Source organism: Triticum aestivum, chromosome 5D (assembly GCF_018294505.1).
Source record: "Triticum aestivum cultivar Chinese Spring chromosome 5D, IWGSC CS RefSeq v2.1, whole genome shotgun sequence".
NCBI classification, from domain to species: domain Eukaryota; kingdom Viridiplantae; phylum Streptophyta; class Magnoliopsida; order Poales; family Poaceae; genus Triticum; species Triticum aestivum.
In genome coordinates, this window is record NC_057808.1 from 446,221,750 (window position 1) to 446,292,389 (window position 70,640).

Consider the following 70,640-nt stretch of genomic DNA (forward strand, 5'->3'; position numbering starts at 1 on the left):
TATATTGTGATTGATGGAATGTAATAAACTTGATTGGTACATCGGTGATTTGGTTGTTATTTGAATATATTTTAAATGTGTTCTCTAATTGGTATATCATTGAGTTACAAGTTGTGAAGAATTAAAACCTGATGTTTGGGACCTAGTGCCTAGAAGAATCTGACAATGTGCACCGAGTTGACTACCATAATCTGAAAATTGAATGTAACAAAAAAACAAAGAAAACCCAAAAATCAAAATTATATAGAATGTGAAAAGGCTGCATCTCGAAAAGCAAAAAAGGTCGAATCAATGACCCAAGCCCATGTAGCTAGCGAAAATTAACAGGAAAAATAAATATTAAAAAGGCTGAATTAATGGGCTCGGCCCATGTAAAACACCGAATTGGACTGGGCTGATTCTTATCCACGTCATCTTGCCACGTTGGATCCTACGTGGCCTGGGGAGGCTGCCAGTGACCAAAAATTTGGTCGTAGAACCAATGACCTTTTACATATCACAAAGAAGGTCGTTAATTTCCACTAAAGACGGTCAGCTTTTGAACATCTGTTTTTGGTCACAAAATGGCCGCAAATGAAAAACAATGACCATTCAGCGACCAATAGTGATGGTTGCAAGTTGACATATTTCTTGTAGTGATGTTAATGCAGGGTTACGAACGATACCCCACCGAGACTGAAGCACACCGAAAGCACGCTCCACATCCTTCCTAGCACTCTCCTGCATTTGGACAAACCTCTGTCTCTTCTCTCCTTGCAGATGGGGTATGGTCTTCACAAGAGTGGACCATTGAAGATAGATGCCATCAGCTAGGTAATATCCCTTGTTGTAATGGTGGCCATTGACCTCAAATTTGACCTCCGGGGAGTGCACTTTCGCAAGCCTTGCAAACACCGGGGACCGCTGAAGAACACTAATATCATTCTGAGAACCAGCCATGCCGAAGAAAGAATGCCATCCAGAGATCTTGTGAAGCCACATCTTCAAGTATAACAGTGGAACCTTTCACATGCCCCTTGTACCGCCCCTGCCAAGCAAATGAACAGTTCTTCCACTTCCAGTGCATACAATCTATACTACCAAGCATGCCCGAAAAGCCCCTCTTGGCATTGATTGCCAACAACCTCTCTGTATTAGCGACAGTTGGCTCTCTGAGGTACTCAGGGCCGAACACTTCCACCATGGCCGTGCAAAAACTATACATCGAGAGGAGACATGTGGACTCACTCATACGAACATACTCATCCACAGGATCACCATGAATTCCATATGCAAGCATGCGGATAGCCGGAGTGTATTTCTGGTATGAAGAGAAACCAAGCTTGCCTAGGGCATCCTCTTTGCACTCAAAGTATGGGTCATGCACGACCACTCCCTCGCGAATACGATTGAACACATGCCTTCTCATTCAAAATCGGCGACGAAATTGATGTGGCCTGAAGAGTGCACCATCCTTAAAGTAATCAGAATAGAGAAGGGTGTGGCCTTTCTCCCTATTGCGGTTCAAGGCCGGAGCATGGCCGGGGATTGATCCCCGTACCGAGGCAGCTTCCTACTAATGTGTTCATGTAAGACCAATGCAACCACCAACTCTTCATCATCCGATGAGCAAATGAAGTTATGAAAGAAAAATTCATCACCACTATTCATTGTACCTTGTGAGCAATCCCTCGAACGCCTTGCGATCTGTTGGGTTCTACGGTAGGGTGCGTCGACTGCAAATTAAAATTTTCCTACGCGCAGAACAACCAAGAACATGCTACGGGAGATGGATCACAGTTCGTTACCACTAGACGCGCAGTGCCGTGCAGCGGAAGTAGAGTTGAGGTAGTGCGTTCCCGGAGTGGCCTTGCGTTCCCGAAGTTGTCTCCTCCTTTCCGGTCTCCCACGTAGCCGATCGGATCCCGCGAACAGGTTCGCCGGAGCGGCGCAAGTGCACTGACGGTATCCGCGCGTGTAGGAGGAACGTCGTGCGGTGGACTGCTAGGTCCGATCACACAACCGGCGGCGAGTGGAGGTGGCTATTCGCAACACATGCAAAACCTAGTGACAGCGCCGAAGCGATCCATCGCATGAGTGTGCGGCACCTCCACTTTATATAGGCGTCCGTCGTGGGCTCAACACTTGGGCCTCGCACGGACCCTAAAGCCCATAAGTCTACTTGGCCACAATTCGAATACAACTCGGATCACATCCAACCAGTGTCCTCGGATCCGACCTCGTAGGTTCCTTCCCTTAAGCACGCGACCCCTTAGGTTCAAGCCGGCTAGGTCGTAGTTCGTATCACCTCCAAACTGCATGGCTGGTAGCGGCCTCTAGCAAGGCGCGTCGACCACCAAGCAGACTATGAAGCTGGTTAGGCGAACCTGTACATCACATTTCCATTCCTTTTGCCACATGATATATGTTGTCGGGCTCAAGGCGAGTCTGTCATCCTTGTGCTAGCCCGACCTCTTTCTCGTTCCAGTGATGCCGACCACAAACCGGATTATCTCATAATCCTTGTCGCATGGCCATGCTTATCCTGGTCGGATCACACGAGGGGCCCAGAGTATATCTCTCCTAATCAGAGGGGCAAATCCCATCTTGCTCGACCATGTCTTGCAACATGGGTCCGGACAAGCCTGAAACCTACCTTTGTAACTACCCAGTCACGGAGTAGCATTTGGTCGGCCCAAAGCAAGTCTATCACCATCCCGAGTACATGCGCCAGCTCAGGTCTTAGGACATAGAATGTATGTTGTACTAGAGACTCAGAGATGGCATGTCGCTGCGTCTCATAGTTGGGTCTGTCCGATTCGGACCTTATCTCGTCTCGGATCCGACTATGTCGAATCTGATCAGACCTTTCCAAGTCCATATTATCCGGTTAGCATCCAATGCTCCATGGCTAGTGAGACCGAGCCATCTACCGTGTCATATGCTAGTCTAGACTGACATGCGCCCACACATCACTTATGACTAGGGACCATTTAGGATGCATCATACAAACAAGATCTCATAGACAAGTCACGTACTTGCCAACAAGTATCATTGATTACATCCAAGGACTATCTTTATTCATAAACACATGGACATATCATCATACATGATTGCCTCTAGGGCATATCTCCAACAGTCTCCCACTAGCACTAGAGTCAATAAAATAGACATTGAATGCCCATAGCTCTAACGTGCCCCTCATGCTTGGGTTGTGGAAGCGGCTTAGTCAATGGATCTGCAACATTTGCATCCGTGTGAATTTTGCATAACTCTACATCACCATTCTTTACGATCTTTCGTATCAGGTGATATTTCCGATCTATGTGTCTGACCTTGTGGTGATTCCTCGGCTCCTTGGCTTGTGCGATGGCACCAGAATTATCACAATAAAGGTCCAACGGTTTCACCGAGGCTGGGAAAATACCAAGATCATCCAGAAAATGCCGGATCCAAACACCTTCCTTTGCAGCTTCACAAGCCGCAATGTATTCGGCTTCTGTGGTAGAATCGGCCATCGTATCTTGCTTGGAACTCATCCAGCTCACTGCTCCTCCGTTCATGACGTACGCTAATCCGGACCGTGATCGACAATCATCTCTGTCGGTTTGGAAACTAGCATCGGCGTAACCCCTTACGACGAGCTCTTCCTCACCTCCATAAACTAGGAATATCTCTTTAATCCTTTTCAGGTACTTCAAAATAGTCTTTACCGCTGCCTACTGACTCTCACCTGGGTTGGCCTGGTATCTGCTTGTTAGGCTTATTGCAAAAGCAACATCAGGCCTTGTACATATCATGGCATACATGATTGATCCGATTGCCGAGGCATACAGAATCCTACTCATCCTGCTTCGCTCATCAGATGTCGAAGGACTCTGAGTCTCGCTTAGCCTTATACCATGTGAGAGTGGAAAGAACCCTTTCTTCGCCTCACTCATGTTGAACCGCTTCAACACTTTATCTATGTACGTGCTCTGGCTTAAGCCGAGCAGCCTCCTCGATCTATCTCTATAGATCTTAATGCCTAAAATATACACTGCCTCACCAAGGTCCTTCATAAAAAACTTGCCATTCAATGACTCCTTAACCGAGTTCAGCATCGAAACATCGTTTCCGATCAACAATATGTCATCCACATACAAGATCAAAAACACTATTGAGCTCCCGCTTAACTTGTTGTATAAACAAGCGTCCTCTTCGCTTTTGATGAAACCGAGACCAGTGACGACCTCATCAAAACGAATGTTCCAACTCCGAGATGCTTGCCTCAACCCATAAATGGATCTCTTGAGCTTGCATACCTTACTAGCGCTAGTCGGATCAACAAAACCCTCGGGTTGTATCATATACACATCCTCGGTTAAATTTCCATGAAGGAAAGCCGTTTTGACATCCATCTGCCATATCTCGTAATCGAAATATGCAGCTATAGCTAGTACGATCCTCGCCGACTTCAGCATCGCTACCGGCGAGTAAGTCTCATCGTAGTCGATTCCTTGAACTTGTCCATAACCTTTAGCGACAAGCCGAGCTTTGTGGATCTGAACATTTCCATCCACATCGGTTTTCTTCTTAAAGACCCATTTGCAACCAATGGCTATTATGCCAGGCGGCGGATCAACCAAGTCCCAGACTTGATTCTCATCCATGGACTTTAACTCGGATCTCATGGCCTCTAGCCATGCCTCGGAATCTGGGCTCACCATCGCTTCCGCATACGTGGCCGGCTCGTCGCTTTCTAGCAACAATACATCACGCACTCTGCGCAATCTTTCTGACCTCCGTGGTTCCGGTGCCGCTTCCACTACGGATTCCCTGACTGACTTCGGTATGATCTCATCACTAGCCGAGTCGTCCCCGAGTGGTCCTCGAATTTCTTCGAGTCGGACCGTCCTCCCACTGGCCTCCCGACTCAGAAACTCTTTCTCAAGGAAAACCCCGTTCCGAGCAACAAACACTTTGTTCTCTTCCCGGTTGTAGAAGCTATATCCCAAGGTTTCCCCTTCGGATATCCCACGAATATGCACTTATCTGACTTGGGTGTAAGCTTGTCTGACATAAGTCGTTTGAATGCTTCACAACCCCAAATCTTTAGAAAAGACAAACTGGACTCTTCCTGGTCCACATCTCATGTGGTGTCTTGTCTACGGATTTTGATGGTACCCTGTTAAGTGTGAAAGCTGCAGTTTCTAGAGCGTATCCCCAGAATGACAAGGGTAAATCCGATTTGCTCATCATTGACCGGACTATGTCCAACAAGGTCCTATTCCTCCGTTCCGACACGTCGTTTCTCTGTGGCGTACCCGGAGGTGTGAGCTAAGGTACTATACCTCGGCTTTTCAGATGATCATCAAACTCCTGGCTCATGTACTCACCTCCACGATCAGATCGTAGAAGCTTTATAGTATTGCCGAGCTAATTCTCAACCTTGTTCTGAAACTCTTTGAACTTTTCAAAAATTTCCGACTTGTGCCTCATAAAATAGATATATCCATATCTACTCAAGTCGTCGGTAAAAGTCACGAAGTACTGATAGCCACCTCTGGCAGTTGTGCTCATTGGACCACACACATCACTATGTATAAGTTCCAACAGCTTGGACGCCCTCTCGCAACTGTTTGCGAAAGGACACTTAGTCATCTTGCCTAGCAAGCATGATTCACATGTCTCGAACGACTCAAAGTCGGACGAAGTTAGGAGCCCATCATCATGGAGCTTCTTCACGTGTTTCAGACTAATGTGTCCAAGCCGGCAATGCCAGAAGTATGTCGGATTTATCTCATTAGGCTTATGCCTCTTGACATTCACGTTATAGACCGGTTCCTATTCCAGATTCAATATAAATAACCCATCAACAATGGGTGCATAGCCGTGGAACATACCATTCAAATAAAACGAACAACCATTGTCCTTTAAATTGAATTCATAACCCTGACTCATCAAGCATGAGGCAGAAATAATGTTCCGACTAAGTGCAGGAATGTAATAACAATTATTCAATTCCAAAATAAATCCAGAAGGAAGCTGGAGCTGCATCGTGCCGACCTCCAACGCAGCAACTCTTGCTTTGTTGCCGACCCTGATGTCAATCTCCCCTTGAGCCACACGCCTAGTTCTTACCAGCCCCTGCATCGAGTTGCAAATATGAACAACCGATCCGGTATCAAACACCCAAGAGCTACTAGGTATGTCAGCAAGGTAAATGTCTATAACATATGCAACAAGTGTACCTTTGCCTGAAGCAGCATTCCCGGTCTTCTTTCCATGCTCTGCAAGCCACTTGCTACAGTTCCTCTTCCAGTGACCAGTTTCCTTGCAGTGATAGCAAATGGTCTTCGAGTCCGGTCCAGACTTTGGCGCAACGGCGGAGGTTACCGTCTCCGTGCCCTTTGCCTTTTTCTTGGACCAACTCTTCTTGAACTTAGCCGATTTCTGCACCATCAACACTTGATGCGTGCCTTTCTTAATATCTTTCTCTGCCACCTTGAGCATCCCATGCAATTCAGTGAGCTTCTTATCCATGCCGTGCATATGATAGTTTGAGATGAACGTCCCATAGCTAGGCGGAAGAGAACCCAGAACTGCATCAGTAGCCAGCTCATCCAAGAGCGGGAAGCCCAACCAATCCAAAGCTTGCACATATCCAATCATCATGATCACATGCGGGCTCAGTGGATCACCTTCCTTCAGCTTACAATCCATCAAGGATCGCCAGAGTTGAACCTTTCGGTCCTAGCCTACACCTGAAACATGCTCTTGAGACTCTCGATCATATCGAAAGCCCTAACGTCTTCGAAATGCTGCTGCAAATCAGGCTCCATACAAGCCAGCATGAGGCAGCTGATCTCGTTTGATTCATCAACGAGTTTCTGGTAGGCATTCTTGGTTGTGGTACTAGCATTATCGGTAGGTTCCTCTGGAAGCGGATCCTCTAGAACATGTTCCTTTTTATCATGCTTGAGAACAATTTTCAGATTTCTATACCAGGTGGTAAAGTTTGTTCCATTCAGTTTATCCTTTTCCAGAATTGATTTCAATGCAAAGTTGGGTTGAGCAGGTGGTGCCATTGATCTACAACAGAAAAATATGCAATCACTAAGCAATGTGTTTATGTAGAGTAATTCAAGCCTAAACAGAAATACTCCCACTGAAGTTAGCATCCCTCCACAAACTCCCAATGATTCAGCATCCGACTAGCGCATGCAACCAGTGAGCTTTAGCATCACTGCTAACCAACATACCTATCCGGTAAGCAACTCCTTGCTAATCGTATCTCTATACGACTCCTGTCGATCGGGTAGGTATCTCATACCCCGGCCCCCAACCTTCTTTGCCACAAGGCCCAAAACCGTTTTGATAGCCTTGTCAAGTAACCTGATGCAGTGCATGTCCGTGTCCGACACGAACCCTTCAGTTCAAGGACACCCAGCAGCACCTCAATTTTATGAGCCCACTACTAGACGTACTTGACGTGCGAAGGTGCAACATCGGGGATGGCAATTCGCTTGATATTCCCGAGGGATCTTTCTACCATTTTAACATGCATAGAAACAAAGAAGCTTAACAATCACAAATAAACACATATTGTGAAATAGTATGGCTCCTTCATGGACGTTCTTCCAGGTCGGCTCCGACTCCGATGACCATCTAGGAACTCCATCTTGTTTGTCACGCCCGGACGCCAAGCCACCAACCTGATCTCTATTATCCAACTACTACAACTAGTAATGAATATTACATAGAGTCACAAGTCAACACGCAGGTCGTTATATATTATAATGACAACACTTTGGCTCCTGCCGGCTGACAAACATGACGCGCAGGCCATGTATAAATTACACACATGCATCACATACACATGAGCCATACTATTCACATCAAACCTGCAAAAAAAAGTTACTCGCATTCTACCAGTTTGAGTGATCGTGTACGAAATACAAGGCGCTACGCACACGGCGGTCCCGCTGTTAACCCCGATGGCGGATACCGACCGGTAGTGGTAGGTTGTGTCACGACCTCATCAACTCTGATCATCAGAATACATAGCCACATCGATCCCCATGTGCAGTTGATCTCATCAACCGTGCACACAACCGATCTCATCAACGACAACAGATCTTATCTGCCGCCTCCACATATCTAATATGCATATGATCTGAATCCAAATCCTATAGCAGAGGCTCTGATACCACTGTTGGATTCTACGGTAGGGTGCGTCGACTGCAAATTAAAATTTTCTTACGCGCAAAACAACCAAGAACATGCTACGGGAGATGGATCACAGTTCGTTACCACTAGACGCGCAGTGCAGTGCAGCGGAAGTAGAGTTGAGGCAGCGCGTTCTCGGAGTCGCCTCGCGTTCCCGAAGTCGTCTCCTCCTTGCCGGTCTCCCACGTAGCCGATTGGATCCCGCGAACAGGTTCGCCGGAGCAGGGCAAATGCACCGCCTCTAACGGTATCCGCGCATGCAGGAGGAACGTCGTGCGGCGGACTGCTAGGTCCGATCACACAACCGGCGGCGAGTGGAGGTGGCTATTCGCAACACATGCAAACTCTAGTGACAGCGCCGAAGCGATCCATCGCATGAGTGTGCGGCACCTCCACTTTATATAGGCGTCCGTCGTGGGCTCAACACTTGGGCCTCGCACGGACCCTAAAGCCCATAAGTCTACTCGGCCACAATCCGAATACAGCTCGGATCACATCCGACCAGTGTCCTTGGATCCGACCTCGTAGGTTCCTTCCCTTAAGCGTGTGACCCCTTAGGTTCAAGCCGGCTTGGTGGTAGTTCGGATCACCTCCGAACTACATGGCTGGTAGCGGCCTCTAGCAAGGCGTGCTGACCACCAAGCAGACTATGAAGCTGGTTAGGCGAACCTGTACATCACATTTCCATTCCTTTTGCCACACGATATATTGTTGTCGGGCTCAAGGCGAGTCTGTCATCCTTGTGCTAGCCCGACCTCTTTCTCGTTCCAGTGATGCTGACCACAAACCGGACTATCTCATAATCCTTGTCGCATGGCCATGCTTATCCTGGTCGGATCACACGAGGGCCCCAGAGTATATATCTCCTGATCGGAGGGGCAAATCCCATCTTGCTCGACCATGTCTCGCAACATGGGTCTGGACAAGTCTGAAACCTACCTTTGTAACTACCCAGTCGCGGAGTAGCGTTTGGTCGGCGCAAAGCAAGTCTATCACCATCCCGAGTACATGCGCCAGCTCAGGTCTTAGGACATAGAACGTATGTTGTACTAGAGACTCACAGATGACATGTTGCTGCGTCTCATAGTTGGGTCTATCCGACTCGGACCTTATCTCGACTCGGATCCGACTATGTCGAATCTGATCAGACCTTTCCAAGTCCATATTATCCGGTTAGTATCCAATGCTCCATGGCTAGTGAGACCGAGCCATCTACCGTGTCATATGCTAGTCTAGTCTGACATGCGCCCACACATCACTTATGACTAGGGACCATTTAGGATGCATCATACGAACAAGATCTCACAGACAAGTCACGTACTTGCCAACAAGTATCATTGATTACATCCAAGGACTATCTTTATTCATAAACACATAGGAAATATCATCATACATGATTGCCTCTAGGGCATATCTCCAACACGATCGTGCTGGGGGCGCGGCCGGATAGTGCACGTCCTGCTCCCCTTGCAGGCAGCAAAGCAAGGTTTTGGGGGTCGGTGGTGCTGGAGGGCGCCCTGTGGCAACGAACGGCAGCCCGGAAGAGGTTGGGGACGACGAGCGACGCCGGCGGCCGTAGATTCTCTCCCACCGACAACAAGGAGAACGTCGGCCAAATGCTTTCCGGAAAGCCGGTGCGGAGACAACTATGGCATGGCGCGGTGCTGGTTGGGACGGCCCTTGTGGAAGACGACGCGGTCGGGAAGGGTGGTGGTGGCGGCAATGTCGGGGCGCGGAGGGAGGTAGAAGAAGAGAAAGGGGGGAGGGGTCTGTCTCCCCGATGGGCGAGTCAGGGTAGGACAAGGGCACGCGTCACTCGCTTCTGCGTGTGTCTGTTTGGCTGCAAACTCGGCCTAAAATTGAATCGAGAATGGATCGAAAGCGGACAGAAAACAAATAACGGTTCATTTGTGGCCGCGCGTTGAAAGACCTGTTTTATTCGTTTGAACGCGGATGGATAGGACGGGGTCGTGCAATTGGAGTTGGCCTGACTCGCGGGCGATGGAGCCAACCAAAACCGTAGTGGAACACAGCCAATGCGCATGCCCCCACTCCGCTGCAGACCTGCAGCGCGACGCACGACTCGCACGTGGCCCTCCCTGCTGCGCCCTGTCCGCTCTGCTTCCCGCACCAGCACCACCACAGTCCACAGGGAGTCCACACTGCCACTGCACGCCCACCACCCCCACCCCTCCCACGACCACGCCCCTCTGCCGGCCCGGCCGTGCTCACCGCTCCCCTCCCCTCTCCTCTCCTCGACGCACCCTCGGTCGGTCCACTGCCGCGGCGCCCACCCATCCTCGGGGCCGGGGCCATGGACGGCGACGCGTGGCCCGCGCGGTGGCCGCCTCCGCGCCCGCCGGCCGCGCCGGCGCCGGCGCTGCCGAGCCAGGTAATTCGGGCGGGGCGGGGGTTTCTCGGGGCATGAGAACGCGCGCGACACTGCTTTACGCTCCTCATTTGGGGTTGCTCTTCCTTTGGGGACGATCTGCTCTGCTTCTCCCTCCCTGTGTTCCAAGGTAGAAGAAGGACAAGAGATCCTCACATCGCCTTGCCTCTCTTCTGCTGCAGCGCGTCCCGCAGGCGGGCAGCACGGACCCGCGCCACCGCCTCCGCCCCTTCGCCGCCCCGCAGCCGCCGGAAACCCTCACCGACGGCCGGCCCGCGGGAACGCCGGCCGGATTGGGGCCGAGCCCCGCGCCAGCGCCCGACCGGTTTGCGCTCAACACCGCCGCGGCAACGCCGGGCCAATCGCTGCCGGGCCCCGCGGCGGTTCCGGACCGGTCGCCGCCGAACCCGACCCCGTGGAGCCAGCCCGCGAGATCCGGGCCGAGCAGCAACCCCCTGCTCGCCCAACCTCCTCCCGGGAGTTACTACAGCTACCCCCATTTGAGCCGTGCGCCGGACCTCAACTCCCTGCTCCACACCCCCAGCGCCAGCAATGCCAGCAATTCTGCTGCTGGTGCCGTCGATCTTTCTCGCGCTTATACTCCGCTTGGCGGCGCGCCGGCGGTGCTGCCAAAGTACCCGCGGTATGGGTTGTCCGCCGGCAGCGGCGCCGAGCAGTCCTCCTTGGGGGCATTGTTCCTCAACAAGACCTCCTCTAATGTGCAGGTTAATTTGCCGGGGGAAACTTCGACTTCAACCATCGACGGTATGCTTCTCAACTCTCAGTTAGCAGTGACCTGATGTGCACAATTAATGGTTTGGGTGTATGTAATGAGCCTCACCGTTTGTCATGCAGGAATGTCCCACGGCGCCGCGCAGTTTCAGGATTCAAGTGCAGCGCAAATGATGCAGAAGCTAGCATCCAAACCGACCCCTCGCCATCAGCCCGCGCCTCTCACGGATCGTATCCACGTCTCCTGTCTGAATGTCGGTGGGTTCACCTTGCAACATGATCTGCAACCTAGTTTCACTACCGGTTTGTCGTGGGGGCGGTAGCCATTGAATGGCTAGACCATTGTTAAGTAAGCATTTTTTTAACCCCCGGCCACTGAACTACGTACGATGAGCAGTGCTTGATCATAGCATCTCTGCTTGTTGCTTGTGCACCAAATGATCATGACATTACTGCATTGTGTCAAAAAGTTTTAAAGGTATCTCTTGATGACTGAATAAAGGTTTCCAAATCATCTAGGATTAAATATGACTATCAATTAGCAAATCTTTATTTGCATACCATGTCCCCACATCGGCATTTGGTTAGTATTAATATAGTGCAAATGAGAAAACTGGGATCGATTATTAGTTGGATTGTAAACTTTTTTTCAATCTCTTGATCCTGCTGCCTAAAACTATTCTCATCACTAAATGTATATCCTTCTTTCAGTAAAGTTCTTCTATTGGCATTTGAACAGGTGGAGAGCTCTTCGTGGGTGATGCTGGGCTTTTTGGAGTTCTTTGCTCATGTCATCAGTTGAGGATGTCTGTAGCTAAGTTTTGTGAGGTACCATAGGACTGTTGCCTAACTTGTTGTGTTTTATTATGCACATACTCGACTTCACAGAAATATTCCTGTCGATAAAAGTTTTAACTTGCATACATTTGTTGATGTAGCATGCAGGAGGGCCTGCAGAAAAAGCTGGTGAAATTGTCCTCATGGAGAATGGCATGAGTATTGCACATTGGTTCAAATACTGCGTAGGGGTAAGTATTAGATGATTACATCTGATTGTGACTCAATCTATTATATTTTACTTGGTAACTAATTCCATTTTGGACACCATGAATTAGTTGTATAACTTCTGACTTACGATGTATCACATGTGGTGTGATTCTATGTCTGACTGCGAGAGGAGTTAAATCTAACATGCAATTGGCATGATGATACTTTGACGTGTTGCAAAATGATTAATCAGAGATGATGCATTCTAGCAGAAAGAAATAAGTGTTATTTTTATATATTCCTCACATGTGCAGTCCAACATGTCCTGATAGTGATGCGAAGCCTTTACTTCAAATGTGCGTTAACTGTTTTCCCCTTCTATTCATCTAGGTTGGATCATATGTTACTGACACTAAGTGTGATCGGCCAGAATGGGCGTGTATAGATCCTTCTCCAGAAGGATACAGGCTGAAAAATCTCCTTGCGAGAAACACTAGTATGGAAAAAGTTGGGTTATTCAATGCATATGGAAAAAGCACAGGACCTATAAACGGAACAGTTTATTCGAATGATCTGCGAAAAAGCACAGGACCTATAAGCGGAACAGTTTATTCCAGTGATCTGCACAATGAAGGTAGAGGGCACACTACCGTTGAAAAGCTAGGGAATAAGAGAGATGGAACATATTACAGGAGTGCTGATGTACACACATCTTTTGCTAGGAACTTTGCTTTACTGCAGAATTCTGAAACAAATCTAGGGCTTGCTAAAAACCATACTGTTAATGCAGTGAACCTAAACCAAATTAGCAGGCCAAGTGGAAGCCCATATATTACAGCAAGCACGAATGCACATCACAATGGGAATCATTCGTCACATAGTTATGCAGATCTTGTGGAGAATAACTTTGGTGCCTCGTTTCGTAATCCAGCTCCAAGATCTCCAGTAGTTTTTAGCAATGATACTAGGGCAGGCAGATATAATTTTCCCAACAAAATACTCCAAGATAGTTTGAGCAGTGCTTCGAATACCGAATTGAAGCTTGGGCAGTCCTCTTATCATCAATCTCTGACTGCCCTATTTCCGTCGGCGCAGTCAACATTAATTGATTTTCAGAGACCTCAGTCACATCTGCCATCAGTAACTCAAAGTGAGTTTGTTATTATGCTCTTCTTTCATTATTTTTTGCTGTCAATTGTCATTCAAGTTACAAAGTACCTGCAATAACTACTGATCAGGCATCTGCAATTTTGTGTATTCTTAGCCATGCCAAGACTTCGTTTTAGTTGATGAACAACAAAAGTAATTTGCTATGATTTAGAACACCACAGCAGAAACATCAAGTTTGATCCTTGTATGTGCACTGCCTGTGAGAGCATCCCCCTTCCCCCACCTGGATATCTAAATAATATCATTACTCTTTGGTGCAGATCATTGTCCAAGGCAAACAGTCAAGGTCAGTAAAAATATAGGGGAACATTATGAACCACCAATTGGTAGAGGAACTAGCGAACAATCTAATGGAGTTGCTAGTGCTATCAATCGTTCTGAAGGTGGCAAGGTTACAGATGCAGCAGCCAAGAATTCATTTATCTCAATATTTCTTTCGCATCTTGAGAGGAATAGTGAAGCCATCGATGATATTCTCAAGAGTAGCGAGCATAGCCTTCCTAAGGGTTTGGATGGTGCATATAGTTCCTATCATTCAAAGTTTGCAAGTAGACAAGTTGAGCCAAGGGCTAATGATAATCGTTCTAAGTTGGCCTCTACCAGCATTCATACTGAAAGGATATCAGATGACAGGGCTCTTTCAGTGGCACTCAGTGGATCTTCAAAAGTTGTACCACTTGCAAATAGTCAGAACTCTTTAATCCATAGTGACTGCCGGTCGCATTTGCTGCCTAGGCAACCTAATGCTGGAAGCTCCAAAGTTTGTGATGGTGCATATAGTTCCTATCATTCAAAAAGTGCAAATAGACAAGTTGAGCCAAGGGCCAATGATAATCATTCTAATTTGGTCTCTACCAGTATTCATACGAAAAGGATATCAGATGGCATTGCTCTTTCAGTGGCACCCAGCAGATGTGCTTCAAAAGTTGGACCTCTTGCAAATAGTCATGAGCCCTTAATCCATAGTGACTGCCAGTCGCATTTGCTGCATAGCCAACCTAATGCTGGAAGCTCCAAAATTTGTGCAGGAGTTCCATGTCCTGCAAATTGCAGGACCGGCAATCATGCGGGCGATATATCCCATCAGGCTCCCTGTATGTATGATAAAGTGGTGAGTTGATCTTGCACTTGCACACATTGACATATCATAAGTAAATGATAACTGCCAACACCACAATGAAGCACCAACATGATTGTTTTATGTTTCAATTTTTTTGATGCTCCAACCATTTTATGCAGGCCAATGGACATAATACTTTTGAGTGTGTAGACGACTCATGCACACACAGAAGTTCGAGAGTTGCCAAAATCATCTGCCATTGTCGAAATTCCTGCTCTTCATCTAGGGAGTTTCTACCTAGTTTTGGCCAACATGATCAATCAACGTTAGAAAAATCAATACATCGATGCTGTTACAGAGTTCAGGAAGATGTTTCTAGACTTGGTTTTGGAGCTGGTCACTTGTGCCGAACTCAATTCTCGAATGACGGTGCTCCAATCCATAAACTAGGTGGGTTCTGTGTTAGACAACTATTCTATTGATTTTTTCTTCTCTTGAATGTCTTGTCTTACTCCAGTGGCATATTTTTTATTTTTTCAGGGTTGCATGAGCTTTGCACCTGCTCCACTTTCATACCAAGGCCATCGCTATGTTCTGGAGATTATATCTTGCAGCCTTCTTGCCATGTGTGCTCTCCTGATGGGTTTCATTACAGAAGGCAAGTTAATATTTCTATGCTTTTGACGAGTTCTGGTTGTCGGCATTGCATTATGAACAATTTCTTTCTTCACTACATGTTATTGGAAATATTTCAGCTCCATCGTTGTTGTAACACTCTATTTCCTGTTCATGGTACCGAATATTTTTCTCTGAGCAAACTTGAAATTTGGATTAGGTATTAGCCTGATTAATCGCTTCATTGGTGGCATGCCCTTTCTCTGTCATGTGCCATATACTTATTTCGTAACTATAAAAAATGTGCTCTTGCAGCTACTTCCATGCTTACTTTGACATTCTTTTATTTATTGCAGTTCCATGGGACATGCAACCAACAGCTTGACCAAATGCCCTCTGCTTGATCCACCTAATAAGAAAGAATCAGGTTCATGTCGGGATGGCAGATGCTGCTGCTCTGTAGTCTCAAAATGTTTGACAGGTTGTGGCTTTGCAAAGCACTGCGATGACAGAATTGACCAAAGTGGTAGTAGTTTACATAAGTGCAAGCATGATGTACAACTGCCTACCAGATGCGTGGGGGAGAGTGAAAAGTTAAGATGCCCTTGCTCAAGCAGTGCTCAAACACCTTTGTTGAAAGCTGTCTCTAATAAAATGACAAACCAGCTTTTCGCTCCTATATCAGAGAGACTGAAGAATGTATCAGAAGAATCAGTGGCCAAGGCCAGTTCGCCTTATATAGCTGTAACGGAGAAAAATGGCTCCTGTAGAGGTTCTGGTGTATGTAAAGAACGACTGAAGCCTGGTTTTTCTTCTGGATCCTCCAGTGCTGTGGTGACAAAGTTTCCAGCATCACCTGAATTTAACAATACATCCTCGTGTGTGGATAAATATGGTGTTGAACACAAAAAACTCATGTTTGACGAAGGATCAAGAACTGAGAAAAGTTCGTCGTCGTCAAGCTATGTGCCTATCAGTACAGGATGTGAAAAGTCGCTAAATGGTTCCTCTACATTTCACTTAGACACATCTAAAGTGAAGAGAAAATATTGTCAGATTTCTGACGGAAGTACACTCAAAGATAATGGCAAGCGACAACGTTCTGAAACACAAAGGAAATCAAGAAGATTGAAGTGCTCTGAGGAACATTCAGAATCTGATGATTGTACTAGGAAAATTACTTTGCAGTCATCCGAAAATGGAGACCCTCAACCACAGAATAAGGCTAGTTCGTATTCTTGCAGTGTGTCAAAAATTAAACAGAAACATACTACCATGCAACGAAATAAGCCAGTGAAACGGCCTCGCATCCATCAAGAGATTTTGAAAGGTGGTGAGCAGTCAGATGGTGAGGGCATTATGGTTGGAGAATTAAATTCCTCTGATGAGAAGAAGCAAGTAGAGGATATGAGCACCCTGGTTAGAAAAAAACATCAACAGGAAGGGAGCCGAATGTCTGCTCGAAAACCACCTAAATATGTTTCTCTCAACTGCATTTTAAATGAACCTAAGAGTGAAAATGTTTGTAGTGAGGTTCCCCTTCTCGATTCTAGCTTAATTGCTACAGGGATAACAGATGATAATCGAAAATTTCCTAAAATTGCTCCACTTAGTCTGGTTCTTAAAAAGGCGAAGAGATGCAATGCTGTCAAAACCCCCTGCAACACAGAAAACATCCACTCTTGTGAGGAAAAGAGTGCAGTTCGTCCTGTAGGTAAATATTCTTTTGGTAATCAAAATTACAGTTCAAAAGCTGAAGATGGAATTCAGAGTTCCAAAAAGAGTAGATATCCACCTAATGCCTTGAGGTTGAGACCGAACATTGAGCGTGACTGCAAAAGGCCCTGCATCGGTATTTTTCTGGAAATATCTCAATTAGTAGTAAGGTAGTGATTTCTTCATAAAATCGGAAATATGAAAACACCCTTCATTTCAGATCTTTGGGAAGGTAAGCCTATTGGCCCAACAGATGCGGAGACAAGCCAACTTTCAGTGCAAACATCAAGAAAAGGTAAAACTTCGTTATAATATTGATGGTATTTGCTTTTTTTAGTACATACTGGGAAACGTGATGATATAATGCAGGATATTAATTACTATAAACATGAGCAACTTCTCAGTTTCTTAAGTTCCACATGGGATGCTAAATGAATCTTTTTTTACTAACATATTGGACCAACTATATGCAGGATTTAGGAATCGAAGATCAAGTGTATCTGTTGATAGGATTAAGAAGTGTGAAGAATCTGCAAATAGATCAGCACGTGGTCCTTGTGGCGATAAACAAAATGTGGTTCAAGCCTGTGAAGTGAATGCTGGAAGGTTGTAGTTCCACTAGATGTGGTTTCTAGATTTTCACAAAAAATGGCTGATACCATTTGTTATTAATGTGTCATGGTACGCTTGTTTACTGGCTGATCTAACAAAGTTCTGCTTAATACCTTGTACAATGCACAGGTACAAAGAAAGGCTTAGCTCAGCTGATTCATGTTGTGTTTGTCGAATTCCATACCTGGAGCCTTGCAATCAGTTGATGGAGTGCAGCAAGTGCTTTGTCAAAGTCAGTCATTCTATTTCTTACCTGTACCTAGTACTACTGCATATTTACATAGGTGCTATGCATCTCATGTAGGCGCACCAAGCTTGCTATGGTGTTCTAAAAGTTCCAAGAGGCCAATGGTTCTGTAGACCCTGCAAGACCAATGCCAATGCCCAGGACACTGTAAGCAAATTCGTTCTTAAATTTTTTTAGCTGTCTATTTAGTATATCCATGCTTTATGTTATCTGTACAAGCATCGTTGTGGTAGTTTACATTCCTAAGTGTTGTGAATTCTCGTATATGCAAATTACAGGTGGGGCTTTGCTAGTTCATCTTCTCATCACTAATTAAGCACTTTAGGTTATTTATTGATTACTACCTAATGATGTTAAATCATCGCTTGTTAGAAGTGGTCTTATCTAATCTGATCGTCCTTATGCAATGTGTTATGGCCGGTTTAGCTAGGCCCACCGGGCAATCTTAGCCCACAAGTTATCTTAGGTTAATTCTTATGCAAGTTATCTTAGGTTAATTCTTATGCAAGTTATCTAGGTTATAAATATAGGCTGTAAGACTCTTTTTGGAATTAAGCAATAAGAATATTATTATCCCTATTGCCCGGCTCCCAGAGGAGCCGGAACCCTAGCCGCCTCTAACCCTAGCCGCCGCCGCCATCTGCCTGCGCCGTCGTCGCGCCCGATCATCGCCCCGTCCCGTTCCATCCTTCCCCTACAACCTCCGGAGCAGGTCCGGTAGGACCCCTGGTTCTACCACAATGTAACCATGAACGGCTGATTTAGATTGTCAAGGATGATGCACATATTTTGGGAGGGTAGGGTGACCTTTCTTGCACTAAAAGGATCATACAATATGGAGCATCTAGACAGTAGGAATCTGAGGTCTATTAGTACGCCCCATTTTGTTTGCACATGCCTTCTGAATTCGGTTGCATCAGAAAGAGGAACTCTATTATGCATGGATGCCATACCTAAGGATATTTGTCATTCCGCCACTAAAGGCATCTACATTACATCAGTTATCCACTTGTGGTTCTGCTAAGGGGTAAGCAAGCCTTACTGGTCTAATATCTGGAACTGACTACATTAACATAAACCATCAGATGATAATCCTTGCAATTATGTGCTAGTAGTATGTTACTGGAAACGACATCTAGCTGCTTTTTTTTTGCGAGAAAACGACATCTAGCTGCTGTACCTCCTATAGAACTATCTGTTCATGGTGGTGTTTAATGACCTTAATTTCCTCCATGTTAAATCTGTTGAGTATTGTTGTGATTATTTCTGTGGCATAAGAAGTGCTGCTTACTGGTCTCCATTGCGTTTTTTTCTTTCAGGTTTGCGTTTTATGTGGCTATGGAGGTGGAGCCATGACAAGGGCATTGAACGCTCAAAAAATCCTGACAAGTTTGCGAAAAGGTCTGAGAGTTACATCACGAGCAGATAAACATGTCAAACACGATCCATCTTATGCGTCAAGATCAACGAGTTTGGAAAACGTATCTAGAGTAGATAAACAGAGGCCAGTAGACAATGCACATGAGGAGAACACCGTCAGCAGCTCATGGACTGCGAACCACAATTCAAGTCTACTCGTTCCACACACGTCGTGGTGGGTCCATGTTGTCTGTGGTCTGTGGACACCCGGTACAAAATGCCCAAATCCCACCACAATGAGCGCCTTCGATCTATCGGGTGCTTTGCCTGCCAAAAGTGATTATGTGAGTTCTCTGTTTTAAGTTATCAGACACACGGTAGTACCTCTCATGACAGATTTTGTAGCCTCCGATGTACTTTTTTCTTGCCCTGATCGTTTGCATTTTCCTTTGTCATCAGGCATGCTCGATGTGTGACAGAGCTGGGGGTTCATTCATGATGTGCCGAGATGTGAATTGCTCGGTGACCTTCCATGCTTGGTGTGCCCACCAGAGGGTAGGCTTTTTTTTTGTTAAGGGCAGCCACACCACATGTTCTCGACAGATCGACTTGCTGCATCCATGCTCATCTAATCTTCATGCATATTCTTATGATGTTTCTTTTTCTTTATCGAAAGATCGAATCTTTTATTGAGGGAAAAAACTAACTTTTTAAATATGGATTAAAAAGAAAACTAATTTCTTGGGCGTCAAAATCCAGAGAAACAGTCGTATAATATAGACTGAGGAGTACCGCTTCATTTTTGCATGGTTGCGTATGTTATTGTTGCTACCTGGAATAGGTATCCAGATCATGACTGTCATACTTGATTATAGCTTGAGGGTTGAATGTTTGGCAGGTCATCTAGAAAAGATTTTGAGATATCCTTTCAGCTGTATTTTAATCGAAGCCACAAAGTTTCAGTTTTTATTTATTTTATTTGCTATGTTTTCGACCGTGGGTGCAATGTCCCTGGGAGTAGAAATACCACTCTCTGGAAAAGTAGTGGCTACACCCAAGTTCATTGCACCCATGATGAACAGTAAAATCAAAACAAATAGCAAAAAAAAAAATCTGAAACTTCGTGGCATTGATTATGAACAAATGTTTTAGGTGCTTGCAAACTTTGGTGGCCAAATAACATCAAATGATCTCCATACAAACGAAATATAAATCCTGCTCAAACAGTGCACATACGTTTGAGCACATTTTTTTACAGAGCTCCTCGGATGTCATTTGACCACCAAATTTTGCAAGCACCTAAAACATTTGGTCATAATTGAAGCCACAAAGTTTCGGAATTTTTTTATTTGCTATGTTTTTGATCGTGGATGCAATGTCCCTGGGAGTCCACTCTCTCAAAGGAAAAGGCTAACTATAATCCCATAGTTTTTTGTGGCTTAAGGAACGCTTGAGAAGCAATGAATGTTGATTGCACTCTGGCTTCATAGTTTTTTGTGGCACTAGACTGAGGAAATGTTAATGTTAAATGATGCTTCGGTGGATGTGTTATTTTCTTTGTTATTCCTAGCAATGGCCTGATGGATTGGTTATGTCAAATTATGCACCAGTGAAGATGTTCTGGGTATAGGCTTCTCTGAATTCTTCTTCGCTTAGTAAATTGGAATGCACAATACCCACTTCTCATCATGTTATGCATACGCTGAATGCCTATAATATGTTTTTTTAGGGAACTATAATATGTGAACTTGTCAAGCTTATTTGTAAACTTACTGTACTAGTGATAGTTTTCCAGTCTAAGAAGGGATGTTTTGCACTAGATAATTGATTAATTTTCCATGCAGCGTTTCTTAAATAAAATGATATGAGTCAGGTTCTGTGTCATTTTCTTTTCTTTCTCATGTACCTCTGTTTCATTTTTATGTTCGCGAAAATTGCAGTTGGCTCCTTTTTTTGTGCGGGCACATGTGATGTTGATTGCACAAAAGATAAACCTAATGCATGGAGATGTTGTGATTTGATAGACAAGTCAATAGACAGATAACATTATGGTGATCACATTTTTACCATTGCCTTGGTGGATTGTACTTTTTAAAGTTGATTGTTGCTTGTGGTATCTCAACAGGGTCTGTTGCAAAGTGATCCAGAAGGCGAGCATAATGAATATATTGGTTTTTATGGGAGATGCCTGAATCATGCTACTAACCGTGTTAATCCTGAGAAATGCTTGAGAAGCAATGAATGGACATGTGCACGCACAGAGGTAATTTGGTTGAACTCTATTGCCTGAAAATCAGAATCCATATAACTAATTTTACTCCTGTGGAACAGGGTTTTAAAGGACGAAAGGGTGAAGGCTGTTCTGGTTCTAATTACAAGAAACCTCAAGTGAAGAGTAGTGAGTGCAGTGTTTCCCAAGAACAGATAAATGCTTGGCTACGGATAAACGGATCAAAGCCTTGCATAAGAAGACAGGTAGCTCCTTCTAGTAATCTTGTACTGCATTGCAGCTGGTTATCTTCAATACTGCATATTGTCGCGTATGCTATGGAGACGTCAAAGTTTGCTGCATATTACAGTGTCAGCTGGTGTGACAAATCCGTTTACTGATTTACGTATGTCTTTATTTCCATTTATAATTTATAATATGCAGTCCAAAGGATGGAAGCATTTGGTAGTGTATAAATCTGGCATACATGGACTTGGCCTCTACACATCAGAGTTTATACCGCGTGGCTCCATGGTAATTCTGTCACTATTATCTTTCATTTTCCCTTCTGATGTAAAATATTCGGATTTAATAGTCTAGCAAATAAAATCATTTCATAGATCTGCATCGAAATATCTCAGGTTATAGAGTATGTTGGTGAAATTGTTGGGCAGCGCGTTGCCGACAAAAGAGAGATCGAGTACCACTCTGGGAAACGGCAACAGTACAAGAGCGTCTGTTATTTCTTCAAGATTGACAAGGAGCATATTATCGACGCCACCCGCAAGGGTGGGATTGCAAGATTCATCAACCACTCATGCATGGTAGTAAGCTTTGCCTGTCCATGTACCCTGATCCAGTTACAGCGAGTATTCCTGACACATGCTTCTTTCCATGTTTTGTCGGACCAGCCAAACTGCGTCGCGAAAATAATCTCTGTCAAGAACGAGAAGAAGGTACACACCTTTGTCACATGTACTCCCTCTGTCCCAAAATGTTAGATCCTTTTATACTATCATAGTATAAAAAATGATCTTATATTTCGGGACGGGGGGTATTTAATTTCCTTGCAATTAGACCAAAGCTCCTGCTCATTATAGGATGGATTATCACACATTTCTTGTGAGCACCAACTATTATATTATGAGCTAAAATGAGCATTGACCATACATACAGGTAGTGTTCTTCTCGGAGCGCCACATAGATCCAGGGGAGGAAATCACGTACGATTATCACTTCAACCAAGAGGATGAAGGCGAAAGAATCCCTTGCTTCTGTAGATCATTTAGCTGCAGGCAGTATCTCAACTAGTTAGTTGGCTGATGTGCCGTCTATTTAGTTTAGTGTATGTATATAAAGGACTCGGGCTTGTAATTTGAACATGCGATTCATCATTTAGGGAGCTTTTATTCCACGAGAACATGTAATTCTGTGCCTGTCTATTTCAGTGTATGTAAAAGACTTGGGACTTGTATTCTGAACATGTGATTCATGATTTAGGGAACTTGTGTTCCACGAGAATTGTACTAGAACTATTGCCCCCTCTGTTTCTAAATATAAGAAGTTTTTGGCAGTTCAATTGAAACTGCCAAAACGTCTTTACAATTAGAAACGGAGGTAGTATTAGTTGAACTGTTTCCATGGTTTTGGGCACAATTGACGCGTTCTAATGATGTTATCAGCGCCAAATGATTGGCCATCAATAATGTTTCTAATCAAATACTACAATTTGTTACATACACCCTGCATTAGTTGTAGCTTTGGCTCTAGAATGGGTTGCTGTCATCTGTCAAAACTCTCTTGAACTTTTTACCCCTTGCGTCTGACTGAGGCTGGGAGAAGGCGCTAATATGTTCAGTCTGAAATACGCAAGTCTTGTTTGGTTAGCTTCTATACTTTGGGAAGGAATGTCTTGAGGTTAGACCTATCCGCTATAAGCTTTGCTGAGTATATATATATATATATATATTTTTGTCAGCAGAACACTCTTTTCTTAACACTTGATCCTGAAACAAAGGGGTAAAGTCACCTTCCAAGAACAGTTTTTTTTTTTTTTTGAAATTTCCAAGAACAGTTTTTGAGACTAATGAGAAGCCGAGCTCCTTCTCTGCCTTCTCTACCAAAACCTTCACACCCTGTGTCCCGCTTGGATGAATGGATTAGGAATGTTTGAGGAATTCACATTGGCTTGGTGGAATACACTGCCTACGTTTGGACGTCCAAGCAACATTTCGAAGGTTTACGCTCACGCCCTTGATTTTCACCAAAACCGCTGTTTCTTTTGAGAGAAATTCATTTAGCTAACATTGGACGACCCGCTGCTGCATCTAGCCGCCGCCACGGAAAAAGCGCTCGTACCCAGCCGCGCTAGTGTTCTTCTTGTCTCCTGCCGGCGCCGGTGCCGGTTTACCTCGTCTCTTGTGATCTTAGGGCCATGGAGGCGTGGCTGCCGACGGGAGAGCTTCGTTTTGTGATGCTTTTTTGAGCTTTCTTAGGGTTTGTGTCTTGCTCAGAGAGATGAGGCGGCGGCGGCTCTCTGAAGAATAAGGTTTTCCCCGCCCAGCCCCCGTCCCGGTGGTGCTTCTAGCGTCATCGGAGGTCGTGTGGAGGTTTGTCCCCGACGGACTCGCGGGATTCAGTCGGCGTTTGTCTTCGGTGGATCCACATGGATCCGGTCATTGTTCGTGTGTGTTTGTGTGTCTATAGGTTGGATCCTTCCGATCTAAGCTTCTCTTCAACGGCGACAGTTGCTGTTCCGGTGGCTGGTCCTGTAGGGCTTAGCACGACGACTTCCCGGCTGTCTACTACAACAAGTTTTGCCCAGCTCAAGCGAGGGAGGGGCGAAGTGCCTACGGCTCGCTTCGGTGCTTGTAGTTATCGATAGGTGGTCTACGGATCTGGATGTAATTTTTATTATTTTTGTTTTCATTGTACTATCATGATTGATGATGAATAGACTGGAAGTTTTCTTGCAAATAAAAAATAAAAAATGGACGAATAAAAAAAGCATTGGACGACTCATGGACAGGGAAAAAAACATACTGCATGGGCTAGGCAAAAGTGCTGGGGAGGGCTAGCTTGGGCCTGAAACCCAAACATACCATCGCCCCTTGGGCCTTGCCTCTCTTCCCCCGGCTAGTACATCTTTTTCTCCAAGTCAAGTCAGGAGGAGGTCCGTGCGGTGCGGGAGAGCGGCACGGCGGCGGAGAAACCTCGGCGACCAGACGACGGCGCAGGTGACCTTCGCCCCGCTCGCATCTTCCCCCACTAGCCTGCGCTCCTTCCCGCTTCCCCTCATTCTCTCCCCCCTCCCTCTCCTCCGTGGCGCCTCCCTCGCCTCTCAACCCCTGAACCCCCTAGAACAGCAAGGCCTACAATCCTAATCCTTTCCTCCCATTTTCGCAGGTTGGCTCCAGTTCGGCGTGGTGAATCTGCAGCGGCAGTCAGATCAAGGCAAGGTAACAGAAATAACACCCATCTGTTGCGATTTTCTTTTGACTACTACAGTAGATCCGCCCCTGCCCCGGGCGCCCACAACCTGTTCGACCCATTGCTCGTCTCAGCATAAAAGTCGTTTCACCAAACGGTAGCGCAGGGATAGATGAGCACGATGCCGTGCCCGCTGTCCTACTGCCGTGATGCCCGACAAATTCAGTGCATCTTTGAGTAGCATATATAATACCTACTCTGTTTCTTTGAAAGGGAGATTTCGTTGTTCGCGGTTATTGAAGGAACCCGGGTTTCTCCTAGATTAGCAGCGCCACACTGTTTCTTGGAAAGAAAATTAAGCAGTTCACGATTGTTGGAGGAACTCTGTTGCTCCTACGCTACACTGGCTAGTAAAACATCACCATATGCTCTGCTCTTTTCCCCAGATGTTCGGTTCAGATGATTCATTCATTTCTCTCGCATTGCTCCTGTAGGCATTTGTTGTATACTTATACTAGTACTGACTGTGAGTAGTCAGCCTTTGCTATTGCATAGAAGTTCACACTTGTAAGTGATATGGCAGGATGGGTCGGAAAGCTGGGCTGTACATAAACCCAAAGAAGTTTGGCGGCGTCGTTAAGCCTTGCATGCTGGAGATGACGGCCTTCCTCAACTGCCTTGCCTTGAACAAGCAGATCGATGAAAAGTGCACGAGGCAGAAGGAGCTCTTGATCACCTGTACCCAGGCTCAGGTCACGATTCACTCTTCTTAGTTCTCTGAATGTTTTGTTTTTATTTCAAAGCATTAAGCCATCCATTCTTCCGTTCTTCTAACGCTACTCGTGGCTCGATTGCAGAAGGGCAGGCCAAAGAACGCTGCCAAGACCATCAATTACCATCTTCAGAGGCTTGGGCGAGACAAGTTCCACTAGTTGGAGTGAAAACTCTTTCCCCATTTTCATTGCCCTGATGTCTGGGTAGCAATAATTTCTTCCAAGTAGCTTTTGCTAAACGAGCAGTGATCTTTAGACATTGGTGAAGTTTGAATCGATTTTGGATGTGAGACTTGTAAGGCATCAGCACAATATCAGTATGGTTTACTTCTCATGATATAATATGCACTGCACTACTACTTTTCTTGTTTTTGAGATGAGAGTGTATGTACTAAACTGATTGATTGATTACATACCTTGACTGGAGTATCAGGATCAGAGAGTGCGCTACACAGGTGCTCAAGTGTCATAGCTGAATATGATGCTTGATCCTCTCTCTACGAGCGAGGAAGACTTGTCGCTGAATTCAATTCAATTGCATACTGCCAGTTCACAAATCTATCGAGCTTGCTGATTTGCTCAGCTGCAATGATGCTCTGCAAGTTAGAAGAGCCGCTGATTTACAGTACCTAATCGCTCACCAAATTGGTATATTTCACTGAAAACTCCCTTTGGCCTGTATTAAAGCCCTGTTCGGAGGCGCTTCACTTAAAAATCATGGAGTGGGCAAACAGGTACTCCGCAGATTCTTGTATTCTACGGAGCTGGTGAAGTGCCGAACAGGGCCTAAAAGTGTGCGTCAATTAATATGGGTTGGAGGGAGTAGTTCGTGCTCAACACTGACAAGTGCATTCTAATGATCCAAGGTGCTCATCAATACAATCTTTAACCAAATACATCATCTTAAAACACAACACAGAACAGCCCAGGTCCAATATAACAATTGAACCATCATAAGTACAGCGCATATTAGCAAGAAGATACAAGACAGTGCTTTCTCACACAAAATAGAGGCCCCAGCTACATGCACTCTGCATCAGTTGTAGCTCTGGCTCCAGAATGGGTTGCTGTTCTTCTTGTCATCATAGAAAGGGTTGGTGAAATGCTCACTGTCAAGGCTCTCCTGGACTTTCTTCCCCTTAGCATCTGAGAAGGCCCTGGGGTTGAAGTTGTCCTCATCGAAAGCAGCCGCCCAGCCCTCGCCGCTGCCGGCGATGTCCTCCTCCCCCCTCTGCTTCTCCATCTCCTCGACGTGCCCCTTGAACTCCTTCTGCGCGGCGTCGATCACCCCGTCCCCGTTCTGCTCACACCATGCCCTGCAAAAACCAGTACCGCGGATAAGAACCGCAAAAAAATGTTTGATCTGGAAGGGGGAATGGTTGCTTGGTTGCTGAGGAATGAGGAATGCTTGTCTGAGTGTTTTTATGTACTTTGGGAAGAATGTGTTGAGGTCAGACTTGTCCAGTGGGAGCTTTGTTGAGATAGCCTCGATCTGCTGATCACTGCAAAGCCAAGAACACTATTCTTAGCACTTGAAACAAGAGCGACAGTTCCCTACCAAGAACATGAAGAGATTTTGAGATTTACGAGAAGTTGAGGTTCCGATTCGTCGACAATAGCTCGGCCTGAATCCTCGAGAGCTCCTTCTTTGTCTCCTCCACCAAAACCTTCAGTAGAAAGTTCAAATACAGAGGTTCAAACTTCAATTCAAATGTCTTGAGTTCTAATCCACTGCTGCTGATTTGCTCAATGGCAATGCTGTTCTCTGCATATTGCTAGACATTAATTCAGAATAGCCAATGATTTTCAGTACCTTATCATTCGCCAAATCAGAAGCAGAGACATCGCCGGCGGCAGCAGCTGCAGCAGCATGAAGCTTCTTCTTGGCCCTCTTGGCATCCGGGGCGGGGCTCGCCTCAAGCCGGCACTCACTGTATGAAGATCGCGGCGGGGCGGAGTCGCCGCCCGCAGGGGCATCCTCATTGCCACCGGCGCCTGACTTCTTCCACTTCTTGAGCCCATTGAACCCCCAAGAACTCTTCTTCCTGCCTTTCTCATCGGCGGATTCCTCCACCGCCGCCGCAGGCTCCTTGTTCTCGCCGCCGCCACTGCCGTGGAACATCGCCGTCAGGTGCCTCCTCTTCCCCTTGTCGGCCTTCCCGGCGGGCGTCGCCTCCGACGGCGAGATCTCGGCCATGAGGACTGAAGCGTGGTTGTTCTGGTCCACCTGGGCCAGCGGCGGCCGCGGCGGGACGTCCTGCTCCTTCTTGCCTCGGCTCTTCCACGGCGAGATGAACGCCTTGTGCTTGGGCTTGTCGCCGGTGGAGGGAGGCGGCGGCGGGTCCTGGAGGTCGATCTCCGACCACTCTTCCGCGGACGACCTGGTCGCCGGCACGCCGCCGGCATCGTCCGCGTCGGGGCAGTCGACGACGACGCCGAGCGCGGCGAGGCGCTGCACGAGGGGCCGCTTGGCGGCGTTGTACTCGGCCGGCGAGACGCACTTGGCGCGGAGCAGCTCCTGCGCTCCCAAGAACGAACGGAGCAAAGATCAGTACAAATTTCTTAGCCAAGAATCGTGGCTCCGTCGTGGAGCGGAGGAGGGGAAAGATGACGATGGGCACCTGGAGGAAGAGGAGCTTGTCGCGGAGGATGGGCGGGTGGTCGGCGGGGCCCTGCGGCGGCGCGGAGAGGGCGGCGAGGAGGGAGGCGCGGAAGGCGTGGACGTCGGCGGCCGGGACGATGCCCTCGCGGTGGAGCGCGGAGAGGTGGAGGATGCGGTGGAAGGAGTCCTGCTGCCACTTGAGCGCGTCGGCGTGGCGGCGCGCGGTGGCCTGGTCGGCGGTGAGGCGCTTGCCGGGGCGGCTGAAGATGGACTTGCAGACGGACGCGATGGTCTCCTGCAGGCCCGAGTAGTACGTCGGCGTGTACGTGTACCCCATCGCCGCAGAGCTTGCTTGCTTGCCGCGCCGGCGAGCTGTGGCGTCGGAGGCGTGAGCGTGAGCGTGCGCGAGAGAGAGATCGGAGGTGAAGGGAGGCGGAGGATGTGGTGAGAATTAGCAGGGAGGGAGGGGGGACGGGGGATTTTGTTTGGGCGTTGGCCGCATGTTCCCCCCAACGGTTGGGGGCACGGAGGAACTAGCCGTTGAGACGGATCGGCTGAATCTGGCTGCAAGCGGTGGTGCCCACACACACCAAGAAAAATGCTTTGAAGTGCCCATTCACACTGATGCCATACTCTACTTGTGAAGTTTCTGGTGTTTACTAATTGGGATATTAAGTGTTTTTTTGTCAATTTGATGATATATGCCACTACTAGTTTTGTGTATGTAAAAAGCGGATTTGCTATTTCTCAGGTGCCTGAAATTCTTTTTCGCGTCAGTCATTTTTCTCCTTCTTCCTTCCTGCTGGCCGGACCTTGCCGGAGAAGGAACAAGCTCGCCGGAGAAGAGACAGCCCCACCCCCACCATCTATCTTAGGGTGAAGTAATAGCACCATTATCTGTCTTAGGGGTGGGGGTGCAGCGGATCGCCAGAGTTGTCCATTGGTGCGGCGGGGTTTAGAGGGATGGCCGGGCGGCGGCAATCAATGACGGTGAGGGAAGGTCGAGGGGAGGGCGGGGCGGCGCGCGGTAGCGCCAGCCGGCCCGGGGGTGGGGGGTGGGGCGGGGTATTCTGGGGGATCTGGAGGAGGAAGAAGGAAGGAAGGTTGAAGATGAGCAGTTCCAGATCTATTTTAAACGGTTGGATGAAGATCGGACGGCTCACATAAGAAGTGGCCGATGAATCAATTTTTCAGTTACCTAATAAATAGACGGTCCCTCTAAAAGGAGGTCACTGCAAAAAAGCTTACGGAAAATGCCACTACAAACACTTGATACTTTGATTAATCCCAGTATGGTGGTGGCATATATCATTTCAGTAGTTTTTACAGTATAATGTTCCGAATACACGAAGTTGACAGTGACACATCAAAATTAAACCATTTTTCTTTGTGGGCAGTTGTTTGTTGGGAATCGTAGCATAATTTAAAATTTTCCTACGCTCACCAAGATGCATCTATGGAGTCTACTAGCAACGAGGGGAAGGGAGTGCATCTACATACCCTTGTAGATCGCGAGCGGAAGCGTTTCAATGAACGTGGATGACGGAGTCGTACTCGCCGTGATCCAAATCACCGATGATCGAGTGCCGAACGTACGGCACCTCCGCGTTCAACACACGTACGGTGCAGCGACGTCTCCTCCTTCTTGATCCAGCAAGGGGGAAGGAGAGGTTGATGGAGATCCAACAGCACGACGGCGTGGTGATGGATGTAGCGGGTCTCCGGCAGGGCTTCGCCGAGCTTCTGCGAGAGAGAGAGAGGTGTTGCAGGGGAGGAGGGAGGCGCCCAAGGCTTAGATCTTGCTGCCCTCCCTTCCCCCCCACTATATATAGGGCCAAGGGAGAGGGGGGGGGGGCGCAGCCTTGCCCCTTCCTCCAAGGAAGGGTGCGGCCAGGGGGGAGTCCTTCCCCCCCAAGGCACCTCGGAGGTGCCTTCCCCCTTTAGGACTCTTCCTTTTTTTTTCTTATCTCTTGCGCATGGGCCTCTTGGGGCTGGTGCCCTTGGCCCATATAGGCCAAGGCGCACCCCTTACAGCCCATGTGGCCCCCCGGGGCTGGTGGACCCCCTTGGTGGACCCCCGGACCCCTTTCGGCACTCCCGGTACAATACCGATAAAGTGCGAAACTTTTCCGGCGACCAAAATAAGACTTCCCATATATAAATCTTTACCTCCGGACCATTCCGGAACTCCTCGTGACGTCCGGGATCTCATCCGGGACTCCGAACAACTTTCGGGTTTCCGCATACATATATCTCTACAACCCTAGCGTCACCGGACCTTAAGTGTGTAGACCCTACGGGTTCGGGAGACATGCAGACATGACCGAGACGCCTCTCCGGTCAATAACCAACAGCGGGATCTGGATACCCATGTTGGCTCCCACATGTTCCACGATGATCTCATCGGATGAACCACGGTGTCGAGGATTCAGTCAATCCGTATGCAATTCCCTTTGTCAATCGGTATGTTACTTGCCCGAGATTCGATCGTCGGTATCCCAATACCTTGTTCAATCTCGTTACCGGCAAGTCTCTTTACTCGTACCGCAATGCATGATCCCGTGACTAACGCCTTAGTCACATTGAGCTCATTATGATGATGCATTACCGAGTGGGCCCAGAGATACCTCTCCGTCACACGGAGTGACAAATCCCAGTCTCGATCCGTGCCAACCCAACAGACACTTTCGGAGATACCCGTAATGCACCTTTATAGTCACACAGTTACGTTGTGACGTTTGGCACACCCAAAGCACTCCTACGGTATCCGGGAGTTGCACGATCTCATGGTCTAAGGAAAAGATACTTGACATTGGAAAAGCTCTAGCAAACGAAACTACACGATCTTTTATGCTATGCTTAGGATTGGGTCTTGTCCATCACATCATTCTCCTAATGATGTGATCCCGTTATCAATGACATCCAATGTCCATAGTCAGGAAACCATGACTATCTGTTGATCAACGAGCAAGTCAACTAGAGGCTTACTAGGGACAGGTTGTGGTCTATGTATTCACACATGTATTACGATTTCCGGACAATACAATTATAGCATGAATAATAGACAATTACCATGAACAAAGAAATATAATAATAACCATTTATTATTGCCTCTAGGGCATATTTCCAACATTGTTTGACTTCTTCAACGCAGGAACATTAGTGATGGACCATCAGGTGAAGACGAAGGTATTTTCTAGACCCATCAATTGTAACTGTCAAAAGACAATGACTTATGGGGAGTGTTTATAGCGTCCATACCACACTCATGAGAGAGAGGAATTCCAATGATAACAAGCTTTTGGTACAAATGCTCCATGAAACGAATACCAAGTGGCTTGTGAAGTTTCTAGTAAACTTTTATGTCATGTTGCTATTTGAGATGTCCATTTACATTGATAAAATCCTGTACTCTACTTATGTGGTTTCTAATAACCTTTTATGTCATGTTTGTTATTTGATAACCAATAAGTGCTATTACCTTTGGCTTGGTGGTGGTTCATTTGGCTGTTGAAATATATTGTCCGCCCTTAGCTACCAATTTCAGACTTTTGGGTGAATGACGGTCTTATTGATAAGGTCATCGTGTGATTGGCAAAATTACACTCCGATGTATTTCTAATAGGTTTGGCTGCCTCGTTGGATCTTGCCTTAATCCTATGTTAAGAGGTTTTTGAGGGTGGCTCGATGGATGACTCAAGTCGTACATGACTCCTCGAGGCCAGCTCCAAACTTTTCTTCCGCGATGCTGATTTCAATCACATGACCCTAGACTTCTTGAACGCGTCTTGAAGTTCTAGTGTCGCCTCCTTGCTTTGATTTCAGTGAGGCTGAATGAGAGTAATTCTTAAGGGCACCCTCGAGGTGGTAGGTGGAAAGGGTGAGGTTATCTTGATCCAATAGTCCATGATGGACTAGGGAAGAAGAGGGTGGTGCATGGTCCATGGTGGACTAGGCCATATATCCCTCCTAATGAGCTTCTTTGTCTCGGACCTTTATAATTTTCCTTCTCCTTTTAGTTTCCTCTTTTTTTGACTTTTTGACCATGACTTGTTTCTTTGAATTTTGTTAACTGACTTTGAAAATTTGCCATGTAGAACTAGGTGGGACTTACTAGGTAGGACTAGTTGATCTTAAAACAGGAAACCCCTTGAGTTGTAGTCACAGAAGTCATCATTGTGGTCGCCGGTCAAATTTTTTGAGTCTTGATGATCTTCACCTGCGTGCTCTTCATACTTATATTATAGATATTTTTCCTGCTTCTCATGGAGAATCCTTGACTTTCCATGATAATGATGTCTTGTTGAAGATTCGACATCAGTTTTTCCTCAGGCTTGTCCAAATAAATGAATGTTCTCGAATATATTCGGATCGATGCATGATGTCTTGATACGTGGTGGACTTTAGTTTTTACTTTGCTTTTTTGGGTTGTATCCAGCAGATGTTGGGAGAAAACTGTTGGTACCATCTTAATCCAACAAAATAAAACCCACCATCATGAATAAGAATCATCTAAAGAACACATAGTAATTTTTTTTCATGCATGAGTCAATGCAGAGGTCAAGAGGAAAATATATCTTTACCTAATAATAAAAAGAATTGGGTTTCTGTCCGTACGTCATAAAAATACCCTCAAAGTTGGCAAATATTACCCACCAATGCCACCCGTAAGTGGCAAAAAACGGTTGACACATCGCACTGTTGATTCTGGTTTATATATGCCGAGATCCCCTAACTTAACACAAAGATATGCCGAGCGCAGTGGCTAGCGCCGCACGTCTCCACTACAGAGATCAGGGTTCAATCCCCAGCTTGCCCCACTTTTTATCTCTCCTTTTTCCTCTCGCAAGCGCGCCTACTCCTCCCGCACACGGTTGCAACGCCCCTGTTTTCTATTTCATTTTTTGCCTTTCACGTTCTCATTTCTGTTTTAGTTTTTTCTTCTTTAAATTTATTCGTGATTTCCAGAAGAACAATATTTCAAAAAAAGTCTTGAAAAATATAAACTGTTTCGGAAAATCATAAAATGATCATGATTTAAAAAAATTGTTCACGTATCATAAAAAACTATCACGATTTCAAATAAATTTTCAGGAAATAAAAATGTTCATGATTTTTTTAAAATATCCATTATTCAGAACATATTAGGGAATTTAAAAAATGTCCATTAAAGTTTGGAATATGTTCAAAAAAATTAAAACAGATCCATAAATAATGAACATAACGAACCGTCGTAGGAGATCTGTAGGGGTCGCTTCATGATTGTATTCAGTCCCTCGATTTGGATAAAAAAAGTTTTCCATGTCTTGTACAACGCTGAGCCCTCAAAAGTTGACACGACTTTCTATGAGTTAATTTTTATAAGCTATATAAAAATGACTAAATTTCTATTTTTCCTTCATACACAGCTATATTTTTTTGGTACCACATTACTGATTATTATAAACACCACTACGCTAGGTCAAGGCGAGGCACTCACCCATCAGTCTAGCTCAGGCAGTGTCCATCAATGCAGTTTGCTCACCGACATTTTTTCGTTATGACGCGTTAGAAAATCAAGTCGTGATGAGACCATCACATTTTTTATTTTTAAATGACTTTTTAAAAGTCCCTTATCTCATCATGACATCACTCAGACATACTTTATGAAATTACATTCTAAAAGTCCTTATCTCATCCTGGCATTTGGTTCAGAATTTTTTTTATATCTATCGCACGTGCATAATCTAATAGCTTTTCTCCCGTTGCAACGCACGGGCATATTTGCTAGTAAAGGAACAAGGTTATAGATAGCAACTATCCAGGACCGACTATAGGTCAGGCGCCTGAAATAAGATCTAGTGCCAGTCACTTTCTTTATGCACCATCCTTTTCCCACCCGACGATTGTAAACGAATCAAGACACTATTTATCTTCTTCCTCCTCGCGACGCCCCCGACCTGCCCCGCTCTAACCACCGATCTCCACCACCCTAAGATAGATGGTGGGGCAATGGCTTCTCCGACGAGGTTATTTCTACTTTGGTGAGGTTGGAAGGAAGGACATATGGAAGGAAGAGGTGATTGACGGCTGAAACAATTTTTAGGTACCTGATAAATAGCAAAAACTATAACTATCCTGCAGACATGCACTTTGCAACAACATAGGTTGTTGTTAATGAATGTTTTGCTTGAAACAATTCAAACTGGCGTATCTTTTCATAACCTTATTTTCAATAAGAGTAGATGCATAGTAAACTAATGTTTTTTATGTAGGAAAAAGTGCGACGACCCTCATTTTCTCGATCCTACAAGCTCGTCCACATCATTGTTTAGATCTAATCTCAACACCCAACACAACAAGGCCACTCTTGTATCCTCCGGTTGTCTGCATTAGGCCGACAGACACCTCGCCATCGCCGCCTTCCTCGTTGTAGAACTCACCCAGCTCGACCTCCATCCAGCAGTCAGCCCTTCTCCAAGGGAGCACAATCTTGTCCTTGAGATGAATTGCGCCAGTAACGCGACTGCGCTTGCAAGGCCGCCAATTTTCCTCCCAGCTAGACCTCCAAATATGTTTGCGAGTCACCCCGTCATCCCCAACCTCCATGTAGCCTTGCAGGCAAACTTTCCGTGTTGAACGATACCATCCAATGCCGACTGACGCCACCTGAAACGGATAATCCAGCTTGTTGAACCCACTATCTGCCAGCTTGAACACCATGTAAGTGGCGTATGCCGAGTTCTGCGAGAGCATCCTACATTGCATCTTGGCACAGATTTCCAACCACGAAACCTTGCGGAGCCTGACTGCTTCCGAGAACCTGCCGAAGAAGTTTGTGGTAATGAGGACGAGGCGTTGAGCCCGGGAATGAACAGTAAATTCACCAAAAAAAAGTAAATAAATTAAAAAACCTTCAAATTTTTTGTAGTGAAAGATGCTTGAGTTCGTAATGTACGTGCAAAAATTCAGCGCATTTGAACATCTGTTCACAGGGTGTAGATGAGGTCGGGAACTGATATTCGGTGGTAATGATTAGTAATATATTCATGTCATCTCATAGCAATGCTATACTAGTATATCAAATTTATCGTGAAAATAAAAATCCAACGGAAAACTAATTGGCCCCCAAAACACCACACAATTGAAAAGGAGGCTCGATCGAACCTCTCGTTTCCTTGCATCTCGTCGCTGCGGAGGTGGATCCATTGCCAGGAGGCGGGCGTCTCGCCCCGCGAAATATGCAGCGCCCTCGCCGAAATCAGGAAGCACTTGGCGCCCGTGGCCCTGTCCAGCCGCATGCTCTGCGCAAAGCAACGAGCGAGCCAACCGTACGGGGGATTAGTTCATCGCCCACCCGATTCCGATCAATCGGAAGCGAGCAGAGAAATCAAGAGGGCACGGGGAGTCTGTCATCGATGCGTACCACGAGCTTGCATGGCAGGAGGGCCGGGGTGACGGAGAGGCGCCGGAACAGCGCCTTCTTGGACGGCGGCGCGTGGGGGAGCTCGCCCTCGGCGACGAGCAGCGGGAGGTCGCGGTGTTAGAATTAATGGGCTAGGTCCATAGTAATTTCTGAAATCTCAAAGCCCATGTGTAAAATGGCAAGTGGTGGTGCTAAGTTTAGTCCCACCTTAGAAGTTGAAGAAGAGTTGGACCTCTTTATATAGTGGGTTCTCTCCATCACTCTAAGTGGTGTGTGAGAAGAGAAAGGGAAAACCACACGCGCGCGCTCGCTCGCCTGGCCGGGGCCGGGGCCGTAATGGTTCGCCAAAATCCGGTCCGTCTCCTTGCAGGAGCGCAGCTTCCTTTTGCCGTTTTATTTTCATGTCTTGGCAGACAAGTTTTTGATTTCTTGTCCGGTAAGTATACGAATTAGAAACCGAGTCGGTTTGGGATTGTGGTCGCGACACAATACCGCCTCTGGTCCTAATGTATATACAGCTACCGGCTGCGGCCAGAGACACACCGAAAAACACCTAGGGTTTTGCCTCATCTCACAACTTGCGCTGCCATCGTAGTCTACTCCATCCCAAACGCCGGCGTGCATCGGCGCGTGGGAGAGCAGGTCTCCGGAACCGTTCGTCTTTGCGATCCTGCACCGGGAGAGGACGAATTAGGTTTTTGGGAAGCGCTGTGCGCGACTGCTCAAATTCGTCATCACGGGTCGTCTTCCGTCCAAGTCGGGCGGTGCTACTCATCGTCGTATTCATCGCCGTCAGCAGCAGATCGTCGCCAACATCGTCATCAACACTGTCGCACCCATAATAGCTAACAATCAGTACGTCCAACATCCTCTGTTCATGTCTGTTTCTACAGCTATTGTTACGTGTTTGCTGCTGTTATGCATGTCTTGCTGTTCTTCTAGTTTGCTAGATTATTGCATGCTAGTATCTCTTCTAGTCATGAATTATTTACTGGAATTAATCATGAACTTGCCTAATATTCCAACAATCCAAAAACCTAATTATAGGCAATTTCCTGAGTTAACTATGGCTGGATTCGCTGATGCACTGAGGCCGGATAAGTTTACCGGTGTGCACTTTAAGAGGTGGCAGGTGAAGACCACGCTCTGGCTTACTGCTCTGAAAGTTTTCCACGCTAGTGTTGGTGCTCCAGAGGGAATGACCGACGAAGATCGGAGAAAATTCCAGGAAGCCAATACTATGTTTGTGGGATGCATTCTGAGTGTTCTTACTGACCGTCTGTGTGATGTGTACATGCACATAAACGACGGAAAAATTCTGTGGGATGCACTGAATGCAAAATTCGGTGCAACAGATGCAGGCAGTGAACTGTACATCATGGAGAGTTTTCATGACTACAAGATGGTGAATAACCGTTCTGTGGTTGAACAAGCTCATGAGATACAGTGCATTGTGAAGGAACTTGAACTCCTTAAATGTGTTCTACCCGACAAATTCGTGGCTGGGTGCATGATTGAAGTTGCCTCCTTCATGGAGGAATTTCGCCACAACTCTGAAGCATAAGAGACAGGAGATATCAGTTGAAAATCTGATTGCATCTCTTGATGTTGAAGAAAAAGCTCGGGCTAAAGATACCACTGAAAAAGGAGGTGAGGTTCAGCCTACTGCTAACATGGTGCAGAGGTACCCACAGAACAAGAACAAAGGGAAGAACAAACCTGTTTTCAACAAGCCTACCAAGACTACTACCTTCAAGAAGAAGAAGTTCAACAAGGCTGAGCTAGAGTGCTACGCCTGTGGGAAGCCTGGACACTTTTCCAAGGAATGCCCTGAACGTGCAGACCGCAGAGGGAAAACAAGCTCCAAGACTGTCAACATGGTGACCGCTAGCAATACTGATGGGTATGGTAATTTACCTATTGTGCTTTCAGTATTTCAATCATCTTCGTGGTGGATTGATTCGGGTGCTAACGTTCATGTGTGTGCTGACATCTCCCTGTTTACTTCTTATCAGGTCGCAAGGGATTCTTCCGTCCTAATGGGGAATGGGTCACATGCTTTTGTTCGTGGCATTGGCACGGTGGATCTGAAGTTTACTTCGGGAAAGATCGTGCAACTAAGGAACGTGCAGCATGTCCCTACTATGAACAAGAATCTAGTTAGCGGCTCCCTTCTATGTCGAGATGGATTTAAGGTAGTTTTAGAGTCCAATAAAGTAATCGTGTCAAGATTTGGACAATTTATAGGAAAAGGCTATGAGTGCGGAGGCTTGTTCCGCTTTTCTCTTTCAGATTTTTGCAATAAGTCAATAAACCAAATTTGTGCTAGTGTTAATGATGATGCAAGTATTTGGCACTCTCGTTTATGTCATATTAATTTTGGTTTAATGTCTCGGCTATCCAGCATGAGTTTAATTCCGAACTTCACAGTTGCCAAAGGTTCTAAGTGCCATAGTTGTGTGCAATCTAAGCAACCTCGAAAGCCTCATAAGGCTGCTGAGGAGAGAAACTTGGCACCTCTAGAACTCATACATTCTGATCTTTGTGAGATGAATGGTGTGTTGACAAAAGGTGGAAAGAGATATTTCATGACTTTGATTGATGATGCGACTAGATTTTGCTATGTTTATTTGTTGCAAACTAAAGATGAAGCATTAGACTACTTTAAAATCTATAAAGCTGAAGTTGAAAATCAACTAGAGAGAAAGATCAAGCGTCTTAGGTCCGATCGTGGTGGAGAGTATTTTCCAAAAGTTTTTGATGAATTTTGTGAGGAACATGGTATTATTCATGAGAGGACGCCTCCCTATTCACCTCAATCAAATGGAGTGGCCGAGAGGAAAAACCGCACATTGACTGACTTGGTGAATGCCATGTTAGACACTGCTGGTTTATCTAAGGCATGGTGGGGGAAGGCTCTATTGACTTCATGTCATGTCCTGAATAGAGTTCCCAACAATAATAAAGAGAAAACCCCTTATGAGGAGTGGGTTGGGAGAAAACCATCACTTTCTTATTTGCGCACTTGGGGATGTTTGGCAAAGGTCAATATTCCTATTCCTAAGAAACGCAAACTTGGACCAAAGACAGTGGATTGTGTCTTTCTAGGGTATGCTCAACGGAGCATTGCTTATAGGTTTTTAGTGGTAAAATCTGAAGTACCTGATATGCATGTTGATACTATAATGGAATCTCGTGATGCAACATTTTTTGAGAACATATTTCCTATGAAAGATATGCATAGCATTGCTAGATTTTCTTCTGAGATAATTCCTGAATCTAGTACAACTGATGAATATTTTGAAGAATCACATGAGGAAGTCCTTGAGAAGGATAACAATGAAGTTCCTAGAAGGAACAAGAGACAAAGGATTGCAAAATCCTTTGGTGATGATTTCATTGTATACCTTGTGGACGACACACCCAAGACGATTGCAGAAGCATATGCATCTCCGGATGTAGATGATTGGAAAGAAGCTGTTCATAATGAGATGGACTCAATTCTTTCTAATGGAACTTGGGAACTAACTGATAGACCATATGGTTGTAAACCTGTGGACTGTAAGTGGGTGTTCAAAAAGAAGCTAAAGCCTGATGGTACTATTGATAAGTACAAGGCGCGGCTAGTGGCCAAGGGCTACACTCAGAAAGAAGGCGAAGATTACTTTGACACCTATTCACCCGTTGCTAGAATGACCACCATTCGAGTGTTACTTTCCTTGGCTGCCTCTTATGGTCTTATCATTCATCAAATGGATGTAAAGACAGCTTTTCTCAATGGAGAGTTGGAAGAGGAGATCTATATGGATCAGCCTGACGGGTTTGTGGTAAAGGGTGAAGAGAGAAAGGTGTGCAAGTTGTTAAAATCTTTGTATGGTCTGAAACAGGCACCTAAGCAATGGCATGAGAAGTTTGAAAGAACTCTGACTTCTGCAGGATTTGTCATTAATGAGGCTGATAGGTGTGTTTACTATCGCCATGGTGGGGGCAATAGTGTCATATTATGTTTGTATGTCGACGACATACTGATCTTTGGTACAAACATTAATGCAATTAATGAGGTCAAGTCTTTTCTATCAAAAAGTTTTGACATGAAAGATCTGGGAGAAGCCGATGTAATTCTAAACATCAAACTTATTAAGGATGAGAGTGGGATTACATTAAAGCAATCTCACTATGTTGAGAAGGTCTTGAACCGATTCGGTTTTATGGATAGCAAGCCTTCTCCAACACCTTATGATCCCAGCGTGACACTCAGAAAGAACAAGAAAGAAACGAGAGATCAATTAAGATACTCTCAAATTGTCGGTTCACTCATGTACTTAGCTAGCGCTACAAGACCAGATATCTCTTTTGCTGTGAGCAAACTGAGTAGGTTCATGTCCAACCCGGGTGATGATCATTGGCATGCACTAGAAAGGGTCTTGCGCTATCTGAGAGGTACTATGAGTTACGGAATTACTTATTCAGGGCATCCTGCTATGCTAGAAGGATATAGTGATTCAAATTGGATCTCCGATGTTGATGTACTTTACGCAACAAGTGGGTATGTATTTACTCATGGTGGTGGCGCAGTGTCATGGAGGTCTTGCAAGCAAACCATATTGACGAGGTCAACTATGGAAGCAGAATTAACTGCTTTGGACACAGCTACTGTTGAGGCAGAATGGCTGCGTGAGCTCTTGATGGACTTGCCGGTTGTTGAAAAACCTGTACCGGCTATTCTTATGAATTGTGATAACCAAACGGTTATCGCTAAAGTGAACAATTCTAAAGATAATGCAAAGTCATCAAGACACGTGAAAAGACGTTTCAAGTCTGTCAGGAAGTTGAGAAACTCCGGAGTAATAACTGTTACGTATATACAAACAGACAAAAACCTGGCAGATCCCTTTACAAAGGGACTATCACGAAATGTGATAGATATTGCATCGAGGGAGATGGGTATGAGACCCATAGATGTTACACCATAGTGGTAACCCAACCTTTGTGATCGGAGATCCCGTGAATTAGGATCTGGGAAGAACAAGCTATTGGTTAACTGAGGAGAGTAATAACTTATGATCGTCTCCAAGTGAAGATGCAAAACTCTCAGAGCTGTAAGGCTCAGATCTGTAAGGCAGGTTGGCAACATGCCTTAATGTGGTTCTATTGGATATAATTAGCAAAGATGCTGTCCTACAGAGCAGTCTTGAAAGAACACACCTATATGAGTTCTGACTGTAAACGTCGCAGTCTATGAGATTTGGGTGATCTCTAGTAAGCTCACGAAGAGACCAGGGAGTATGACGTATAAGCTCCAAACCGCGGGGTAGCCTACCGTCGTTCAGGTACTGGTTAAGACTTTGAGTGAAACCTGTTCACACAAAACTAGCAATTCAAGGCATAGTCCATTGTCCAGTTGTGAATGGATGTAGCTTAAAGTTCTAGGCAGAAGTTCAACTTAACAGTCTCTGCTGAAACACTGGTATATTAAACAAGTGGTGAGAGAAGGCAAATCTCTAAATGGGTATTTGAGATCTGGTGGGGGATTGTTAGAATTAATGGGCTAGGCCCATAGCAATTTCTGAAATCTCAAAACCCATGTGTAAAATGGCAAGTGGTGGTGCTAAGTTTAGTCCCACCTTGGAAGTTGAAGAAGAGTTGGACCTCTTTATATAGTGGGTTCTCTCCACCACTCTAAGTGGTGTGTGAGAAGAGAAAGGGAAAACCACACGCGCGCGCTCGCTCGCCTCGCCTCGCCTGGCCTGGCCTGGCCTGGCCGGGCCGGGCCGGGCCGGGCCGGGCCGTGGCGAGGCGAGGCGGCGCGTACATGCGACATGCGCGTGAATGGTCCGCCGAAATCCGGTCCGTCTCCTTGCAGGAGCGCAGCTTCCTTTTGCCGTTTTATTTTTATGTCTTGGCAGACAAGTTTTTGATTTCTTGTCCGGTAAGTATACGAATTAGAAACCGAGTCGGTTTGGGATTGTGGTCGCGACACTGCGGCCAGAGACACACCGAAAAACACCTAGGGTTTTGCCTCATCTCACAACTTGCGCTGCCATCGTAGTCTACTCCATCCCAAACGCCGGCGTGCATCGGCGCGTGGGAGAGCAGGTCTCCGGAACCGTTCGTCTTTGCGATCCTGCACCGGGAGAGGACGAATTAGGTTTTTGGGAAGCGCTGTGCGCGACTGCTCAAATTCGTCATCACGGGTCGTCTTCCGTCCAAGTCGGGCGGTGCTACTCATCGTTGTATTCATCGCCGTCAGCAGCAGATCGTCGCCAACATCGTCATCAACACTGTCGCACCCATAATAGCTAACGATCAGTACGTCCAACATCCTCTGTTCATGTCTGTTTCTACAGCTATTGTTACGTGTTTGCTGCTGTTATGCATGTCTTGCTGTTCTTCTAGTTTGCTAGATTATTGCATGCTAGTATCTCTTCTAGTCATGAATTATTTACTGGAATTAATCATGAACTTGCCTAATATTCCAACACGCGGGGCAGGAAGCCGGACCAGACCGCGTCGGAGTCTGCGGCGCTGAGGAAGGCACGGGAGACGGCGGCCGTGCGGCGGGCGTCCTACGGCGACGTGAGGGAGATGATCGTCGCGAGGAGCTCCTCCGGCAGGCGCGGGGTCTCGCGGGCTGCGGTAGCTGCCTCCATGGATCCCTGTCTCTTCTTCACGTTGGAACCAATCTGGCGGTTGCGCGATTGGCCACGGGAACACTACCGGAATCACATATTTTACCGACTGTCACGTGTTTACTAAGTTTTTTTAATTGACGTCAGATTAACGACAACTATAAGCACCGGAGCTAGCTGAAGGCGCGCCGTCGTTATCGCCTCTCCCTCACCGAAACCAGGCAGACCTTGTTGTCGTAGACAGTTAGAAAATCATCGTGCTAAGGCCTAAAAAAACCAGCGCACCAGAGCAGCAAGCATCGTCGATGAAGAGAGTTGTACATCGGAAAGATCAAACATATAACCACACAAATAAAGACGAACGAAAACTAGATCCAAATAGATCCACCGAAGACCAGCACCGACCGAATCTCGCGAGATTCGACGGAGACACACCTTCGTATGCCCTCCGGCAATGTTATGCGCATCATAGGGACGCGAAATTGAAGGTGAAAGACATTATTCCTACTGAGGGACATCACCACAGCCACACAACCCCAACGAAGACGTTGAACTTAACAAAAAATAGACCGGGTCCCTCCCGTCGGCGGGGGGCCGTGATCCTCCACACCTCGATGGCCCAAAGCCCATCGGAGGCGGGGCGGACCGGCGGCGACACCGACGGGAGGAGGAGGAAAGACACATAGAGTCGTCTGGTTGTTATGATGTCGGATTTTAAACATGACAAATCGAGTCTTTTATGGCAATTTATGGTTGTGTGGGGATGACAAATTTAGTTTACAAACACTGTAATTTTCTAAAAGAAAAATGAACTGAAACGGATTTGTCATGCTTGCCAACTAAATATAAATTTCCACATAAAAAGGCTCTATTAGAGTCTTACTTAATACTGTAACATTTATGTGCAAATACATACACTCGGTCATACACACAGTATGTTTTTTAACACAATACATATACAGATGCTTACATACACGCATATACACTCATCCTTTTGAATACCGGCAGAACATGTTAAGATTGACGAAATCACCATAGGTGCCTCGTTGTCAATGAAACATCTCCTCCCATTAAACAAGCATTGCAGGAAAGGCTAATTAATCCAGAAAAATGGAGTATTTAACCAAAAACTACCACAATTGACGGAAACGTGACGAAAAACTACCACTCTACGATTTTGTGCGAAAACTACCAAATTTGTCCTAAACCGTGGCAAAAAGCTACCAAGTCGCGAAAGCGCTCGCTTCGCCGCGCTAACCCCGAATTTGACTGGTTGGGCCCGCGAATCAGTTGCCACGCTGGCGAACGGACGGCCGCCGCGCGTTGACGGCCCTTAACGGCCCGTCCGCTGTCGGAACGGCGGCTGTCGGTGGGCCAATAAGTGAGAGCGAGCTCAGCCACTTGCTCATTCTCTTCCTCCTCGCTCGCTCTCACTCGTCCTCATCCTCTTCCTCTCCCTGGTGCTCTGAGCTAGGTCAGCCTATCGCCGTCGCCGCCGCGGCCATTGTTGCCGGTAGAAGTTGAGGATGCCATCCTGGAATGACGAGGAGAGCTCGGACGAGGACATCAACATGGTTTCAATGGATCCTCAGCTCGTTGTAAGTGCATAATGGTGGAACAGAGTTAGGGTTAGGGTTAGTTCATCCAAATTGGAGATTCCAAGTTGCTTTTGGTTTGATTCGAAGTTTCTTTTGCAGGAAACCCCTGACAGTGTGGTGGAACCATCTTTCTGTGGTTCTTACACTGAATCTGAGCCAACGTGCATGATGCATCATCAGAGGCCGAAGAAGATGGTGGATTTTGAAGGTGCTTTGACTGGGAGGCGACTCCTGGGTTGTCCTGTGTAGCAGGTATTAAATCTTGAACGCTAACTTGTTTTGCTGGTGGAGATGTGTGATGTGTTTTGCTGCTGGAGATGTGTGGTGCAGCATGTGGTGCAGAGATGTGTGATGTGCAGAGATGTGTGCTGTAGTTTAGAACTGAAACTTGAAAGTGCCATACATATGGAAGCTATATGTGAAAGTAGATCTTTAGTTAACTGAATTCAATACATGACTGAACCTGAGAACACCTACATGCAGAGATCTTTAGTGTACTGTGAACTGAATGTATTAGTTAGGTGTTTACTGAATATAGCTGTTAACTGAAAAAGAACCGAGTTAAATGAATTTATATCTACTGCTAAATATAGCTGTTAACTGAATTTATCTCTGATGCTAAGTCAGGTGCTGTGTGCTTACTATGAAAGAATTATGTTTGCATAATTCAGAGAGCATATTGATGTAAACAAAGGGTTTCAGTTAAATGAAATGACTTTATGACTTTAGTTATCTGTACTAAGTTTGTTACTGAGTGCTTTGTGCTTAATTATAAATAATTGCTTCTGTAGGATGTACTCCCTCCGTAAACTAATATAAGAGCGTTTAGAATACTAAAGTAGTGATCTAAACGCTCTTATATTAGCTTACAGAGGGAGTAGGTGTGAACTGTGGGGTTGTGGAGTGGGTGGATGGTCCTTGGCCAGAGATTCTACAAAGGTGCCTAACCAGGATTTGGGACATGTACCATGAGCAGAACTTGGGGACGGTGAATGACAAACAAGCCCATGAGAAAGAGGTGGCCAAGCTACAGAAGGAAATTGATTTCCTGTCAAACAACTACATCCAGTTGGTGGAAGATGTATCCAAGCTATTTGACTATCAAGATGGCAAGATGTCTCATGACATGGACTATACCAGTCAGGCAATCAATGAACTAAATGAGAAGAAGAAACAACTTGAGGATCAGGCAAAGATTGAGTTAAGTATGGAAAAGCTGAAGCTTGCCAAGGAGCAAAGGTGCATTCTTCAAAGCCAAGCAGATATCATTCAGAACATGAGGAAGGCCATGAAGGAAGTGGAGGGGGACAGGGACCTACTTAAGCAAGAGAAGAAGAACCTGGAGTATCTGATTGCTGATCTGCTCAATGCTGGGCATGCCAGCAAAGATAAGCTGGAGAGGATCAAGGCAATTATGAATGAGTGAAGTGGTTGGTGTGTGGGTTAAGTAATTAGTAGGCCTATATATATAGCTCGCCTTGGAATGTCATGCATGTTAGGTGTATATTTTGGGAAAGTTTCATGTGCTTTCAGAATGGTATGAGGGAGGGAGGTACTGTTATGGTTTAAGAACTAGTTGGTTTTATCTATGATGTAATGACTATTATGTTAAGACCTACTATGCTAAGTGAGTACTCATGCTAAGTTAAGTAAGTAAGAATGTTTTATCTATGATGAGGCTGTTTTACTCTGCATATATCATGTGTGGATAACTGACAGTAGTGACATAGTTGGAAGTAGCAAGTAACATATATAGCAATTAGCTTAGATAGTCTGACAAATAACTGAACATATGTAGCAAGTAGCAAGTAACATATATAGATAGTTTGACATAGATAGATAGTACTGCCATTCATAGTCTGACATAGATAGCAACTAGTAGTAGATAGTGCCTGACATAAATAGCAACTAGTAGTAGATAGTGCCTGACGAAACTGAACCTAGGAACTTACTGAACTTACAAAAGTTCAGGACTGACGAAACTGAATATTAGTGCACTGAAGTAACTGAAGGCAGCACTTCACTCCTCCTTCTTCAGCATCTTCAGGTGCTGGGAGCGGCGCACCGCAGTCACGGCCGCCCTCTTCTTCTTTCCCAGCGCCGGCTCCAGCACATCTTCCTCGCCGCCATCTTGTTCTTGCTTCACGACGACGCCGTCTGGGAGATCGGTGACCTCCGGCAGCGCATCCACATGGATTGGGAGGTTCCTGTCCCCCTCCACGGCGTCGAGGACGGGAGCCAGCAGCTGCACTTCAGGCTCGTCGTCGGAGAGGACGACGACCTCATCCACCTCGTGGTCAGATTCGTTAGAGGGCTCGTCCTCATCATCATCACTGGACTCGTCGTCAGAGGACTCGCCGTCAGAGTCGTCAGAGGGCCCAAGGACCCATGGATTGCGCCTCTCCCAGTAGGCATTGTTGATTGGGGCTGGGAGAGCGAGGACGGCGTTGGTGACGTGGTCCGCGACGGCCGGCGGCGTGGTGGATGAGCGGTACATCCACCATCGGGCGCGCTGCCTGGGGTCGGGGGAGCGCTGCACCTCGCGTATCGCCCACAACTGAATGGTCGGCGGCGGGATGGTGCGGCCGGCAGGGAAGGCGCGCTGCTTTTCAGCAGCGGTCATCACCTTCACGAGGCCGCGGGCGTGGTTCCTCAGCATCGCCAGACTGGGGAACCAGCGCGCGATCTCCCTGTACTGCGCGCGCATCTCCTCGTTGTTGCCGGCGAGAGCTTCGATGGCCAGCTGCTAGTCCATGGCGACGGCGGTGGCGGTGGTTGTCGGCAGCGATTTCGACAGGAGAGAGGGGGAAGTGGAGTGGGCGGTGTGAGCGGCGAGTGGGCGAGTGAGCAGAGGGCGTGGTGGGTGGACACGTAATAAAGTTGTAGAATCCGAAACAGCTGGTTTTACTCAACGCACACTCACCACGCTGCCGGTTGCAACGCACGCTGAACGGACGACGTGGCTAACAACATATAATAAGTTTGGCCGATGCTAGTTAAACAAATCACCAACACTAGCCCATTGGTATTGAACGCTTAGTTACAACCAATTGGTCCTGGGTTCGAGCCCCAGGCCAGACTTTTTTTTGTGCAGATTTTTTTCTAAAATGAATTTGGCAGTAACTTCTGAACTGTAGAAATGGCAATGTAAAACAAATAAAACAAATTAAAACAATTAAAACATGCACCTAAACTGTACAAATGGCAAAGTAAAACAAAAAAAAAATCAGTAGCACTTAGCCCATTGGTATTGGGCACAAATAAGTATCATACATTCAACATTGTCCACAAGTTCACATGTCTGAATTTAAGCAGGCTAGTAGCACAACACACATTTAGTAGCAGAACACAAACTTAGTACCATACACTCAAACTAAGTAGCAGAACACAAACTTAGATACAGAGTTTCAATAGTTTCCACTAGCATTGAAATAGGATGCAAACTTGCTAGGAGGTTTCCTCTTCCTCTTGCCTGCCAATATCCCTGGTTCTCCAGTGGATGTTCTTGGTGCATTGAATGTTCTTGTTGATGCTGATCCTATTGGAGCTCTTGTTGATGCTGATCCTGTTGCAGGTGCTGGTGAAGACCTAGCTGCTCCTGCTGAAACTGTTGATGTTGAACCTCTCTTATTTGCTGCTGTTTTTCTGTTCCTCATTGCTTTAGGAGGTGGAGCAGATGATGCTGGCATCTGTGAAGTTTGGTGTTGAGGTGGTGGTTGTGGAGGTGGATGTGTAGCACTAGAGGAACCCCTAAAAATTTCTCTATTCTCCTGCATGAAAAAATTAAATCAGTTAGTAAATAGACCAGAACTAAAATAATTAAACAAAGAATGCATCATTTTTGAATGACCTGGTGTAAGTTCTTTCTCATCTCAAGACTAGGTTTTAGAGCTTTCCCACAGTTTGTATATCTGTGGCCTTGTAGACCACAATTGCTGCATGTAATTGTTCCCATCCTGCTTGTGTCCTTTGGTGTAGGCACCTCAAACTGGCCCTTTCTCCTAGCTGTCTGTTTCTTGCCTGCTTTTTCTTTGAACACTGGGGGCTCAATATCCTGAGTATGGGTGTCAGGCCAGAATTCAGGACCAGGGACAGGGTACACTATGTCTTTGTATGCTTCAATATATAGTGCTTTTTTGAAAAATTCATGCACATAGTCCTCTGGGTGCATGTGAATCTTGCTCATTGCTGCTATTGCATGACTGCATGTCACACCTGTCATGTCCCACCTCCTGCAGTCACATGATTTACTAGCTAGGTTCACACAGTACTGATTTTCCTTACTAGACACTTGCCAAATGTCAGGACCTGCCTTATATGCATCACAAAATTTGGCATACTTCTTATTCTCCTCTAGTTTCTCTGAATAGTTGGGTGTGATCATCCACCTGCTATTCTCTGTTTTTTCCCTAGTCTTCTGCCTTTTGATCATCTGCTTAGTCCTAATTCCTTCAAACATAGTCCTAATTGGTTTGGCCCTAACATCAAGGATCATTTTGTTGAAAACCTCAGTAAGGTTGTTCACAACAAGATCAGTTTTGCAATTGTAATCCATTGCAGACCTACACCAAGTCTCCTTTGGAATTTTTAAGCCACTACCAGGCATCCTCACACTCTGCTTTAAGCTCTGCCATTGCTAATTCATGGCCATGTTTGGTGAATGAGTAGCTAGCCTGATCTACTAGCTTCTTTAGTTCTGCTCCTCTGAAACCAGCTGACTGAAAATTTGCATATATCACTACAGGAATCAGCTACTTTGCCGTCTGCCATGGCAGACGGCAAAGGCAAGGATGGCGGACGGCAAAAGGCTCCGGCAAAGTAGGCATCGGTAAAGAGCTTCTTTGCCATCTGCTTTTTGAAGCGGACGGCAAAGGGGCCTTTGCTATCAGCGGCTGACGGCAAAGAAAGCCGACGGCAATAAATGCGCTGTTAGTCCGTTAGGCGGCTAACGGTAGCCTTTGCCGTCCGCCCCTGACGGCAAAGAGCATCCGACCTTTGCCGTCCGCCGAATGACGTCAGCTGGACGTCACTGCGGGACAAGGCTTTGCCGTGTGCTGCTGTAGGCAAATGTGGGCATTCTTTGCCGTTTGCCACTGTAGGCAAAGCCTTTTTTTTCTGTTTTTTTAAATCCAGCAATTTTCACAGTAAATATGACATATATATATATATTTCACATGGCTATTTAACAGCAAACATATGACATATCCAGCACATAAGTTTCATCGTGCATACATATATAGTTCCATCCATTCATACATAGCAAGTTGCACATACACATTGTTCCATCCATACAAAGTTTCATCAAGATAGCAAGTTCCATCATAGCAAGCTAGAAGAATACTAGAGGAGAATGAAAGAAAAAACAAGCACTCCATCATAGCAAGCTAGCTTCCGTGAAGTGAATGAAATCTGCAAAATGGCAAATAAGAAAGTTAGAAAAAGGTGACTAGAAGAAGAAGTATATGCCATTTATGAGCTAACTTAGGTGAAATGGATCATTTATGAGCTAACTTAGTTGAAATGGATCGTTTATGAGCAAACCTAGGTGAAATAGATCGTTTATGAGCTAACTTAGGTATAGTGCATCATTTTAAAGCTAACCTAGGTAAGATGGGTCATTTTGGAGCTAACCTAGGTGAAATGGATCGTTTTTGAGCTAAGTTAGGTGAAATGGATCGTTTATGAGCTAACCTAGGTGAAATAGATCGTTTATGAGCTAACTTAGGTAAAATGCATCATTTTAGAGCTAACCTGGGTGTGATGGGTCATTTTGAAGCTAAACTAGGTAAAATGGATCGTTTGTGAGCTAACCTAGGTAAGATGGATCATTTTAGAGCTAACTTGGGTAAAATGCATCATTTTGGAGCTAACCTAGGTAAAATGGGTCATTTTAGAGCTAACTTGGTAAAATGGATCATTTATGAGCTAACTAAGGTAGAATGGGTCATTTTAGAGCTAACTTAGGTAAAATGGATTGTTTATGAGCTAACTAAGCTAATTATGCCATTTTTGACATAAGTAAGCTAAGTACATGTCATTATTGAGCAAACCTAGTTAACTAAGCATATTAGAGCTAACTTAGGTCATTTTGGAGGAAACAAAGCTAAGTATAGATCGTTTTAGAGCTAACTTAGGTAAAATGGATGGTTTTGGAGGTCAGTAAGCTTATTAAGTCATTTTGGAGGAAAAGAAGCTAACTCTAGGTCATTGTGGTAAGCATATTGGAGGAAATAAGGCTAAGTCTAGGTCTTTATGCATTTGTTAAGCAAAACACTAGAGAAACTTACCATGATCATGGAGGTGTAGGAGCGGGCTGGCTCGTGCCGGTAGCTGGAGAAGGATCGTGCGATGCTTGTCTGGAGTTACGCTGCACCAAAGATCATTTCCAATGTCTCGTTAGCATGATGACACTCAAATGTTAAGACTAGCAAGTGATGTCCATTCAAATTAAACTCACCGTGGTCCCAGGAGCAATCACTGGCATCGGCGGAGCGGTCTGACCGGTCTTCTCGCACACAGACTGCACATTTGGTTTTGACGACTCAGTCATACTAGTTAGTAATGAGACAAACACTACATGAATGTTTTGGCTAATCTGCAGAAGAAACTTACCACAAGGAGCTCGTACATGGCCCTTGCCTGCATGTCATTTGTTCCATTTGTTCTGACTAGTGTGACCGGTGTACATCCACGCACGATCACTCATCTTGACTTTCAGAGCTACTGGACACACAACAAATATATACATATATATATATATATAATTCACCATGTATATATTCATCAGTTGATCTACTTTGTCAATTTTATTACGTCCATGCAACCTACACTCTAATAGGTAATGATAGGTCCTAATCCCACCCGAGTATGTGTAGATTGGGTTCATTTTCCCATGCTATGCTCCGGATCCGACGTAAAATTTCGGCAGCACCTCCCCGCTGTTCTCCTGATACACGTCTCTGCAATAAACAGAGAGGATGTGTACCCGAAGAACAACAGGGGAGGCACTGACAAAATTTATGCGTCGGATCCGGAGCAAAGCATATGGGAAAACGAACCCAATCTACACATACTCGGGCTGTCCATGGATAGCGTTGGACAATTCGAAAGAATCACGGTTATAAAGATGCAAATGCATGCATATTTATAACTATAACGCTTTCGAACGGGAGACACATATTGGTTACGCATACTGATTATTCAAGACAGATATATAGCTAGCTATCAAGTTTCATCGGCACGAACACCGGAACATAGCAAATAATTAAGGGGGAGGAGGACATGTCATTTGTGCTCACCCACGAACGAAGGGGCAGAGCTCGTCAAACGCACGGGGAGGTCGTCGAACACCAAAACTCGCAGCGATGAAACAACTGCACCTTTAAATCTACCCGATCAACACAATTATATATGATGTTTTTCATAACAAAATCGAAAAATATATGACCTAACTCATAATTCACAAATATATGACCCCGTCGGCCTCTGGAAGGCCAAAGAGCACCTTTTCGGGAGGTGTCGGGGGTCGGGGGTGTCGTGTCGGTGTCGGGGTGCCATGTCGGGGTCGGGGTGCTGTTTCGGGGTCGGGGTGTCGTGTCGGGGTCGGGGTGTCGGGGTGTGGTGTCGGGGTCGGGGTTTCGGGGTCAGGGGGTCAGGGGGTCGGGGGTGTCAGGGTGTGGTGTCGAGGTCAGGGTGTCGGGGTCAGGGGGTCGGGGTGCTGTTTCGGGGTCGGGGTGTCGGGGTGTGGTGTCGGGGTCGGGGTGTCGGGGTCAGGGGGTCAGGGGGTCGGGGTGTCGGGGTCAAGGGGTCAGGGGGTCGGGGTGTCGTGTCGGGGTCGGGGTGTCGGGGTTAGGGGGTCGGGGTGTTTCCTTCTATCCTTCTTCTTCTTTCCTTTCTTCTTCTTCTTCTTTCCTTCTCTTCTTCTTCCCCTTCTACATATTCTTCATTTCTTCTTCTTCTTTTTTCATCTTTTTTCTACTTCTTTTAATATAACTAATTATCTAAAACCCATGCACTAAATCTAACACTAACACATATCTAGCACTAAATCTAACACTAACACTAACACATATCTAGACCTAAATCTAACACAAACAATTAAACAATAAAAAAGAAAAACAGAAAAAAATAACTCACCGGAGCTCGGGGGGTGGCGGTGGCGACGGGGGCGGCGGGCGGCAGGGTGGCGGTGGCGACGGGGGTGGCAGGGCTCCGGGGCGGTGGAGCTCAGGGGGAGCCGGCAGGGAGGTGGGGCCAATGGGGCCGCGGTGGCGCCGGGGGCGACGGTGGCGCCGGGGTGGTGGGCAGGTGGTGGGGGCGGCGGGGCGCCGGGGCAGTGGGACAGTCGGGCGGCGACGTGGTGGGGCGCCGGGGCAGCGGCGCGGCGGGATGGTGGGGCGACGGGGCGTCGGCGGGTGGGGGCGGCGGGGTGGTGGGGCGACGGGGCAGGCTGCGGCGGGTGGCGGGTGCGGCAGCGGGTGGGGGGCGGCGCTGGGCGGCGGGGGGTCGATCTGGTCGTGGAGAGAAACAGAGAGGAAGGGGGTGGGGGGCTCGGCCGTTAGTTAGGTTAGTGAAGTTAGGTCTTTGCCTTCCGCCGTGCTTTGCCGGCCGCTATTTTTCTCTCTTTGCCGTCCGCTAGCGGACGACAAAGAGGGGAGCCGTTAAGTTTTATCTAATCAGCTCGTAAGTGGGGCCACCTGTCTCTTTGCCGTCAGCTAGAGGACGGCAAAGAACTGGCTGATGGCAAAATCCTTCTTTGCCATCAGCCAGTTCTTTGCCGTCCGTTTTTCGTAAGCGGACATCAAAGACCTTCTTTGCCGTCAGCTAGCAGACGGCAAAGAACTGGCAGACGACAAATAAGCTAATTCCAGTAGTGTATGTGCCTGAGGCAGTATCTCTGAGGGGAATCAGGGAACACCTCATTTATAGCCTTAAGAAGACCCTGATTGTAAATTAATAACCATGGTCATGAACAAAAAGAAATAAAGCTACTAATAACAATATATATCTGAACTACTGGCTAAGATAGGGTGCATACCTTTTGCCTGTCAGAAATAATAGTGTAGGTTCCAAATTTGGTACCACTTCCAATGCAACATCTTAGACGGGTTAGGAACCATGTCCAACTCTCTGAATCTTCCTTATCAACCACACCAAAGGCTATGGGGTAGATGTTGTTGTTGCCATCTCTTCCTGTGGCTGCAAGAATTTGCTGTCCAGTGGTTAGCTTGATGAAGCAACATCAAGCCCTGCATCCATACCCAAATTAGCTACCATAAATTTACAACAAGATATTTTGAACAAAATGCAGTTATAGATTTACCTATAAAGGGCCTGCAACCATTAAGAAATCCTTGCTTTGATGCATGCAAGCAGTAGAACATGTACTTCAATCTAGGAGTTGGGGCAGGGTTTTCTGGTTCCTCAAATGTTGTAACTACACACCTGCTACCAGGGTTTGTGTCAAGAACTGCTTGTAGGTAGTCCCTCAGTCTATAGTACTGCTCCTTCTGCTCCTTCTGCTATGGGTCTTGTGGCTTTCCTCGGCAAGGATTCCGCCGAGGGTCGCCGTCTTCTGGTCCTCATCTGATCTCATGTACCCGTGATCTTGACAAAGATCTGCATGCCACCACAGAGGTGCCTCCCGAAAATCACGTTCCTGAAGGTTTCATTCCGTTTGGACTCTGTTTGATATCCTTTTCCTTCGAAACACTAAAATAGGCAAAAAAACAGCAATTTGGCCTGGGCCTCCGGTTAATAGGTTAGTCCCAGAAATAATATAAAAGTGCATAAATAAACCCATTAAACATCCAAAACAGAATATATAATAGCATGGAACAATCAAAAATTATAGATACGTTGGAGACGTATCAGTACACCTTCTTTCACAGATCCGAAGGCAAGATATTCGTTGCTAAGAATGGATCCTTTCTAGAGAAGGAGTTTCTCTCGAAAGAAGTGAGTGGGAGGAAAGTAGAACTTGATGAGGTAATTGAAGGAAATATGCCCTAGAGGCAATAATAAAGTTATTATTTCCTCATATCATGATAAATGTTTATTATTCATGCTAGAATTGTATTAACCGGGAAACATAATACATGTGTGAATACATAGACAAACATAGTGTCACTAGTATGCCTCTACTTGACTAGCTCGTTAATAAAAGATGGTTGAGTTTCCTAAACCATAGACATGAGTTGTCATTTGATTAACGGGATCACATCATTAGGAGAATGATGTGATTGACTTGACCCATTCTGTTAGCTTAGCACATGATCGTTTAGTTTACTGCTATTGCTTTCTTCATGACTTATACATGTTCCTATGACTATGAGATTATGCAACTCCCGATTACCGGAGGAACACTTTGTGTGCTACCAAACGTCACAACGTAACTGGGTGATTATAAAGGTGCTCTACAGGTGTCTCCGATGGTACTTGTTGAGTTGGCATAGATCAAGATTAGGATTTGTCACTCCGATTGTCGGAGAGGTATCTCTGGGCCCTCTCGGTAATGCACATTACAATAAGCCTTGCAAGCAATGTGACTAATGAGTTAGTTGCGGGATGATGCATTACTTAACGAGTAAAGAGACTTGCCGGTAACAAGATTGAGCTAGGTATTGAGATACCGACGATCGAATCTCGGGCAAGTAACATACCGATGACAAAGGGAACAACATATGTTGTTATGCGGTTTGACCGATAAAGATCTTCGTAGAATATGTGGGAGCCAATATGAGCATCCAGGTTCTGCTATTGGTTATTGGCCGGAGACATGTCTCGGTCATTTCTACATAGTTCTCGAACCCGTAGGGTCCGCACGCTTAAAGTTCGATGACGGTTATATTATGAGTTTATGTGTTTTGATGTACCGAAGGTTGTTCAGAGTCCCGGATATGATCATGGACATGACGAGGAGTCTCAAAATGGCCGAGACGTAAAGATCGTTATATTGGACGACTATATTCGGACACCAGAAGTGTTCCGGGTGGTTTCGGAGAAAACCAGAGTGCTGAAGGGTTACCGAAACCCCCCCGGGAGAAATAGTGGGCCTTATGGGCCTTAGTGGAGAGAGAGAGGGCTGGCCTAGGGCAGGCCGCGCGCCCCTCCCCCTCTAGTCCGAATTGGACTAGGAGAGCGGGGGCGGCGCCCCCCTTTCCTTCTCCCTCTCCCCTTTCCTTTCCCCCTCCTAGTAGGAGTAGGAAAGAGGGGAGTCCTACTCCTACTAGGAGGAGGACTCTTCCTCCTGGAGCGCCCTACAGGGGACGGCCAGCCTCCCCCTTGCTCCTTTATATACGGGGGCAGGGGGGCACATCTAGACACACAAGTTGATCTGTTGATCTCTCCCAGCCGTGTGCGGTGCCCCCCTCCACCATAATCCACCTCAATCATATCGTAGCAGTGCTTGCAAAGCCCTGCGTCGGTAGCATCATCATCACCGTCATCATGCCGTTGTGCTGACAAAACTCTCCGGCGAAGCTTTGCTGGACCGGAGCTCGCGGGACGTCTTCGAGCTGAAAACGTGTGCTGAACTGGGAGGGGCCGTGCGTTTGGTACTTGGATCGGCCGGATCGTGAAGACGTACGACTACATCAACCGCGTTGTGCTAACGCTTCCGCTTTCGGTCTACGAGGGTACATGGACACACTCTCCCCTCTCGTTGCTATGCATCACCATGATCCTGTGTGTCGTAGGATTTTTTTTGAAATTACTATGTTCCCCAACACTGGTATCAGAGCCTGGTTTATGCGTAGATGTTATATGCATGAGTAGAACACAAGTGAGTTGTGGGCGATACAAGTCATACTGCTTACCAGCATGTCATACTTTGGTTCGGCGGTATTGTTGGATGAAGCGGCCTGGACCGACATTACGCGTACGCTTACGCGAGACTGGTTCTACCGACGTGATTTGCACATAGGTGGCTGGCGGGTGTGAGTTTCTCCAACTGTAGTTGAACCGAGTGTGGCTACGCCCGGCCCTTGAGAAGGTTAAAACATCACTAACTTGACGAACTATCGTTGTGGTTTTGATGCGTAGGTAAGAACGGTTCTTGCTCAGCCCGTAGCAGCCACGTAAAACTTGCAACAACAAAGTAGAGGACGTCTAACTTGTTTTTGCAGGGCATGTTGCGATGTGATATGGTCAAGACATGATGCTATATTTACTGTATGAGATGATCATGTTTTGTAACGGAGTTATCGGCAACTCGCAGGAGCCATATGGTTGTCGCTTTATTGTATGCAATGCAATCGCCCTGTAATTGCTTTACTTTATCACTAAGCGGTAGTGATAGTCGTAGAAGCAATAGTTGGCGAGGCGACAACGATGCTACGATGGTGATCAAGGTGTCGCGCCGGTGATGATGGTCATCATGACGGTGCTTTGGAGATGGAGATCAAAGGCACAAGATGATGATGGCCATATCATATCACTTATATTGATTGCATGTGATGTTTATCCTTTATGCATCTTATTCTGCTTCGTTTGACGGTAGCATTATAAGATGATCTCTCACTAAATTTCAAGGTAAAATTGTTCTCCCTGAGTATGCACCGTTGCCAAAGTTCGTCGTGCCGAGACACCACGTGATGATCGGGTTTGATAAGCTCAACGTTCATCTACAACGGGTGTAAGACAGTTTTACACACGCAGAATACTCGGGTTAAACTTGACGAGCCTAACATATGCAGATATGGCCTCGGAACACTGAGACCGAAAGGTCGAGCGTGAATCATATAGTAGATATGACAACATAGTGATGTTCACCATTGAAAACTACTCCATTTCAAATGATGATCGGTTATGGTTTAGTTGATATGGATCACGTGATCACTTAAATGATCAGAGGGATGTCTATCTAAGTGGGAGTTCTTAAGTAATATGATTAATTGAACTTAAATTTGTCATGAACTTAGTACCTGATAGTATTTTTCTTGTCTATGTTGTTGTAGATAGATGGCCCGTGCTGTTGTTCCGTTGAATTTTAATGCGTTCCTTGAGAAAGCAAAGTTGAAACATGATGGTAGCAATTACACAGACTGGGTCCATAACTTGAGGATTATCCTCATTGCTGCACAGAAGAATTACGTCCTGGAAGCACCGCTAGGTGCCAGGCCTGCTGCAGATGCAACTGACGATGTTAAGAACGTCTGGCAGAGCAAAGCTGATGACTACTCGATAGTTCAGTGTGCCATGCTTTACGGCTTAGAACCGGGGCTTCAACGACGCTTTGAAGGTCATGGAGCATATGAGATGTTCCAGGAGTTGAAGCTAATATTTCAAGCAAATGCCCGGATTGAGAGATATGAAGTCTCCAATAAGTTCTACAGCTGCAAAATGGAGGAGAATAGTTCTGTCAGTGAACATATACTCAAAATGTCTGGGTATTACAATCACTTGATTCAACTGGGAGTTAATCTTCCGGATAATAGTGTCATTGACGGAATTCTTCAATCACTGCCACCAAGCTACAAGAGCTTCGTAATGAACTATAATATGCAAGGGATGGATAAGACAATTCCCGAGCTCTTTGCAATGCTAAAAGCTGCGGAGGTAGAAATCAAGAAGGAGCATCAAGTGTTGATGGTCAACAAGACCACCAGTTTCAAGAAAAAGGGTAAAGGGAAGAAGAAGGGGAACTTCAAGAAGAACCGCAAGCAAGTTGCTGCTCAAGAGAAGAAACCCAAGTCTGGACCTAAGCCTGAGACTGAGTGCTTCTACTGCAAACAGACTGGTCACTGGAAGCGGAACTGCCCCAAGTATTTGGCGGATAAGAAGGATGGCAAGGTGAACAAAGGTATATGTGATATACATGTTATTGATGTGTACCTTACTAGAGCTCGCAGTAGCACCTGGGTATTTGATACTGGTTCTCTTGCTAATATTTGCAACTCGAAACAGGGACTACGGATTAAGCGAAGACTGGCTAAGGAAGAGGTGACGATGCGCGTGGGAAATGGTTCCAAAGTCGATGTGATCGCCGTCGGCACGCTACCTCTACATCTACCTTCGGGATTTGTTTTAGACCTAAATAATTGTTATTTGGTGCCAGCGTTAAGCATGAACATTATATCTGGATCTTGTTTGATGCGAGACGGTTATTCATTTAAATCTGAGAATAATGGTTGTTCTATTTATATGAGTAATATCTTTTATGGTCATGCACCCTTGAAGAGTGGTCTATTTGTGATGAATCTCGATAGTAGTGATACACATATTCATAATGTTGAAGCCAAAAGATGCAGAGTTGATAATGATAGTGCAACTTATTTGTGGCACCACCGTTTGGGCCATATTGGGTGTAAAGCTCATGAAGAAACTCCATACTAATGGACTTTTGGAATCACTTGATTATGAATCACTTGGTACTTGCGAACCATGCCTCATGGGCAAGATGACTAAAACGCCGTTCTCTGGAACAATGGAGCGAGCAACAGATTTGTTGGAAATCATACATACTGATGTATGTGGTCCAATGAATATTGAGGCTCGCGGCGGGTATCGTTATTTTCTCACCTTCACAGATGATTTAAGCAGATATGGTTATATCTACTTAATGAACCATAATCTGAAACTGTCGGTGGGAAACGACACTTATGGGATCACGAGAATCCCTACTATGGTTGCCGGGGCACAGGGTTTTGAGAGGAGCAGGGATAATAGTCAGCACGAGGATCGTTTACCCAGTTTCGGGCCGCGAGGATGCGTAAAACCCTACTCCTGCTATGGTGGATGTATTGAGTGTTCTTGAGCTTTCCAACTAGCTATGGTGGCTGCGTGGTTCAAAAGAGCCGAATCCCTCTCCAGTACGCCATGGGCCTCCTTTTATAGTCGAAAGGGGCTGCCACAGTGGCACACAGGAGGTGGAAAGGCATACAGTACTGCGAGCTTATCGCCCGTATTACAGGACAAGACGCATTTAATGCGCCGCTGAGGTGTCGCCCAGCTTTATCGAGGACAGGAGCGAGGCCCGTCCCGTCCATCGCCGCTCCTCCTCGCTTCGACACGCGCCCTGGCCAGCGATGCGTCTGGCGCCATGTAGGCAGGCAGGCAGCTGAGGTGGCGCGGTGGTAGGGTCTTCACGAAGATCTGCATGCCGCCACGCAGGCGCTTGCCGATCTGGCCTGGAAGCTTTATGTTGCCACGCAGGTGCCAGCCCAACTGGTTGGGCTGGCAGCTGCATGCGAACGACAGTGGAAAACCTTGGCTGGCGCGGGTCTTGCTGTGGCGCGCAGTCGTCCCCGACAAGGATCTTGCTGGGGGTCTTGTGGCTTTCCTCGGCAAGGATTCCGCCGAGGGTCGCCGTCTTCTGGTCCTCATCTGATCTCATGTACCCGTGATCTTGACAAAGATCTGCATGCCACCACAGAGGTGCCTACCGAGTCCTGGTCCAACCGTAGTTAGTTGGGTTGGAACCCGTGGGCTCAAGGGTGGCTCGCTCTGTTGGTGTTTGGATAATTTGCCCCGGCAAGGTTCTTGCTGGGGCCACGGAGGCCTGCCCCGGCAAGGGCCTTGCCGGGGGACTCCACCTCGCCCCTTTGCTGTCTTGTGTTTCTGGTCTTGGCGTTGCCTTGATCGTCTTGTGTTGGGCTTCGGCTTCTCTCCGGTTTCCCTCCTTTGCCCTGCTACGTGTGGCCGCGGCGCATGGCTCTGACTGCCCGTGCACAAGTAAAGGGGTCAAAAGGAGAGCCCCTATTTTTGTACACCGACAGGAGCCCCCGGGCCTGGGCCACACATAAGCACGACACGTTGTTGGACCAGGCCCAAAACGGTGCATGGGCAGGCGGGGCGGATTTTCACCGCAGTAATTTTTCGTCTGCTGTGCTTCCCCACACCCTGCGCGCGACATGGAGGGTCGTGCGTGACGTGGGGGTCGTGCGTGGGGCGGTTTCTGCATGCATGCATCACATCGTGGTAAAGAGGCGGCTCGCGCCTTCCCCATAAAAGAGGGAGGCGTGGAGGCGCGGCTCATTTACTGGATGGACTTGGGTCACGGTCTTCAAGGCGCCCACTCCCCCCCGATCACAGGGCGGGGAACGGTCGCCTCACCCGTCCTTTCAACCCTGCACGTTCGTCATGCGTCCTTCATGCAAGTGGCGGGCGGTGGAGGCGGGAAACCGGGCCGTCGCTGATTGGGGCGGCGGGTCGGTCCCGATTCCCTGCGCCCCCGACGACTGGATTGGCTGGGTGGGGCGACCGAGCCTCGACCTCGCCCCTTTATAAGGAGGCGGAGGGAAGGCATCGTCCCGCATTCTTCCAGCACCCATCCTCCTTCATCTTTGCTTCTTTATTCCACCTGCCATGGCGAGAGGAGGTGCTGGGCCTTCGTCGGTGGCGGCGAGGGTCGCTGCTCGTCAGCGCGTACCTCCTCCCCACGAGCCTGCGGCGGCGGAGCCAGCCGCAAGAGGAAGGGGGAGGGGGTGTGGCCGAGGTCGCCGCGGCGGTCGGGGGAGAGGGGGGCGAGGTGGCGCGGCGGCCGTGCCTCTGCCAGCGGTGCCCCCCCGCGGTGGAGGGCCACCTCGGGGACCGGCCCCGCGAGTTCTTCATCAGGCTGCGCCGGCCACCGCGTCGTCGTCTCCGTCTTCCCACCCCTTTTGCTGAGGAGATGGAGCTCGACCCGCCCCAGACCCTCAGGTTGCACATGAGGGGCTGCGGGACCAGCGGCAGGCGGGTCGATGTCGACTTCCCTGCTCCTCACGTCATGTATCTCCGTCGCGGATGGAAGACATTCGCCCGCATCCATAGCCTGACGGTGGGGCTCGTCCTCTACTTCAAGTTAATGGAGGGCGGCCCACTCTCCGTCAAGGTCTTCGGAGATCTTGGCACTCGCCTGAAGTGCTACATGGAGAGCTCCTCCGGCGATGAAGATTCCTCCTCGAGCGAGAGTGACGAGGAGGACAGCGACAACGACGACGAGGGTAGTAGGTGGGAGGATGACGGGTCCGACTAGGTGCCGGGCCCGCCATCCCGGGGCGGTGTCGGCAGCAGCAGCATCTGCACCGGGCCCTTTGAACTTCTCGGGGTCGCCTCATTGGGCGGTTGGCGTAGGAGGCCCGGAGAAGGCGAAGAAGGCGGGTGGCGGGCCGTCAAGTCAGAGTACGCGGGCACCGACGCCTTCGTCGCGTATTGCCGGTCCTGCCGCCTCGTCTTCCAGCTGTTCTCCCGTCATCATCATCACCAGCCTCTCCCCGGGACGGCCACCGAGATGTTCTCCTGGTGCCTTCTTCTGCTCGTGCCTCGCCTAGGCGCTCTTTTTGCCCTTCCGTCATCTTGTTCCATTTCCTGAGGGGAGGGACAAGAAAGGGATTACGGGCACCTTATCTTTTTTTAGTTTGTAAGCCCGCGGGCACTTGTTAGATTTGAAACTTGTAATCCCCTTGCTCATGTTTTTCTTTCCGTACGAACTTGTACCTGTATGGGACATTTTTAATGAAAAAGGGTGCTTGCCGGGTTTTTTGTGCATGAGTGAGGCCCATGGCAAGGACGAATCCTTGTTATTTTTAAGATAAACATTATCGCCCGGCAGCAGGCCTTGCCGTTCCCCCACTTCAGCCGACCATTCTCACGCTCTCGGCGGAGGCAGGGGCGATGTGGAGTTAGGCCCCTCGTCCGTTTCTCTTGCCACCATGACTACGACCAAGTTCCGACCCAGGGGATAGCTCTTGGGCACGGGAAAAGGGGAGCATGGTGGTTTTAAGAAAATAAACGAGGTTTCACACGTCCCAGTCCCGTACAGAAATGCATAACAGGGGAATGAAAGACTTATCTGAATCCGCAGCCCCCGGTAACCTTGGCTTGCCATGGTTGGATCCTTGCGTCTTCAGCCCCCGGCAATCCTGGCTTGCCGGGGTCGGAGCACCGATCCTTCCTCTGTCTCCCAAGCGACTCAGGAGAAGTGTCCACGTGTCCTGCAAACCAAAGGAGACAGAAAGACGCATACTCGACCTCTAGGCTAGGGGTTAGTCGCCGCTAAGCACTATCAACCCTAACCGAGGGAGAGACTCAACCTAGCATGCATGCTATAACTTAGGGCGCCAGCGATTCGTTTATTTGTGCTCAGGGTCTGCGCCCGGCTTTGTACAGAGGGTTACATGCCTTGCCGGCAAAGCTTGTACAAAAGGTGGTTCGCTGGGAGGCCCGACAAGCCGCGCCTTATGGGTAAAACTTGCGAAGATGCTCGATGTTCCAGGAGTTGTTCACTGGGACAGCGTCTTCGGTCTCCAGGCGGACTACGCCGGGCCTGGTGACTCGTATTACCAGATAAGGGCCTTCCCACTTCGGCGTCAACTTGTTGGAATTCTTGGCCGACTAAACGCGCCGAAGAACAAGGTCGCCTTCCTCAAAGCTTCGGGCATGGACCTTGGGGCTATGGTAGCGGCGCAAGGCCTGCTGGTAGCGTGCTGCTCTCACAGCCGCCCGAAGACGATCTTCCTCAAGGAGCGTTGCGTCATCTTGCCGCAGCTGCTCTTGCTCAAGCTCATCATAAGCGGGCACTCGAGGTGACCCGTATATGAGTTCCGTGGGGAGAACTGCCTCTGCCCCATATACTAGGGCAAAGGGTGTCTGGCTGGTGGCTCGATTTGGCATCGTCCTGATCGACCAAAGAACCGCCGGCAACTCATCAATCCAGCGCCTTCCACTTTTGTGCAGCTTGTCAAAAGTCTTCGTTCTGAGGCCTCGCAACACTTCAACATTTGCCCTCTCCGCTTGGCCGTTGCTCCGTGGATGTGCCACGGAAGCAAAACAGACCTTGCTGCCGAGGTCTTGAATGTACTTCATGAAGGTATGGCTTGTGAACTGCGTGCCGTTGTCGGTGATGACCCTGTTCGGCACACCAAAACGGCAGACTAGTCCTTTGAAGAACTTGATGGCTGACTGTGCTGTCACCTTCCTCACCGGTTCCACCTCCGGCCACTTTGTGAACTTGTCGATTGCAACGTACAAGTACTCAAAGCCCCCGACAGCATGGGGGAAGGGGCCCAGGATGTCGAGCCCCCAGACCGAAAATGACCAGGAGAGAGGGATTGTTTGAAGGGCTTGAGCTAGTTGATGAAGCTTCTTTGAATGGAACTGACACGCTTCACACTTGGTTACTAGTGCCATTGCATCCTGGAGGGTGGTGGGCCAGAAGAAGCCTTGTCGGAATGCCTTGCCAGCAAGGGCCCTTGACCCTATGTGGGAGCCACATATGCCTCCATGTATCTCCGCCAACAGCTCCAGTCCTTCCTCCCAGGGGATGCACTTCAATTTTACACCGTTCGGCCTTCTTCTGTACAGGACGTCATCGATGAACTGGTACAGGGCAGACCGACGGGCTACTCTTTCTGCTTCTTCCTGCTCCTCAGGAAGTTCCCCTGTCTGGAGGAAATGGACGGTATGCTGTGCCCATGCTGGAGCCTGGGGCTCGACGGCAAGGACCGAAGGCATCTCTTCCGCCATGGGGGCAGCCGTCTCTACGGCCAGGGCTTGGTGCCTTGCCGGAGTCAGCCGTCCCTCGGCGGGCTCAGGATCCGCGGCAACACCGTTGCCGGCAGCCCCCGGGGGTTCGGCAGGAAAGTACTTGCCGGGGCCTGACTTCCTCCGCTTGTTCTGCTCTGTTGATGGCTCGACGGATGGTTGAGTCAACCGAAGCAAAAAGGTACCTGGTTCCACAGGTAGCTTGAATGCAGCGCGCTTTGACAGGTAGTCAGCGATGTCGTTCTCTGCTCGGGGAATGTGCTCTGCTTGTATACCGTCGAAGCGCTCCTCCAGTTTCCTCACCTCATCTACGTAGGCCTCCATCAACGGACTCTGATAATCCTTGTTAACTTGTTTGACGACAAGCTGTGAATCACCCCTGACGATGAGCTTTTTCACCCAGAGGTCCGCCGCGATCCTGAGACCGGTAAGCAGCCCCTCGTATTCAGCAGTGTTGTTTGTGACATCTCCCTGGGAAAGTGCATCTAGATCACATACTTGAGGTGCTCTCCGGTGGGTGCGACAAGCAGCACACCGGCACCGGCGCCTTGCAGCGAGAAAGCCCCATCAAAATACATGATCCAGTTGCGGTTTGCTTCCTTGCCGGGGAGAGCGGTCTCCTGAATTTCTTCGTCGGGCATTGAGGTCCATTCTGCAATGAACTCCGCCAAGACTCTGCTCTGGATCGTCGAGGTACTTTCAAACTTCAACCCAAAGCTCGACAACTCCAAGGCCCATTCCACAATCCTTCTGGTCGCATCTGGGTTGTGCAGTATCCGTTGCAACGGGAGGCGGGTGACGACGGTGATCTCGTGGGCTTGGAAGTAATGATGCAGCTTCCTCGATGCCATAAGGAGGCCGAAGAGCAATTTCTGCACACCGGAGTACCTCGAACTAGCCCCCTGCAAGAGGGAGCTGACAAAGTAAACTGGGTGCTGCATCATCTTCTTCTTCTGCACCACTTCACTTGACTGTGCGGGCACCGCCCCGATAAGATTCTGCCGGGGACCTTGCCTCGCCGGCACCAGGCCCTACCGGGGGAATCTCTGGCTTGCCATCCGCCGGTCCTGCCGTCGCCATTGCCTCCTCGTCGACCTTCCTCTGTGCCACCAGTGCGGCGCTGACCAGTTGATTCGTTGCCGCTAGATACAGCAGCAACGACTCTTGTGGTTTAGGCGCAACCAGTGTTGGCGTGGAGGAAAGGTATTTCTTCAGATCTTGCAACGCCACCTCGGCTTCTGGGGTCCACTCCATTGGGCCTGCCTTCTTCAAGATTTTGAAAAAGGGGAGGGCGCGCTCGGCGGACTTGGAGATGAATCGGCTCATGGCGGCAATGCAGCCAGTGAGCCGACACGCATCCTTGATCCGCTTGGGCGCCTCAATCTGTTCGATGGCCTTGATCTTGTCTGGGTTTGCCTCGATCCCGCGCTGCGACACAAAGAACCCGAGAAGCTTGCCGGACGGAACGCCGAAGGCACACTTCTCAGGGTTCAGCTTGAGGTTGATCTTGCGCAGGTTGGCAAACGTCTCTTCCAGGTCTTGTACAAGAGTGGCCCTGTCCTTGGTTTTGACCACTATGTCATCCATGTACGCTTCCATATTTCTATGGAGCTGGGGTTCAAAACCAATTTCGACTGCTCTTGCAAACGTCGAGCCAGCACTCTTCAACCTGAAAGGCATCCGTAAAAAGCAATACGTACCACATGGGGTGATGAATGCTGTCCTCCCTTCGTCTTCTCTTGTCATGAAGATCTGGTGGTAGCCTGAGTAGGCGTCGAGGAATGACAACAGATCACACCCGGCCGTGGAGTCAACAATTTGGTCGATGCGCGGCAACAGGAAGGGGTCTTTGGGACAAGCCTTATTGATATCTGTGTAGTCAATACACAGCCCCCACTTCCCATTCGCCTTGCGCACCACCACCGGATTGGCCAACCACGTCGGATGGAGCACTCCTCTCACCAAACCTGCCGCTTCCAACTTCCTGATCTCCTCTGTGATGAACTCTTGCCTTTCCAGAGCCTGCTTCCTGACCTTCTGCTTGACGGGCCGCGCATGAGGACAGACAGCTAGGTGGTGCTCAATCACCTCCCTGGGAACGCCGGGGATGTCGGATGCTTGCCATGCAAACACGTCGACATTCGCCCGCAGGAAGGTGATGAGCGCGCCTTCCTATTTTCCGTCGAGGGTGGAGCTTATGGTGAAAGCTCCTCCCATGCCATCCTCCCTAACGGACACCTTCTTGGTCTGCGGTGGCTCAGCTCTGGATTTCTTGCTCTTGCCAGTGGAGCTCTCTAGCACGTCCTCGACGGTAGCACAACACTCCGAAGAGGTGCGCTTGCCGGAGTGGGTGTGAGAGGTCTCGCCAGGCTTCTTCTTCCTTCCCGGGGCTTCAGCGGAAGGAGCAACTGCCTTGGCGCCAGCTTCTGCGACTGCTTCCCGGAAGAGTTGGTCGGCGCAAATCAGCGCGTCCTTCTTGTCGGAGGGGACGAAGATGATGGTCAACGGCCCAGGCATCTTCAGCATGTTGTAGGTGTAGTGCGACGCCGCCATGAACTTAGCTAGTGCCGGGCGGCCGAGGATCCCGTTGTATGGCAAGGGGATCTCGGCCACATCGAACACGATCCTCTCCGTCCTGTGGTTCAACTCTCCTCCAAACGTCACGGGCAATGTGGCCTTTCCCTTCGGCTGGCTCCTCCCCGGATTGACCCCTTGAAACGTGCCCGTTTCCTCGAGGTCTCCATCGGGAATTTGCAACCTTTTGATCACGACGGGCGAGATCAAGTTCAGGCCGGCCCCGCCGTCGACCAACATCTTGTTCACCTCGAGGTTGCATATCGTTGGCGAAACCAACAACGGCAAACACCCGACCGTGGTTGTGCGGTCAGGGTGATCCTCGGCGTCAAAGATGAGGGGCGTGCTGGACCACTTCAGCGGCTTCTGAGCGTCGAACGATGGCTCCGCTGCTGTAATCTCACATGCCCACAGCTTGAGTTGGCGGTTAGAAGTATGCAGCGAGGCGCCGCCATCGACGCACATGGCCTCCGTAGCCTTCTGGAACTCTTGCTCGCCGGACTCGTCATCCTTGTCATGATCATCGTCTTCTTGCTTCTTGTCACGGCCCCGGGCGGGCCTCTCTTGCTGGTTGTCCTTGCCATGGCGGCCTCCTTGGCCGCCACGCTTCTTGCTGGATCCCTCGGCACCATCCTGGCCCATCTCCTTGTCCCGCCTCTCGTACTCAGCTTTTTGCTTCTCAGCAAGCAGCTCGACTTATCGGCAGTTCTGGAGGTCGTGGCCCTTGGTGCGATGGATCCTGCAGTATTGCTTGTCGGAGCTTCCTGGCTTGTCAGCAGCTGCCAGGGCCCGGCAGGCGGCACACCCGGCAATCTCCTTGCCGAGGTCGTCTGCCTTGGCCTTCTTGGCAGCGCCGGTGCTCTCGGATCCCTCGACGGCAAGCACGGTCTTGCCCTTGCGTTTCCTGTTGCGACGCCGGCCCTTCTTCGTTGGGGCGGTGGTGTCCTCATCAGTAGAGTCGGTTTCCGCGCCGGCGTCCTCGCCGGGGTACTTCCTTCCCTCTTCAGCCCGGGCGCACCTATCGGCCAGAACATAAAGTTTGGCCACATCCTAACCTTGGTCATCGCCAGCTCTTCGCGCATCTTGCGGTTGCGCATGTTCTGACGGAACGCGCTGATCACGGCGACAGGATGAACGTCGGAGATGTTCTACTGCACCCGGCTGAATCTCTGGATGTAGTTGCGCAGGGTTTCCCCTTCCTTCTGGGGAATTCTATGCAAATCACTAGCCTGGCCATGAGCTTGGTGGCCTCCAGTGAAGGCGCCAACGAACTCATGGCACAGATCCGACCAAGAAGAAATGGAATCCGCCGGCAAGTGCATCAACCAAGACATGACGTTGGCCTTTAGTGCCAACGGGAAGTAGTTGGCAAGCACCTTGTCGTCGCGAGCTCCAGCAGCCTGCATCGCGATGGTGTAGATGCTAAGGAACTCTGACGGATGGGTCTTGCCAGTGTACTTCTCGCCGACGTCGGGCTTGAACATGCGGTGGGACGGCCACTGGAACAGCCGTAGCTCACGGGCAAAGGCTGGGCAGCCCACCTCGTAAGGTAGGCCGCCGGAGCCCACCGGTGCTGGGTGGTCCATAGCGGGTCCCGCCCGCTTGTCCGACTGGTGGCGTGTATCACGCCGGCGCTCGATAGTGGTTCGAGCATCTTCGTGAGCTCGTTCTCAAAGAACTTGGCGTTGGTCGCGGTGGGTCCGTGGTGTAACAGCCTGGTTTTTGCCCTTTTCTATTTGCCTGATTTTCATTTGGATTTATTTTGAAATTTGGAGTTTTTGAATCTTTTCATACGGACTTAAACACTTGGGTACCCTTGGCTTTCACCCAAGTGCCTCATTTCCCTCTCTAATCATCATTCCCTCTCTGGTTCACCCCAAAAAAATATTTGGAATATTTTTCTTTAATGAAAAATATTCATTTTTCCTCTCTAAAACCCTAGCTAGCTCAATGTGCTCCAAAGCAACCCCAATTTTTCTTGCCCATAAAAATCTGAGAAAATTCACAAATATTCTTTTAACCCTAGGGCACCTTCCTGAGAAAAAATATTTCATCACTTTTTGGAATATTTTTGCTATAGAAAATATTTTCTGTTCTGGACAGAAATGGTGGTTTCTACAGCAACTACCATTTTACTTGCTCCATTGTGGCTGATTTTTCTTGTGCATCATCACCTTAGTAGATGATTGCTAGCCTCCAAAGCACAACCCCCAAGTCCCAGCCATTTGACCTTAGTAACCTCTCAAAGTTACTGGTCAGAAACTTACTAAACATGTGAAATCTTTTCTACTGCGTCTGGGTCCAAACCAAAGCGTGGTAATCTTCAAAACTACCACGAACAACAAGCCAGACATGAACTTTGGACGTAGGTCAGCCTGGGGGCAAAGTTCACGCAGTGACCACGCATGTACACGATGCTAGCCTGCGTGTCGACGCGCTCTGAGTGCCGTCGAGCGCTCTGTTTCGCGCGTGCTCGCTTCCCCGACTGCCAGAGCGTGCCAAACCTCGCCACCATCTTCGTCCCAACCCCCTTAACTTCCCCCTGGCACTCGCCGACGCCGGAGCTCGCCGAAGCGAGCACGGGCGCGGTCCGGCCAACGTAACAGTGCGGTGCGCACTGTGCTCGTCGCCACCCCAGTGCCCCCTGTGCTCGTCCCCGTTCGCCCACAGTCCCCGCGTGAGCTGCGTCGCCTTCTCCCTCTCTCACTGACGCCGCTCGTCGCCGGGCGCCGTGTCCAGGTGTCCACCGGCGGAGCCCGAACCCCCCCTCGGTGCTCGCCTATAAATGGAGCCCTCCCCAGCCTCCTCGAGCACCATCCTAAACTCCCACACACTCCACAACCTTGTAGATAGCCGTAGCCCAGCCGGGCAGGCCGCGGGCCACCGTCCCCGAGCTCGAGCTCGCCGGCGATCCCCTCGGGTCGTCGCGGTAGCTCCAGCCCCTCCCAGGCCTGGGCGACCCTTCCAGAGCCTCCGCCACACTGCGGTGGTGCCGTTCCGCCCAGTTGAAGCCCCTGGAGTCGCCTCTGCTTCCTGTCTTCGCTAGAGAGGACGATTCCGACGCCGTCCGACCACCCCTAGCTACTCTACGGGTACGGGCAGGTGCGCCTCCGTCTCCTCTCTCAATCCCTCCCTCTCGTTTTGGCCAAGGAGCCCTCGCCGCCGGCGTGAGCTACGGCGAAGCCGCGCCACTCTCTGTTCCCCTCTCCCCCTCCACCTCACCTAACTAGCGGGGCCCGCTAGTCAGCCACTCAGTACGCGCGCGAAGTGGTACGAGTGGTGGTGCCCCGAGGCTTTACGCCTTCGACGTCACCCCCTAGTTTGTTTTATTTAAATTCAAATTCATATATATTCCAGAGAGCTTCAAAGAGCTATAACTCTTCAACCATAATTCCAAATGAATCGATTCTTTTTGCATTGTGTTCTTTGCAAAGAAATCTAGCAGCTCACCAAAAATGAGATTTTTCTGTGCTGTCTAGATTTTCTGGTGATTTTCAGAAGGGTTCTTGATATTCTCTTCTTGTGTTTAAAATTATTTTTAGAGGGTGAGGCTTGTCTTGAGGATCACCAGAAGGCTTGTGAACCTCATCTGCACTAAGGCAAGCCACATCAACATTTTCATGGTGCCATTTCAATATTTATGATTTTCTTACTTGAATGAAAGATTTAATCCATGCATTTAAATAACTATTATGTTATTTATATTCTGTTAAGTGCTTGTTTTAGTTAATATGCTTGATTTACAGAATGTTTAAAACTAACTTAGTTGGTAAAGAAACTAGGATTCATTTGTGGTGATGAAAGAATAATATTGTTATGCATATGAGTAATTACTTGAAGTTATTTTCTTGCATGAGTAAAATAATAAAATTTGCTAGAAAATATTCTGATTGAAGTGAGGTTTATCCTAACCAGAAAAGTGGCATGAGTTGTTGATGTTTATGCTTAGTGTGAATATAGTTGACTCAATCATTTCCGTTAATATGTCCTGCATATGTAGTGTTGCATTTCATGGCATGCGATGACACCGGTCATTTTTACTTTAAGTTGAACCTGCATATAACTCAACTTGAATATATCGTTGGCCGGGTCATGGTGCCACTAAATCGAGTTTTTCCCAGTGCAACCACATTTGCCTTTATGGGAAGGCCTTGATTCGGTCCGTTGTCATGCCTCTGGTCGGTGCCTCCAACTAGGGAAGGTTATGGGCATGCACTACAAAAAAAAGACACATCCGTGACATTTTGGGCCGAACGAATTTTTTTTGTCATACATATGACACTTCTATGACGATAATTGTGAGAAAACCCGGTATCATCATAGATGTGGTGGGCTCCTACTTCTATGACAAAAAATCATGGCAGAAAACGGGCTTTTCGTCCTGGGTGGGCCGGAGACGCAGCTGCATGACATTCTTTGGGCCGTCCATGATGGAAAAAACCGTGGTAGAAGCGAGGGGGAGGAAAATTTCGGGGAGTTCCCGGTTACGGTGGGAGGTCGGGGGCCGAGCGATGCGCGTTTCTCTAGTACACGTACGCGCGTGTGTGCGAGGCGTTGGCTCTAACTGAACCCGAGCGAGGCGTTGGGCTCTAACTGAACCCGAACGATTGCACTGCAGGCTATGCGTTTCTGAACCCGAGCGATCGATCGATGGCTGTTAACTGAACCCGATCGAGCGATTCCTTCGCTACTGCTGCTAACTGAAGCCGATCAATTGGATGAACAGTGAGCGTGCGGGGGGGGGGGGGGGGGGTTGGATGAACAGTGAGCAGTGCCGTTGCCTCTGGATGAACAGGACCCCGTGGTGTGGTGGAGGGCTGGATGAACAGTAGACGGTGGAGGGGTGCCCGTGGAGGGGTGGTTGAACAGGACCCCGTGGTGTG

At 47.8% G+C, this 70,640-nt stretch overlaps 3 protein-coding genes across 7 annotated transcripts; 1 reads left to right on the forward strand and 2 right to left on the reverse strand.

Moving 5' to 3' along the window:
- Positions 1–10,357: 10,357 nt before the first annotated feature.
- Positions 10,358–25,847, forward strand: LOC123122585 (uncharacterized). Of its 5 annotated transcripts, XM_044542805.1 has the most exons (23): positions 10,358–10,582; positions 10,762–11,344; positions 11,435–11,569; positions 12,051–12,139; positions 12,250–12,339; positions 12,689–13,448; positions 13,729–14,579; positions 15,069–15,186; positions 15,625–16,995; positions 17,080–17,154; positions 17,333–17,465; positions 17,601–17,703; positions 17,776–17,865; positions 19,038–19,421; positions 19,537–19,632; positions 21,203–21,340; positions 21,409–21,552; positions 21,731–21,820; positions 21,928–22,110; positions 22,198–22,242; positions 22,463–22,584; positions 25,299–25,467; positions 25,573–25,847. In XM_044542805.1, the coding sequence occupies exons 1-23, from the start codon at positions 10,505–10,507 to the stop codon at positions 25,645–25,647; spliced, it is 5,922 nt and encodes a 1,973-aa protein (XP_044398740.1). In that variant the 5' UTR covers positions 10,358–10,504; the 3' UTR covers positions 25,648–25,847. The 5 variants fall into 5 exon arrangements, with proteins under 5 accessions (XP_044398740.1, XP_044398736.1, XP_044398737.1 ...); XM_044542801.1 differs by lacking the exons at positions 25,299–25,467; positions 25,573–25,847 and adding an exon at positions 14,708–14,978 and having other exon boundaries at positions 10,359–10,582; positions 15,500–16,995; positions 22,463–22,807; XM_044542802.1 differs by lacking the exons at positions 10,358–10,582; positions 10,762–11,344; positions 11,435–11,569; positions 25,299–25,467; positions 25,573–25,847 and adding exons at positions 11,627–11,660; positions 14,708–14,978 and having other exon boundaries at positions 15,500–16,995; positions 22,463–22,807.
- A 471-nt stretch (positions 25,848–26,318) lies between these two features.
- On the reverse strand, positions 26,319–28,562 carry LOC123122586 (uncharacterized). The gene is made up of 5 exons (XM_044542806.1): positions 28,110–28,562; positions 27,302–28,006; positions 27,076–27,155; positions 26,919–26,990; positions 26,319–26,804 (listed from the first exon to the last, which is right to left on the reverse strand). Exons 1-5 carry the CDS (start codon positions 28,425–28,427, stop codon positions 26,525–26,527), a joined length of 1,455 nt encoding a protein of 484 aa, XP_044398741.1. The 5' UTR covers positions 28,428–28,562; the 3' UTR covers positions 26,319–26,524.
- Positions 28,563–34,367: 5,805 nt separating this feature from the next.
- LOC123125422 (F-box protein PP2-B1-like) lies at positions 34,368–35,623 on the reverse strand. The gene is made up of 3 exons (XM_044545917.1): positions 35,496–35,623; positions 35,237–35,373; positions 34,368–34,892 (listed from the first exon to the last, which is right to left on the reverse strand). Exons 2-3 carry the CDS (start codon positions 35,368–35,370, stop codon positions 34,394–34,396), a joined length of 633 nt encoding a protein of 210 aa, XP_044401852.1. The 5' UTR covers positions 35,371–35,373; positions 35,496–35,623; the 3' UTR covers positions 34,368–34,393.
- Positions 35,624–70,640: the final 35,017 nt, after the last annotated feature.

What these genes read in the sequence shown, in the direction of transcription:
- LOC123122585 (XM_044542801.1), top strand. Translation starts at nt 10,505, where the DNA reads ATGGACGGCGACGCGTGGCCCGCGCGGTGGCCGCCTCCGCGCCCGCCG. An exon ending in TTCGACTTCAACCATCGACG is followed by an intron (nt 11,345 to 11,434) that starts GTATGCTTCTCA and finishes TTTGTCATGCAG; the next exon opens with GAATGTCCCACGGCGCCGCG. An exon ending in TCATCAACCACTCATGCATG is followed by an intron (nt 22,111 to 22,197) that starts GTAGTAAGCTTT and finishes TTGTCGGACCAG; the next exon opens with CCAAACTGCGTCGCGAAAAT.
- LOC123122586 (XM_044542806.1), bottom strand. Translation starts at nt 28,427, where the DNA reads ATGGGGTACACGTACACGCCGACGTACTACTCGGGCCTGCAGGAGACC. An exon ending in ACAAGCTCCTCTTCCTCCAG is followed by an intron (nt 28,007 to 28,109) that starts GTGCCCATCGTC and finishes TTGGGAGCGCAG; the next exon opens with GAGCTGCTCCGCGCCAAGTG. An exon ending in CTCAACACATTCTTCCCAAA is followed by an intron (nt 26,805 to 26,918) that starts GTACATAAAAAC and finishes TGGTTTTTGCAG; the next exon opens with GGCATGGTGTGAGCAGAACG.
- LOC123125422 (XM_044545917.1), bottom strand. Translation starts at nt 35,370, where the DNA reads ATGCGGCTGGACAGGGCCACGGGCGCCAAGTGCTTCCTGATTTCGGCG. An exon ending in GAGATGCAAGGAAACGAGAG is followed by an intron (nt 34,893 to 35,236) that starts GTTCGATCGAGC and finishes CTTCTTCGGCAG; the next exon opens with GTTCTCGGAAGCAGTCAGGC.